Here is a 72,089-nt window from a genome sequence, read left to right as displayed (position 1 = left end):
GCATCTAGGAAACACCTTCTAACAACGTTGTCAATTGAGTTTGCCCTATCAGATATGATTGTCAGATTGCTAATAGGACCTATACAATCCCTAAAATGCCCCATAAACTATGTCCATGAATCAGGTTTCAGATTTGCCAACCCTGTAAGCTATTGATAGTATCCCATTGTTAGCATTCATGGCTACTGCTAATAAGTTTACTCCAAGGTATCGACCTTTCAAATGTGCTCCGTCAACTATAATAACTGGGCGCATGCAAGTAATAAACGAACGAATCTACAAAATCATATACACAAGAAATATAATCATTTAAATGTGAAATGTATGCAACTAACAAAAATTAGTCAACGAAATTATAATTATTTACTAACCGTAGCACCAATGGCGATAAATAGCAACTCAAAGCGTCCATCTCTATCTATTTTGATATGAGTTACCGACCCAGGATTTTCAGCTTTAAATTGTGACAATAAGCCGTCAGTTGGGAAAACGATACTTCTAGCGACCCCCTCAACAATTCCAAGGCATAACATTTGGCTCTCCAAGCTTGAGAATATGAGATACTAATCTTGAACCGAGCATTCATGTCAGTCATAATTTTATGTCCCTGATATACCATTCCATTCAAAAACATTAACTCAGCCAGAAAACCACCCAACACCTTTTTGTTTGCCTGTCTATGGTGAGGAAAAACTTGGGTTCTTGAACATATATGTTTATCAATAAAAGTCCTAACTTGAAACATTTTGTAATCTTTTATCCTCTTTGAAATCGTACGCCACATACAGTTTTTGTCAATCATACACTTTGTTTCGAAACGATCTTTGCTTGATTTGTTAACTTTTAGTTGATAGCCATCTTCCACATTTTATATACAAAGCTATCTTCAAGTATTCCTTTGTATCAAAACAATCATCTTTCTTGATACGAATAACTTTTGTGTAACAATCAACTGCTATCTTTACCAACTCTTCTTCCGGTATCTGTAGTAATTCTGACATATTCCAGTTATACTCCCGTGACATTTTCTTCTTTTCCTTTTCTTCGAGGACTTCTTCTTCTTCTTTTTATTCTTCAGGGTTATATGAATTACATAATGGATGTTCAACATATTCATTCACAGTCGTAACTTTCTCCTCATTATCATCAACAACATCTTCCTCGACAGCGACTGTTTCATCATCAAAATTCGGGTATTGACCAATATCAAAATCATTACATGTAGGGTCTGTTTCTTCTTCCATCACATCATCAAAATCGAGTATTGACAAAGATCAAAGTTCGGGTATTGACCAAGATCAAATTTTGAATACTGACTAGTACTCACAATTTTTTCTGTTGGCTCATAATCGTCTAACTGGTCAATACGAAAACTAAAATTTGGTTCTGAAAGTTGATTGGGATTTGGATTAGGAAAAGGTTGTGGGTTTTGAGATCGTGTTTGATATTGTGTTTGGTATTGGAAATGTGGTGAAACAAAATTTTCTTGGTGATGAAATTGTGGTGGAACTATTAAAATTTAAGGTTGATAACAACGTTGTACATTGTGAGCACCATAAACTGGGGTTGAAGAACTTAATTGATTACTTGCCGCTACTGACCCAACTTCACTTCTTCTAGGTTCAACAACATACAATGTAACATCATCTTCTTGCGAAACACTAATGTAAGCAATGAATCGTTCAACATCTTCATTGTCGGTTAACAAATAAACTTTACATTTTCTCTGATAAGATAGCCTAAATCCACTTAGAGGCTCTAAATTCAATTTCTTTGCAGCACGTAACATTAGAGTTTCATAAGTTAACTTTTTTAATGACAGTTTTAGTTGAAGATTCATGGGTAAAGGCACATATTGTAAAACACCATGAATATTCTCCATGACCCTCCAAAACATAAATCTATCCAAACATGATCAACATTAGATGATTTCATTCTACAAATTGTAAATTAATTTACTAAACAAACGAGCTATAAACTAGATATCATCACTAACTTAGAGAAAAAACATACCTTTATTAAGTTGATAGTTGATAATTTGGGAGAGAAATCATTGAAAATTATATAGAAATAAAATTATGTAAAAAAAAATTAGAGATGGGGAAGGATGTCATTGGATATAGGAACGGATGTCGTCGGAGAGAGTGATATATGGAGATGGAATGAGTTGCGATTTAGGGATTTATGTTATGAGTTGCTGCTGTTACGTTATTATATACCCAAAACATATGTGTTGCGAAACTAAAACCTGTTGCGAAATTAAATTCGTGTTGCGAATTCGAAAATCTAATTGCGAATTTGAAATTCAGTTGCGAATTTGAAATTCCGCATTGCGAATTTGACTTCTTTGTTGCGATTTACAGATTTGCGTTGCGATTTACAGATTCGCGTTGCGAATTTGGAAACTGGGTTGCGAAATTGGAGTTCGCGTTGGTTAAAATCGTATATTATAAAGCATTTTCGGCCACTGAGGTTATTTTCTCTTATAAATATGTTATTATATATTTATAAATATATTTGTCAAATATTAAGTAACATCGTTAAATATTCCTTGTGGTATGGTATCTTTGTTAATATATCTTCTTTCTTTACCATTGAAGGAACACATGCCTAATTAAAGCTACAGTAGTTTATTAAACATTCCTCTTATATTCGTTTCTATTGTTTAATCCCTCGAAATGGCCCACAACGCGCCTTTCGGATCCGGCAAAGAAGCTGAACTTTGCCTTTTGCATAAGGTGACAAACTATTCGATGCCAAAGCATATGTGAAACCCTTAACCAGTTAACAAAGTCAAGAGAACAAAGAATAAATTTCTTCAAAGAAAACAGAAAAAACCCAACAGTTCTTCTTCCGGTATGTTTCTGTTCTCTGTATATAAAACCAACAATTAAACAGCAAGTCTCATAATTCACCCTCAACGTATTAATCAAGAGATTTTGAACAAAAGCCATGGATTTGAAGCTCAAGCCTGTTTATGAAGATTTCGAGGTCCGCACTGAATGGATTCATGAAACTGCAGACGACACTTTAATTGCACATTTATCAGGTTCGTTCTTGATCCTAATATTCATGATTTTTTATATGTTAGATGAAAAATAATGGATTCAGTTGATCCATGCATGTGATTCATGCAACAGGGTTTAGGAAGGATCAACTTAAAGTTTAAGTAACAAGAAGGGGGAACTTGAGGATATCTGGAGAAAGACCAATTGGTGACAACAAATTCAGCAGTTTCTCCAAAGAAGTCCCCATTCCATCAAATTGTGACCAGAACAAGATCAGAGCAAATTACAAGGGTAATATGCTTCATGTTAAGTTCCCAAAACGGATCGCCCCAGCCGACGAGAAGCCAGAAAAAGCAAAACCATCGGCCGAATACCCGATTCGAAGGGCTGCAGATGTGCCAGAGAAACAAAACAATGGTGTAGAACAGGCAATTCAAAAAGGTCATCACAACGGCAAGGAGGCTGACAAAGTTTCAGAGCAAACACCAGGTAAACAAAAGGAAATAAAAAATAACAGCAAAAGCAGTGCACCTAATGAATCTGATCATAGGCTGATGGAGAAGGACAAAAATAGTTCGGACCAAGAGCAAAAGAATAGTCCAAGAAGTGAAAAGCCTTCTGATTCTGTCCCATATGCTGCTAAAAAACGAGTTGTTGGGGGTTTAGCCAAGGGAATTAAGAATCCAGGGAAAGTAATGAACTTTGTTTTGGCTGTTTTATTGGTCGCAATGCTTGTAGCATACGTTAAGAATGCGATCATGGCCAACTACTAGAAACTAAGCTTTCTGGGAAGTTAATATTGAGTGTCGTTTCAAATTTATGATGAAAAAGCCTGACAGGTTAAATATTTCTAGCTGATTTGACCCTTGTCATTCTTTTCCTACCTTTTATGCCAAAAAGCAGAAAAATAATTTAAGCCAGTAAACCCTGACGTTAGACGACTGTACATAGACTGATCACCGCAAGTAAAATCAAAAGAAAAAACTAGGATAAAAGTTTACTTGTTTTATTAAAAAAATTGAAATCTAAATAATTTATAAAATTATTTTTAAAAAATAATTAATCAATCAAAAAATTGTGTAATTTAAAGTTTATCATCAAATGAGTTCAATTTAAATATTTAAAATTAAAATTAATTTTTTATAATAAAAAAATTCCTAAAATATTAACGAAAGAGCGCTACTTTTATCAATATTATTTTGGGCCTATTAGAGGTAAATATAAACTAAATATAAGATTAAAATTCTAAAACAATTATTTTATTAATCTGTTATAAAAAAATTTATCATTTAATAATGAAAGTTTAAACATCTTTATAATATGATGCTTGAATTTAAAATTTCTAAGAGTAATAATTATTTTTAAAATTACTAAAATAAATTAATTTGTAATTTTAAAACAATCACTATCATGATATTTCATGGTAAAGTAAACGCCTTAATATTATGATCTCTTGGTTTTCAAAGGAAATATCTTGTTTAATAGAATTTAAAAATGAAAAAAACCCCCGAGAAAATGCGTGCTGATGAGAGAGAATCAGATACCTTAATTTGTGTTGGGCCCTTTATATATATTTTCCCTTCATCCACCATTAATATTTTTCTTCATTTAAGGATTTCAACCTCGCACCTCAAACGCCGTCATTTCGAGAAACTAAAAACTCTTAAAGAGCGAAGACCATGGCCGATCAGCTTACGGACGATCAGATCTCTGAGTTCAAGGAGGCCTTTAGCCTCTTTGACAAGGATGGCGATGGTCCTTTCTCTCATCTCTCTCTTTATTTTCTTCATGTTTTTAGTTTTTTAACTATGGTTTAATAACTTCAATTCAGCCCTGGTTCGCAGATCTAACTGTCGCTTTAGTTTTTTATGCTTAGCTTTAGCTTTAGTTTTCTTTTTGTAATTTGAATAATGTGACGGATCTAGGGCTCTGATTTATGAATTTATGAACACGCTTCATCTTATTTTTCATTTCATTTCATTGATTGTTTTTACTCTTGAATTTTTATAGCTTCGAATGTCACTTCGTTCTTTTTTCTTATCTTCTTTATTAGTTGACCTTTAGCAGTCGGCTCATTGATTTCAATGATTTGATCTGTTAAGAATTAGATATTGTTATGTTCAAACATGGCCTGCCTAGATCATCATTTTATTCAGTGATTTCCTGTTACTCCTGTATGATTTTTGTCTAAGATTAAGATTGTCGTTTTGTTGATTTGATTTTTTTTGTTTAATCTTAATTTTGTTTTGCATTTTCGTTGTGTGAATTTTTAATATGATTAGCGAAGCTTCCTTAATTTTTAGATCACTTTCATTGAACCTTCATTTTCTACCTATATTAAAACATGGGATCATTAGTGTTCTTTTATATATGTCTGTTGGTAATGAAATCATTGACGTAATTGTTTCATCCTTGAAATCAGCTTTTACGTTTGAAGTAACTATGCATGATAGTTATATATTCAGAATCTAAATGTTCGTGAAGTTGACATATCCCCGAGAGTTAGACACTTGTGGCTTGTGTGGTTTGTTAATTTTGTGATGTGTAATGCTAAACATGAAATATTATGTTTGGTGCTTTTGCTTGAACAAAACCGGGTAGCTGATGACCAGAATACATGTTTGGATCCTTATTTCTTTCTATTTTGCGCAATTACATGAGCCATGGGTATCAGACATTTGATTGCTGACGCTTGTACATTTGAAACTTATCAGACACTAGATTGTTGTCGCTCAATTAGTTTTGCTATAGCAGTGCTGCCCAAGCTATTCATATCTTTGTTTTGGTACATCCAAAAGTGTTTAACTATCTAATCAATTGTTCTTATTTGACTATGTGTTTGACTTTGTGAAGTATTTTGGCAGACATTTATGGTGTTAAAAAAGTTTGAAAATAATCAGATATATTTTAAGTTAAAGTATTATGGTGTCTTATTTTTCATCTTATAGATTACGTTTAGTGTTTGCCTTTTTTTTCTGGCCAGCTGTATTTACTGGTGTTGATTGTTTCTCAACAAATATCGTACACATACTTATTGCATTTATATGTATCCTTGGTGCAGGCTGCATTACTACCAAGGAGCTGGGTACTGTGATGCGATCACTTGGTCAGAATCCTACTGAGGCAGAACTTCAGGATATGATTAATGAAGTTGATGCTGATGGAAACGGGACCATTGATTTTCCCGAATTCCTTAACCTGATGGCTAGGAAGATGAAGGACACTGATTCAGAGGAAGAGCTAAAAGAGGCTTTCAGGGTTTTTGACAAGGACCAGAATGGTTTCATATCTGCTGCCGAGCTTCGCCATGTCATGACAAATCTCGGTGAGAAGCTTACGGACGAGGAAGTCGATGAGATGATCCGTGAAGCTGATGTTGACGGTGATGGGCAGATCAACTATGAGGAGTTTGTCAAAGTCATGATGGCCAAGTAAGGATCTCCTCATTCATAACCAAGATCCAAAAATGGGTTAAAAAAAGGGACCAGGATTCAGGGCAGATAAGTTTGCTAAGATTTCTATTTATATCAATAGGACATCTATGTTTCTATGTTACTAGCTATCGGTTTGGTGTCTGTTTCTTTGTTTGCATTATTTCGTGGACCGGACCTTCATAACCTACTTGTTTGCTCTGTTTTTTTCCCGTTAGTTCATGGGTTGTTGGTGTCTTATTTTTGTTTTACAATTTGGTGTTTTCTTTCTATATATTCTTGTTGCCATGAAACTTAAACCAATTTGGAAAGATTGGATGTTTCTGCTTATTGTTTACTAACTTTTACCATATTTCAAAGTCCGAGTATGTCAACTACTTTTTTATGCTGACTTGCAAATACGGCCATTGGTTATCCCCATCATCTCATGAAAAAGGGGCTGAGCATACAATTCCTTTGTTCTGTGCAATTGATTGGCCAATTTACCTAATTGTGGTCGAACCTGGTTGTCAACATTACTAAGAGTCTAAGGCGTTTTAATCGAAATAAACTCGAGCAACAGTTTAAGTCATTTTGATACAGTATTTTTGGTCCTCTATTTTTATTTTATTCCCAGTCTTTTTAGTACAAGATTATTAGTTTCGCCGTCCAATGGAGAAGAGGAGGGAAAGCCATTGCCCTTCTCTGGGCTTTCATTCGATGATTTCAAATTTTATTTATTTTTTTCCTCACCATAAACGGACGAGGTAATCTAGTCTTTGGCTCTTTGCTACGCGGTTGGTTTAAGTGACACGAAAGGACAATAACCAAACTAGTCATCAATGCGTTGGAGTCTATCAGTTTTTCATCTCTAATATACGTACATACATATATATCACAATACATTCACGTTGTTTAAAATTTTTGAACCGAGTAAAGTTGAAATATGCATAAAATATTTAAAATTATATAGTAAAAATACTTCTCAACACCATAATTTCCGAACATGTGTTAATTTAGATAAAATTATGGAGGGAGAAATGGGACACAAATGATGTTGAGAAGACGTATTGGAAATTGACGAAAATAAAGTGAAATATGAAAATAGAATAAAATGTACTTGTAATGTGACATATACAAATCGATGTCCACATCAAAATGGTATTTTGTGATTGATTGTATAAACTAAAAAAACAGTTACGTTTCCATACGGTAAAATCAATATCCATACGATATCTTTGATATTTAAACAAAATTTGATTTTTTTTTAAAAATTGTTTTGGATTAATAGAGATCTTTCAAGTTAATTAATTATTTGATAAATAAAAAAATAAATTATTACATTTAAAATTGTTAAGAGATGCACGAATCAAGTTATCTTAGTAGTTAAAGAATAGTCGTTATTTCTAAAGATTTTATGTATGAACACCAGAAATTGTAAGAGTGTTTCAACTTTCATTATCAAATGGTCAAAAATGTTTAAAATATATATTGATTAAGAGTTAAAAAATTTCAAAGTTGAACTAATGGAAAGAATGGTACGAGGAGCACTCACATTAATATCACCATCGTCACCACCATATGATGACAATAGTTCAAAGAGAAAGAAAAATATGGGGTTAAGAATGATAAAGCCACGTCGAAAGAAAAAATAATCAGACAAAGCTCGTGAATATGCTATCTTATAATTATTTTTCTATTTTTCTTTCTCCCTAATTAGAAATTAAAATCTTTCTTTTATTAATTTTGATTTTTAAACAATAATAATAATAATAAGAGAGTTACTTTTTCTTCTTTATTTTTTTAAATATGAAGCCTTGTACATCTAATACATATCATGAGAAGACCGCAATTTACACTGGTTTAATTTAATTATTTATTATTGGCATGAAATACTATTTAATATATATAACGATGTTTTATTTAAATTTAAACAAATCGTTACTGAATTTAAAAAAATTGATTTGAAATTCATTATCTTTTTTTTTGGATAATCCATTTCATTACCCAAGAAAGCAGAAAACTGCTACAAGGAACAATTCAATACATTAGCAACAAACATTAGTAACAGACTAGCCATAGCTAAACTAACACAGTCCATAAAACAAAAAAATGGAACAGTTATACGGATGGAATGCCCCAGCTAACACAAAGGGCATCATTCCTCGAGTTCGCTCTGTCAATAGACCAGCCGTTCAACCGAATCCTGATGATATCTCTAATATCCTCCAGGATATCTCTCATCAACCTTGCTTTCCTTCCAAACAGTCTGTTATTCCTTTCTTTCTAGATGCTATAGGCATATCCTGCCAGAGCAAGCTTCAACACTCGCATAATGAGTGATTTTCCTTTAAAACAGTGGATAGCCCATGCCAGCTCGCCATTCTAGCTACTCACATTGCGATTTACACCACAGAGAGAAAGAATAGCTCCCCATAAAGCCTTAGCCAACCCACACTCGAAGAAAATATGGTCTCGAGTTTCAGGTTTAATACTACAGAGTAAGCATTTATCATTCTCTATAGCTAATCCCATCCGCGTAAGTCTGACATGAGTGGGGAGCATGTCCAAGACAATCATCCAAAGGATAATGTTGTGTTTAGGAATGCGCCCAGGGAACCACACCAACTGGTGCCACAAAACCTTCGCCGCTGTGGTCCGCATGCTTTCCCAGATCTGTCTCGTGCTAGGTTCATTGCCTAGACTAGCAACTAAATGAGATATATCATGTCTCATTTTAAGTAAGCATTTAAAGCTCCAACTAGCATTCAAAAGTGCACTCATCTGCCAAAAAGTAGCATTCTTTATCACGTAGGAGTGGATCCAAGCCACCCATAGGGATCCATCATCTGCCAATAAGCTTTTAACCAGTTTCGAAAAGCATGCCTTATTCACCCACCTAGATCAAAAACACCCAGGCCTCCTTCAGATTTTAATAGACAAATATGTTCCAACTGACTTGGGCTCCCTTCGCGGATACGTCAGCACTTTTCCAGAAGATCGAGAGCAAAGTTGCTCGATTCTTTTGATCACCACTAGAGGAAACATGACATGTCTGCACCAATAATTTGCGATGCTAAATAGTACAATGCGCACCAATTACAACCTGCCAGCAAAACTCATATGTCTGTTAACCCACAGATTTAGCTTGGCTCTTATCTTTTCAATAAGGCATTGACAGTCATTCTCAACCAGCTTCTTAGTCACCAAAGGTGTTGAAAACATTTTTGATATTTCATATAACAAATTAAGTTAAATGAATTTTAAGATTTTCCAAAAAGTTTTTCTAAGTATATCCGATATAATTATTCTAATATCAAAACATTACTCTAAATCTTTCAAAAGTCATTTTTAATCCTTACTCAAGTTTAAAATTAAGTTTTAATCTTAAAACAATTTCAAAATAATTTACAAAGTATTTCGAACCGTTTCAAAAGCAAAAAATTCCATATTGCTCAGAGGGAACCGATTCCCCCCTAATGGGGTACCGATTCCCCCTGAATGGTTTGGCTCCGAGAATTCCAGTATGCTCGGAGGGAACCGATTCCCCCAAGGGGGTACCGATTCCCCCCCACTGTTCAACGGTCGAAATATTTGAATTTTACACTTAGGAAACTGATTCCCCTCAAGGGGTACCGATTCCCCCACGCTCCAAACTGTTTTATTAATTGATTTCACACTAAAACGGCTATATTATCTTCATTAATGATCCCCAACGTTCAGAAGTGATTCAAGGTGTATTTAAGCAAGCTTAGAAGCCATTGATCAATAACAAGAAACATCAAGCAACTAGAATCAAGAGAGAATCAAAGAGAAAACATCAAACCTCAAGTTTGAGCATTTCAAGCCTATTTTTCATTCAATATTCATTTTGCTTTCAAGAACACTTATTGTACTCAATTGTATTCATTTTTTAGTGTTCTTTTCTTTGTTCTAGAATTGTGCAAACAATCTACCTTGTGAGGATTTCCTTGTAAGTTTGCAAATTTGTATTGTTCTCTTTGGGAGAGAGTCTTCTCGAGAATTTGGGGTATAATTCTTGAGGTTTATAAGGTTACTCTTTGTCCTCAAAAGAAAGACAAATTAGTGAATTTGTGGAAAATCCTTAGTGTGGATAGCTAAGGTATTGGATGTAGACTTTGGTTGAGAAAGTCGAACCACTCTAAATCGCTGTGCAATTTCTTTCAATTTTCTGCAAAAGCTTCCACCAAAATTTTTATTGCCAATTCACCCCCTCTTGGCCGATTCCATCAATCGATTAACTCAACAATTGGCATTAGAGCCTAACTCATTTGAAGGTTTAATCGTCTCTTGAGTCGATTCGGGAATAGTTACATCGATAATCAAAGTCATCAATGGCCTCTACTTCAAACTTCGACTCCGGTCTCAATTCGATGCCCGTTAACAAGCCTCCTTTATTCAATGGGGCTAATTATGCCTATTGGAAAAATAGGATGATGTACTTCATTCAAGCAAGTGACATGCGAGCATGGAATGTCGTAGAAGAATGATACTTCACTCATCCAAGATTATGGAGTGAAGGAGAGACAAAAATGTTCCAGCTCAACTCCAAAGCCATTCATATCATATTTTGTGCTCTTGGACCAGATGAATACGAAAGAGTTTCATCTTGTACAACCATCAAAGAAATATGGGACAAACTTCAAGTCACTCATGAAGGTACCGATGAGGTAAAGAAATCTAAAATTAGTATTCTAACGCATAGCTATGAAAATTTCAAGATGAAACCAAATGAAGATATCAAAGCTATAACGGATAGATTCTCAACGATTGTCAATGGTCTCAAATCATATGGAGAGATCATTTCAAATGAAAAGCTTGTGAGGAAGTTAGTCTACTCCCTCCCAAAATCGTGGCAATCAAAGAAGACGACAATCATCGAGTCTAAGGATCTAACGTCCTTAACTCTTGAAGAGCTAATCGGTTCATTCCTCACTCATAAAATAATGCTTGAAGATGAGGTGGACCTTGATAAGATTTAAGAGACACCAAAGGAGAATGAAAAGAAGAAAAACATTGGAGTTGCTCTCAAATCCACAAAAGATGAGAATGATTCGGATGAAGATGACGATGACGAGGAAATGGCATTGTTTGCTAAACGGTTCAGAAAAATTATGAGACCTTACCGAGGAAGAAAATTCAAACGAAATGAAGGCCTTAAAAATGAACCAAAAGAGAAGGACCCGATCATTTGCTATGAATGCAAAAAGCCGGGGGCATTTCAAATATGATTGCCCATAACTGAAGAGAAAGGGTCAATCAACTAATAAGCACAAGGCTCATGTGGCTACATGGAGCGATGAAGAAGGTTCTGATGAAGAGGAACAAGAAGTAGCAAACTTGTGCTTGATGGCATTCGGGGAAGATTCTAAGGTAACCTCTAACTCATCTGATTTTGATGATTTATCCTATGATGAGTTATTAGAGGAATATAATGGGTTGGCTTCGGATTATGAGAAATTGTTTTTAAAATATAAAAATGATGTTTCAAAATTGAAAAATGAAAATAAACTCATATCCAAAACCAACAACGATCTTGAAAGTAAAATCAAAGATTTGCAAATCAAACTAGAAGAGTTTGAAAAGAAAAATTTGGATTTGTAAATTTTACTTTCAAAGGTCAATGATGATCATCAAAAGAAAATTGATGATCTTAAAACTTCTTTTGATAAAGTTGGAACAAAACGTTTTGAAAATGGAGAAAATTCAAAATCCAACTTTGTTAGAAAAAGTTTTAAAAACTACAATCATAGAGGTCCCCAAAGAACCTCTAATGAAAAAATCATTAGAAGTATATGGGTTCCTAAATAGCTCATTACTACTAAAGATATCCTTCACAAATGAATACCTAAGGGGACTAGGATTTTGGAAACTAATGAATATGGACCCAAAAGAATTTGGGTACCAAAAATTAGAAATTAATCTATGTTTGTAGGAAAAGGAGCATTGCTATAAGGCACGGGAAACAAATCCAAATTCATGGTACCTTGATAGTGGATGCTCAAGACACATGACCGGAGACAAAAACCGATTCATTGAGCTTAACTCCAAAAATGGAGGAGAAGTGACTTTTGGTGATGATTTAAAAGGTCACATTGAAGGTATTGGTACTATTGGTAATACCTCTTCCATACAAATTAAGAATGTTTTATATGTGAATGGATTAAAGCATAATCTATTGAGTATTAGTCAATTTTGTGATAAGGGATTCAATGTCATGTTTGATATTAATAGTTGTAAAGTCATTGACATTGCATCTAATCAGATTATGCTTGTTGGTCATAGAATAGGAAATATATACATGGTGCATTTAGATTCTATTGATATAACTAATTTGTGCCTAGTTGCTAAGGATGAACATGATAGTTGGTTATGGCATAGAGACTAGGACATGCTAGTATGAGTGTTTTGCAACGGCTAATTCAAGGTGATTTAGTTCGAGGGTTGCCTAAGCTTAAATTTGATAATGATAAAATCTGTGATGCTTGTACTAAAGGAAAACAAAAGCAAGTTTCTTTTAAATCCATTAATGGCGTATCAACTAGTAGAGTATTACAATTGACCCATATAGATCTTTTTGGGCCAATTAGGACTACTAGCTTGGGTGGAAAACAATATGCATTTTTCTTGGCAGATGACTATTCTAGATATACTTGGGTTCTATTCTTAAGTACTAAAGATGAAGCATTAGGAAAATTCATCACATTTTCAAAAGTAATCCAAAACGATAAAGGTTACTCTATAACTAGTGTTAGGAGTGATCATGGCACTGAATTTGAAAATCTTGGATTTACTGAGTTTTGTAATTCTAATGGTATTAGTCACAATTTTTCAGCACCTAGAACTCCTCAACAAAATGGAGTTGTTGAGGGGAAAAATTGAACTTTAGAAGAAATGGCTAGAACCATGCTTTGTGGAAATAATTTGCCAAAATATTTTTGGGCGGAAGCCACAAATACCGCTTGTTATGTTGTAAATCGAGTAATGATTAGGCCAATTTTAAAGAAAACTCCATATGAAATTTTCAAAAATAAAAAGCCTAACATTAACTATTTTCATCATTTTGGATGTAAATGTTTTGTTTTGAACAACAGTAAAGAAAACCTTGGCAAATTTGATGCTAAAAGTGATGAAGGAATTTTTTTGGGTTATTCCTTAAATTCTAAAGCTTATCGAGTATTTAATGAAAGAACTTTAGTTGTAGAAGAGTCTATACATGTTGTTTTCGATGATAATCCCCTTCCGAGGAAGGATTCTTGTGTTAACAATGATGTAGGGATTATAAATATAAAGGATGTTAGACATGACGTTGGAGAATCATCATCAAAGGAAGAAACGAAAGATAAGAAAACTCATGATCCCCTCGAGAATCCAACCATTGAAGAAAGGGAAGTATCTTATCCAAGAGAGTACAATTATGTCAAGGATGGTGAGATTATAGATGATCCATCCAAAGGGGTAACAACTCGATCTTCTCTTAGAAATATTTGTAATTATGTTACATTTATTTCATGCATAGAGCCTAAGAATATTAAAGAAGCATTAAATGATGAACATTGGATTATGGCTATGCAAGAAGAATTAAATCAATTTGAGAGAAGTAAAGTATGGACATTAGTTGAAAGGCCTAGTAATAAATCTACTGTAGGTACTAGATGGGTGTTTAGGAATAAGCTTGATGAGAGTGGTAATATAGTGAGAAACAAGGCTAGACTTGTTGCTCAAGGGTATACTCAAGAAGAGGGCATAGACTATGATGAAACATACGCTCCCATAGCTAGGATGGAAGCAATTAGAATGTTATTAGCATTTGCATGTTTTCATGAATTTAAATTATATCAAATGGATGTTAAAAGTGCATTTTTAAATGGTTTTATAAAGGAAGAAGTGTATGTGGAACAACCTCCAGGTTTTGAAGATTCAAAATTTTCGGATCATGTTCTTAAATTGACAAAAGTGCTTTATGGTTTAAAACAAGCTCCTAGAGCTTGGTATGAAAGATTGTCAATTTTTTTAATTGAAAAAGGTTTTTCAAAAGGGAAGGTTGACACTACATTGTTTTTAAAGCATAAAGGTAAAGATTTATTAGTAGTTCAAATTTATGTTGATGATATAATATTTGGTTCTACTAATGATGTTGTTTGCCAAGAATTTTCTAAGCTAATGCAAAGTGAATTCGAAATGAGCATGATGGGGGAGCTCTCATTTTTCTTGGGACTCTAAATCAAGCAAAGAAAAGATGGCATCTTCGTCAATCATGCTAAGTAAGTCAAAGATATGCTAAAGAAGTTTGTACTGGAAAATGGCAAACCTCATGACACTCCAATGAGCTCTTCAACAAAGCTTGACTTAGATGAAGGAGGTAAATGTGTAGATGTTAAATTATATAGGTCAATGATTGGATCTCTACTTTATCTAACTGCAAGTATACCGGAGATTATGTTTAGTGTTTGCTTATGTGCTAGATTTCAATCATGCCCTAAGGAATCACATTTACTAGCTGTTAAGAGAATCTTTAGATACCTTAAGGACACTCCTAGTTTTGGACTTTGGTATCCTAGAGACTCTAGCTTTAGCTTGCATGCTTTTTCTGATGCGGATTGTGGAGGATGCAAATTAGATAGGAAAAGCACCTCCGGTACTTGCCAATTCCTTGGAAATATGCTGATTTCTTGGTTTTCGAAGAAACAAAATTGGGTTGCATTATCTACCACTGAAGCCGAATACATTTCAGCTGGTAGTTGTTGTGCACAAGTTTTATGGATGAAACAACAACTTTTTGATTATGAAATTGAAGTTGGTACCATTCCTATCAAGTGTGACAATACTAGTGCTATTTGTCTCACTAAAAATCCCATCCAACACTCTAGAACTAAGCACATTGAAATAAGACATCACTTCATTAGAGACCATGTCACTAAGGAAGATGTAGTTCTAGAATTTGTTGATACTTTGCACCAATTAGCGGATATCTTTACAAAACCTTTAGACAAGGAAAGATTTTGGACACTTAGGAGAGAATTAGGTTTGACCAACCTATCTTCACTTAGTGTTTAAAATAATTTTAGCACTTTTAAGACTAAATGAAAAATGCTAATTTTTGATTGCATTCATTGCTATTAGTTAGGGGGAGTTTATTCTTGATGAAAAATTAATTTTATGTTCAAATATCGTTTAAAGATTAATTTAATTGTTTGAACATAATTAATTTTCAATATATGAGTTGCCAATACCACTAGAGAAAGTTAATTTAGCATTTTCTGTGTTTAAAATCGGATTTTAGCATTTTGGTGCAGAGGGAATCGATACCCTCATGAGGGAACCGATTCCCCTTTTGAAGGGGAACCAATTCCCCGTAGGGGAATCGATACCCTCATGGGGTTCTGGAATTTAACACGGGCAGAACACCCAAAAATCCTAAAACCCTCTTCTTTCTCTTATTGCCGTCGTTCTTCCCCTCTACTCTCTCAAATCTCCATTTTGCCTCAAATCAACGTTTTTAATCGAAATTCACTTCAAATATCATCTTCTAAACCTGCTAGCATCATTAAAATCGTGCAAACAACATCAAAATCCACTCAATCTCATCTTTCAAGGTAAATTTTTTTAAACTCTCTATTTCATTGATTGTGAACATAGAACTAGTTTTAATTAGTTCTAGATAGAAATAGTGATCGGGCATTGATTGTTTAGTGATTAGAAACTAGATATTACAACTAATTTCATGAAAAACACGAGAATTTTCCAAAAATTTAAAAAATTTCGAAATAAAAAAAATGTTTTTTAAATTATTGTGTTTTAATTGAATTATGTTGTTATGAAAACTATACATAAATTGTTTTTCAAAATCTTATTTTTCAATAGTTTTCTAAAACTTTTGCCATTAGGATTGATTTAGAGAACCTTAAAATATTGAGGACTCAATTGAGTTTTGGGATTAATTGAATTGCATACATGTGTTTTCTAAATTGCAGGTTATCCATTCTATTCTGATTTCCTAAACCATGTCCAATCCTAAACGTGCTAGGTCATCATCTAGTCCCTCACACCATCAACCAAATCCACCTCCAAATCGTCCTCCTATTCCTGAAATTCCAATTCCTTATCCTAATCTAGTTGATCCCAATTTAACAATTCAAAATTCTTGCTTCAATCATCCTGGGCCCAGAAATCATCGTTTTTGGTATTATCAATATTTCGATTCTTACAAAATTAGAGAAGAACGTATCCCTTCTCGTCAAGCTATGTTAGATATTAATTTTAAATATCTTCATCTTTTACAAGAGTGGAAATTCGATAAACTTTGTGACCTTGAACCTATAGTTTACCATCAACTTGTTCGCATCTTTTATTCTAATGTCGTTTGTGTCAAAAATCGAGCTCAAACTGAGACCATAGAAGTTCATTCCTACCTCTTAGGACAATTCTTACATATTAACTCGGCTTACATAGCCAAGGCATTAGGATTAGATAACGATGATATTTCAAATGAAAAACAAATTTTAGGTTATCGTTATAAAAGAAGGGATAGTGCGAGTGTCTTAGACCTTCATGAACGTTTTCTTCATCTAATGATTTCTTGGTGGTTTCGACCATCTGGAGGTCGTTATTCTACTCTTAGAGCCTTGGATCTTTGGTGGTTACATTGTTTCGAAAACAATATTAAAATAAACCTACCTCAGATCATTTTTGCTGAAATTGTTGAAACCGTAAATCTTGTTCCTAACAAGAAACTTTGTTCATCTCTAGTTTACGGTTGCATTTTGAGTAATCTATTTTCTAAAGTCAGGCTTAGAGTTGGTCTAGATGCCTCATTTCCTCTAAAGAAACAAATTAATCTTTTTTCCTTAACGAGAGCGGGATGGATAAAGGATAAAGAAACCGGTGAATGGGTTCGATCTTCTGAAAATATTCCGGAGCTAGTTATTCACGAGCTCCACCAGAAGCTGAAGACGATCTTGAGCTTGAACAATTAATGCGAGACATCGATGAAGCCGAAGATGAGCCTGAATAGCCCGAGGAACAAGCACAACAAACGCATCAAATGCCTCCATATTTTCAATCTTTTATGGAGACATTCGATTTCCGATATGCTACCATGGATTCGCGTTTTACTTCTATAGAGTCCCATTTATCCACAATGGGAGCTCAACAATTAGAAATTCTCCGAGAGATGCGCACAAACAACGCTTCGATGAATGAACGTATTGATGCACTCTCACATCATTTTCCTCCTTTCGATCCGGATGTTTGATTCTATGTTTAGCTTTAGAACTTTGAACTAAAAGATTATTGTTTCAACATTTTGAATATTTTGGAATATTTGATTTTGTGGATTGTTAGACTTTGAATTTGTTTGGATGTTTGAATTTATATATTTGGTTTAATTCATTGCATCATTTACATCATGTTAGATATATGACCAATTTTGCCATGTCACATTAATTATGAAGATTGATTATGAAACTAATGGCTAACATTTCTCTTGATTGTGATCTTAGCAGCTTAAACTATATATATTCAAATTGGCTAAATGATTTGAAAACCTTGTTTAAATTCTTTTAAACTGTCTTTTTGATTTAACAAAATGGGGGAGAAGTGTTAAAGTAAGAGGGAGTAATTTCAAAACTTGATTTCAAAATCTTAAAATTACTAAAATGTTTTGTTATATAAAAAAGGGGGGGATTGTTGAAAACATTTTGATATTTCGATATAACAAATAAAGTTAAATGAATTTTAAGATTTTCAAAAAAGTTTTTCTAAGTATATTCGATATAATTATTCGAATATCAAAACATTACTCTAAATCTTTCAAAAGTCATTTTTAATCCTTACTCAAGTGTAAAATTAAGTTTTAATCTTAAAACAATTTCAAAATAATTTTACAAAGTATTTCGAACCGTTTCAAAGCCAAAAATTCCATATTGCTCAGAGGGAACCGATTCCCCCCCAATGGGGTACCGATTCCCCCCTGAATGGTTTGGCTCCGAGAATTCCAGTATGCTTGGAGGGAACCGATTCCCCCCACTGTTCAACGGTCGAAATATTTGAATTTTACACTTAGGGAACCGATTCCCCTCAAGGGGTACCGATTCCCCCACGCTCCAAACTGTTTTATTAATTGATTTCACACTAAAATAACTATATTATCTTCATTAATGATCCCCAACGTTCAGAAGTGATTCAAGGTGTATTTAAGCAAGCTTAGAAGCCATTGATCAATAACAAGAAATATCAAGCAACTAGAATCAAGAGAGAATCAAAGAGAAAGCATCAAACCTCAAGTTTGAGCATTTCAAGCCTATTTTTCATTCAATATTCATTTTGATTTCAAGAACACTTATTGTGCTCAATTGTATTCATTTTTGAGTGTTCTTTTCTTTGTTTTAGAATTGTGCAAACAATCTACCTTGTGAGGATTTCCTTGTAAGTTTACAAATTTGTATTGTTCTCTTTGGGAGAGAGTGTTCTCAAGAATTTGTGGTATAATTCTTGAGGGTTTGTAAGGTTACTCTTTGTCCTCAAAAGAAAGACAAATTAGTGAATTTGTGGAAAATCCTTAGTGTGGATAGCTAAGGTAGTGGATGTAGACTTTGGTTGAGAAAGTCGAACCACTCTAAATCGCTGTGCAGTTTCTTTCAATTTTTTGCAAAAGCTTCCACCAAAATTTTTATTGCCAATTCACCCCCTCTTGGCCGATTCCGTCAATCGATTAACTCAACAAAAGGGATTCCCAAATATCTTACAGGTAATTTCCTAATTTTGATTCCAGTGATTTCTCTTATGTCATCACACATAGTGGTGGGCATCCCAACTACATATAATTCACATTTGTTGGCATTCAATTTTAAACCTGAAAGAGAGTAAAATAAGTCCAAAACAGATTGAACACCAAGAATGGATTCAATAGATCCCTTGCAGAAAATTAGTAAATCGTCAGCAAAGCATAGATGAGTTAGGCCAATTTTCCTGCATTTGGGATGAAAACTAAAAATCCCTTTTTGAGCTGCCACATTCAACAAGCTGGACAAGACGTTAATGACAAGAATGAAAAGGTAAAGAGATAGGGGGTCTCCTTGCCTTACTCCCCTAGCACCCTTAAAGTATCCAACTAAGCAACCATTAAGAACAATAGAATAGCTAGGTTTAGTAAAGCAAGCCCAAATCCAACCAACAAATTTTTCAGGCAAGCCTAAAGCATACAACACTACAACAATAAATTCCCAATTCAAGGAGTCAAATGCCTTTTGCAAATCAATTTTCATGGCACACCTAGGGGAAATATTATTTCTAATATAACCCCGAACAAGCTCCTGAGCAAGTAGTGTGTTATCAACAATGCTTCTCCCATGAACAAAGGCAGTTTGATTTTTTGAAATCATACTAGGGAACACAACATAAAGACGCCTAACTAAAATCCTTGTGATTGTCTTATAGATCACAGTGCAACATGAAATTGGCCTAAAGTCTTTTACCATATTAGGGTTAGGGACTTTTGGCACAAGGACAACAACTGTAGTGTCAAAAGCAGTGAGAATGAAAGAGTTATCAAAACAATACCGAATGCCAGATTTGAAATCATCAGAGATGACAGGCCAAGCTAATTTGAAGAAGAAAGGGTTATATCCATCAGGTCTAGGAGATTTCTCGATTTCTTTCCCCTAAACTACCTCCCTGATCTCTATCTTAGACACTCTCCTGCATAAGTCATCAACAGTCCCCATAGGAAGAGTGTACTTCAATAAATCTTTAATAGTTTCAATATTGCTACCCATGACATTAAGATCAGTAACCCTTAGCTGCGTTTGGAAAAAACTGATCAGCTCATTAGACAAATCTTCAAAAGTGTCTAATCTATGCCCATCATGATTGTAGAGAACCCTAATTGTGTTTGTTTTCCTCTTGATTGCCACCATAGAGTGAAAAAAACGAGTTCCCTGATCCTCCTCATTGATCCAATCCACTTTGGCTTTCTGCTTATAAAAAAGCAACTCAGCTTCTTCAAGGACTTGCAGCTCCTTACTAACTTCCAATTCAGAAGTGATTTTATTTCCAGTATGAGCAGAATTTAGATTAGCCAGCTGGATGTTTATCAACTCCTCATTCTTCTGCTTTACAAGATTAGAAATGTCATTGAAACATTCTCTGTTAAGTTCTTTGAGGCAACCCTTTAACCTTTTGAGTTTGTGGAATAGGACTTGAGCAGGATTGCCCACTGCTGGAGCCTGCCATGATTTCTCCATAATAGAAATGAATTCAGAGTGATTCGCCCAAAAATTAAAAATTTGAATGGCTTAGGCTTAGTTGTAGGAGCTTCCTTGTGGAACCAAATCAGAGCTTGATAGTGGTCAGAGGAGTCCCCAGGAGCTTGGAATTCTACCTTAGATTCAGAAAATGCTTTAAGCCAGCTCGAGTTAACAAGCACACAGTCCAGTTTACGTGCCATGAATGTGTCTTGTTGTTTATTCGACCACGTGAAAAAAGAACCAAAGAATGGGTGATCAAACACTCCCAAATCCGCCATGCAATTATGAAAATCGGAGATATGTCCACGGGTTGCCACATTAATAGCAGTCGAGCTTTCCTCGTCGTTAAGGATGATATTGAAGTCTCCTCTAATTAGCCAAGGCAAATCCCCTATTGTACACCCCATATAGCTCAATTGATTCCAAAGTTGCCTTCTAATATATACATCGTTCGAACCATAAATAGCTGAGACAATAAACTCTTTCCCCCTAAAAGTACCTTTCATAGAGATGTTTTGATCAAACACAGAAAGTACAGTGCAACTTAAGCTACTGTGCCAAAGCATCCAGATACGACCATTAGTTGAATGATTGTAATTACAACATGAATTCCAGTCACTGAAATTCTGGTGCAAAATACCCCCATCATTACTTTCTGATAATTCCGTAAAAATGTCATATTTGGGTCCTTTTCACTTAAGTTATTGACTGACTAAAAGCTCATATAGGATCATATAGATTCATTTAGGAGCACATAGTTGCATGTGGTGAAATTATGTTTGCCGAGATATTTTTATTTTGTAATCAGTGTTGCTTTATGGGGAAGGTGTTTTGTTTGATGATGTGCAGGATTTGGGAGCAAGGATAATCAAAAGGGAATTGCCATGACATGATGAGACTACTGAGCAAAATGCGATTGTCGCGATAACTCGGACGATATTTCTGGTCAAAAAAAGTCAAATAAGATATTTTTAGTGAGAGTCAGCTGTCATTGACCATGCGTGATTTTTGCAATCAGCCATAAAGAAGGGGCCCATTACCACCTATGCACCATCTTTCACATAAAAGGAATGAACTTTAGGGTACTTGGGTAATTTTAACACAAAACCTTAGGTTCATTCTTTCCCTATAAATAGAAGATGAAGCCACAATGAAGAGGAGGCTTGGAGAATTTTAGACAGCCGCCAAGAGCCTAAAATTCAGAGAAAAAGATCTATCTTTTTTCTGTCAATCATTTTTGCCGTGTCATTCCTCTGTTGAAAAGCTAGAGGGAGTGGCGAACTAGGAGTCCGAGAGGAGCTAGATCGCTGGGACAGTTCGTAGTGGCCGAGGGAAGCTCCGGCAGTGCACGTCGAAGGCTTTTCCTCATTCCCTTTGCTCTTTGCTTTCATTATTTATTATTTGTGTTGTAAGGAACGAATTAACTTGCTTTGTGCTTGCTTATTTCGAACCCCACCATGAACTAATCCTATTTGATGGGAGTTTATTTTGGATATTTAAGTTTTGCTTTAATGAATAATTATTTTTCTATGTTATATCCTGTTTTGTTTATGAAGCTTAGTGCCTTAAGGTTGTAGGAGCTACGAGAGTCGCCATTCCTTAGGAGATTGTTTAGTGTTCGAGAGAATGTCTAGGTAGCACATCCTTAGTGTTTGAGAGAAACTAGGGAGGAACCATATAAACAAGGGGTTCTAGATAGTAAATAGGCCTAATCCACCTTAGAGATAAGGCTAGGATTTCATTCGACTAAAATGAGTTGTGCATGAGCGATAGGTTAGATGTTAATACTGTCGTAAAAAGGTATTACCGAGACATATCCTATTATCTGGACCAATAGGATCCCTGTAGTAGCTAACGCCAATCGGTTTTGCCAAGGCATCTTCAATCTGTCGAGTCCCTTAACTAAAGATAGCATAGGGCAATCTTTTAACTAAAGATAGCATAGGCAATCTTAGTAAACTCTGTCGGGCAAATAAGACATATAAGTAAGACCATTATGAGAAGTAGAATTATATTTTCCTAAGTAACTCATATCACTCATTCCCATAGTAGCTTGTCCTGTGAGGAGTCTAAAGTCCTTATAAGCAAATCCAGTATTGACAGTTTATTTTGTCTTTACATTTTTATTTGTTTGCACTCAACACAATTCAATTTGCCATAACATCTCCATTTGCTACCATATTACCATCAGACAATTTCCACAACATCCATTCATTTTGCCACAACATTTTCATTTGCAAATAACATCACTAACTTTATTAGGTGACACAGTAAAGTGCTTTGGTTGAACTTATCAATTTTCTCCAATCCCTGTGGAGATGATACTCACTCATTACTGTATTATTTGTTCGATTGTGTATACTTGTACATATATCCGCACCCATAATTAGTACTCACAAACATCGAACAAGTTTTTGGCGCTGTTGTCGTGGATTGGCAACTAGAAGTTAATTTGTTTTGTCATAACATTTTTATTTTACTTGTTTGTTTTTCTTCTTCTTTTTTTACATAGTTTTACTTGTTATTTTTCTTATCTATTTCAGGTTTTTCGCGTTGTATGACCAGAAGATATTTGAACGAGCCATTAAAACCAGTTGAACCTGAGATCGAGAGGCTTTTTAGGTAAAGAATGTGTGCTCAACGTGCAAATATGTATCAAATCGGAAATCAAGGCATTGGTCATGAGCAAGATCAGAATGCCGACGCAAATCTAAATGCTGGGAATGAAACCAGACCTCGTGCCATTCGTGATCACTTAAACCCTATCATGGATGACTTAAATCCTGGAATTATGGCACCAGAAATTCAGGCAGCCCATTTCGAGCTCAAACCTGTCATGTTTAATATGCTGAATTCCATAGGGCAATTTGGGGGCATGCCAAATGAAGATGCCAGTTATCATATTCATAACTTCTTGGAGGTGTACGATTTGTTTCGTCAACAAGGAGTGCACGAAGATGTTTTGAAGTTAAAGTTATTTCCGTATTCTCTGTGTGACCGAGCAAGGGCTTGGTTGAGTGGCATTCCAGCGGGTTCAATGGAGTCGTAGACTGATCTGTGCAAAAAAATTTGCTGTGGTATAATCCTCTGAACATGAACACCCAACTGAGGAACATCATTGCTTCTTTTCGTCAAGCTGATGACGAGTCGATATATGAATACTGGGATCGATATAAGGGATTACTTCGCAAATGCTCGAATCATGGTTTTCAAGATTGGACTCAAGTGGTGATGTTCTATAATAGAGTTAATGCACCCACGAGGATGATGCTAGATGTCTTGGCAAATGGGACATTACTTGACAAATCACCAGCATAGGCATTTGACATTCTGGACATGATTGCCAACAACGATTATCAATTTCCATCTATAAGGCTTGGACTTGGGCGAAAATCACATGGAGCTTTCGAGCTAGATTCTAAGGATACGATGTCAGCCCAATTTCCTGCTATCACCAATATGCTGAAGAATTTGCAAAGACCAAGCGAGGCGAGAAAAGTGAAGGCAACCCATTCAACATGTTTATTATGCTACGACAATCACAATGAGAGTGACTGCCTGACCAATCCAGAATTCATCAACTTTGTAGGCAACTTTAATCGAGACAATAATAACCCCTATTCTAACATATATAATCCTGGATGGCGTCAACATCCAAACTTTTCTTGGGGAAATCAAGGAACCAACAATGCTCATTAACTAACTCAGCAGTAGAATTTCAATGACTCCCAAGGATTTCAATCGAATATGACATAGCATAATTTCAACAAGGGAGGGCCATCTTCATCTAACACTAGTTCTTTGGAGGCCACAATGCAGGAGTTCACAGCGACTACGAAGACAATGCTGCAAGACCATGCGACCTCCATCAAAAACCAAGGAGCCCTGCTCCAGAGCCATAGTTTGTCGTTGAGGGCATTGGAGAGTCAGGTTGGTCAGATTGCTGCGGCATTACAAGAACGACGACCATGTCATCTGTGGAGTGACACTGAAGTCACCAAACCTCATTGAAAAGAGTAATACAGTGTGCTAACTCTCTGAAGTGGTACACAAATTAATGTCGAAAACAAGTTTGGGGGAAGACCGAAGGATGATTCACCCCCTAAGGCCATTCAATCTGATCAAGAAGTACTGAAAGAAGCACCAGTAAAAGAGGACAATGATGAGGGTTCCTCAAGTAAAGCGACTAAGGGGGCAAACAAAAATGCCAAGGTAAATTTTATTCCCACTCCGTCAGTTCAAGAAATCAGACCCCCTCCTCATTTTCCACAAAAACTGAAGAAGCATAATGAAGATATCCAGTTTAAAAAGTTCGTTGACATTCCGAGTCAACTTCAAATCAATGTTCATTTTCTGGAGGCTATGGAACAAATGCCAACATACGCTAAATTCCTCAAGCAAATTGTTACCAAGAAGAGAAAAGTAGAGCAGTACGATACAATTGCCACGTCAAAAGAATTTTGCTCTTCATTAAGTAAGCTGCCACCAACGAAACATGATCTAGGCAGTTTTATAGTCCCATGTTCGATAGGAGACAAATTTGTTGGGAAGACACTATGTGACCTTGGCTCAAGCGTAAACTTGATGCCTAAGTCAATTTTCATGAAGCTTGGGATAGGAAATGCGAGACCCACATCTGTCATTTTGCAAATAGATGATCGTTCACATGTGTGTCCTGAAGGGCGAATTGAAGATGTCATCGTGCGGGTTGACAAATTCATTTTTCCTGTTGATTTTCTGATTTTGGACTGTGTGGTTGACGCCACAGCACCCATCATCTTGGGGAGACCTTTCCTAGCTACTGGTCGTATTCTCATCGACTGCAAGAGGGGTGAGCTGACCATGCGAGTGACCGATCAACATGTCACTGTGAATGTCTTCCGATCTCTCAAGTACATGGATGATTCTGAAGAATGCCAAAGCATTTTTGAAGTAGATACAACAATTGCAAAATAAGCAAATCAATTTTACTAAGACAATTTCATTCAGCTGGACCCTGATGAGAGACTACATGAAGACTTAAAGGCCGGAGAGCTTAATGATTTCTACCGAGGAACATCAGGCTAACTTCCTAAAAGCTAGCCAATGTACGTATTTTGAACCTTTGAATTTTAAAGAGTTTGTTCCTCCTAAGCCCTCATTACAACATGCTCCTACCCTTGAACTTAAGAATTTGCTACATCATCTTACATATACTTACCTGGGTAGTAATGAAACTTTACCTATGATTATTTCTTCTGCCCTTACCCTAACCAAGAATCTAGTTTGTTAAGTGTTTTGTCACAGCATAAGAAAGTGTTAGGATGGACGATGACAGATTTGAAGGGAATAAGTCCAACTATATGCATGCACAAAATCCTGCTAGAAGAATGCCATGGCAAATCCATAGAGCTGCAGCGAAGATTAAATCCAATCATAAGCAAGTCGTGATAAAAGATTCTCAAATGGCTTGACGTTGGAGTGATTTACCCCATTTCGGATAGTTCTTGGGTGAGTCCCGTCCAATGTGTGCTAAAGAAGGGATGCACGACCGTGGTGGCAAGCAAAGACAATGAGTTGCTACCTACACGCACAGTCATCGGGTGACGAATCTGCATGAACTACCGCAAGCTCAACAAGGCCACCAAGAAGGATCATTTCCCTTTGCCGTTCATCGATCAAATGCTGGATCGACTTGCTAGCAATGCATTTTATTGTTTCTTGGATGGATACTCGGGGTATAATCAAATTGTTATCGCACCAAAGGACCAAGAGAAGACAACATTCACGTGCCCCTATGGCACTTATGCTTTTCAAAGAATGCCTTTTGGACTCTGTAATGCCCCGACAACTTTTCAGCACTACAAGTAAGCCATATTTTCAGACATCGTTGAGGATTTTTGGAAATTTTTCTGGATGATTTTTCTGTTTCCGGCGACGACTTTCAAAATTGGCTCGGAAATTTGGCAAAGGTACTCAAGCGATGTGAGGAACTCGATCTCGTACTGAATTGGGAAAAGTGTCACTTTATGGTGACCGAATGCATTGTTCTAGGCCATAAAATTTCTGCAAAGGGCATTGAAGTGGAAAGAGCTAAGATCGAGAAGATACCCTCACCAACTTCCGTTCCGCCCATGTGACAAGTCTGCACTTCTCTTGTACGATATCGAGACTGACCAAGCATCTTGAAGATGCTATTACATTTTGGATTTACTCCTGTGTATAAATAAATGTTTATTTTGTTATTGTTTTTATTCAATTTCCTTTTAATTGGCTATTCTATTTTTTTTGTAAGGTTAGGGTCCATCCAACCTTCAACCGTACCCGCATCAGATTCTGAACACTCCAGTCCCACACAACTGTGAAATCGCACACGTCGCACGACTGCCGCACCACCACAAGCATAAAGTCAAGGTACCTTAAATTGCATTGCATTGCATAGCATGTAGTTTACTTTTTCCTTATTTTTTTAGCATTGAGGACAATGCTTCTTTCAAGTTTGGGGGAGGTAGGGTTCTTAAATCATTGCATGATAGTATTAGTAGAATGAATATGCCATGACATTTGTAAGTGGTTGAATTGGTTTTCTGGAATAAATTAAGGATGCCCGATGATGATGAATTCTTGATGGCTAGGATTGAATTTACATGACTGTTGAGGATGATAGAACCAACTATAGGACTTGCTTTTTTGAAACCTTTGAATACACGATTATATGTTTTCCATGCTTAAGGAACTTAGAATTTTTTTATAAGAGATTTCTTGCATGTCTTGGCATAAATGATAAAACCCCACACTTAAAAAAAAGAAAAAAAGGAAAAAAATGAGATTGTGAATAAATGCTTCGGCATATCTGTAGACACTCCGCTATGCCATGGCATTTACTGGAAATTGCATTTAAATAAATGGTTGCTATGGTATATGAGCGAATGAAAGTAGTTACAGGATGACTCTACTTGACTAGCTCGGGGGTGGAACGTATGCTCCCTTTCACCTAGAGTGTGGGATGGTAGGTGTGTGGGCTGACTCCCCTGGTAGCAGTGTAAAAAAAACAAAAAGGAAAAGAAAACAATGTGGGAGTAAAAATTGTAAATGTCGTGGCAAAACAAGAAAATTTGCTTAGAAAAATTTTAGGTTTGTTAAGCATGGACTGGATACAAACAAGCACACACCCATACAAAGAATCTTGTCCTAGGGGACAATAGTTGATTTCTCAAACTAATCTAGCATGTTGAAGCCAAATGTTCTGAGTTCTGAAATTCTATCCCATATAACTATTCTACATCTGAACTTGCCATGGTATTTTTATTTTGCTTAATATTATCCATTGCTTGAGGACAAGCAATAGCTTAAGTTTGGGGATGTGATAACTCCGTAAAAATGTCATATTTGGGACTTTTTCACTTAAGTTATTGACTGTCTAAAAGCTCATATAGGATCATATAGATGCATTTAGGAGCATATAGTTGCATGTGGTGAAATTATGGTTACCGAGGCATTTTTATTTTGTAATAAGTGTTGCTTTTATGGGGAAGGTGTTTTGTTTGATGATGTACAGGATTTGGGAGCAAGGATAAGCAAAATGGAATTGCCATGACATGATGAGACTACTGAGCAAAATACGATTACCGCGACAACTCGGACGACATTTCTGGGCATAAAAAGTCAAATAATATATTTTTAGTAAGAGCCAGTTGTCATTGACCATGCGTGATTTCTGCAATCAACCATAAAGGAGGGGCCCATTACCACCTATGCACCATCTTTCACATAAAAGGAATGAACTTTAGGGTACTTGGGTAATTTTAACACAAAACCCTAGGTTCATTCTCTCCCTATAAATAGAAGATGAAGCCACAATGAAGAGGAGACTTGGAGAATTTTAGACAGCCGCTAAGAGCCTAAAAATTCAGAGAAAAATATCTCTCTTTTTTTCTGTCAATCGTTTTTACCGTGGCATTCCTCCATTAACAAGCTAGAGGGAGTGGTGGCTGAGGGAAGCTCCGACAGTGCACGTCGAAGGCTTTTCCTCATTCCCTTTGCTTTTTACTTTCGTTATTTATTATTTGGGTTGTAAGGAACGTATTAACTTGCTTTGTGCTTGCTTATTTCGAACCCCACCATGAATTAATCCTATTTGATGGGAGTTTATTTTGGATATTTAAGTTTTGCTTTAATGAATGGTTATTTTTCTATGTTATATTCTGTTTTATTTATGAATATTAGTGCCTTAAGGTTGTAGGAGCTACGAGAATCGACGTTCCTTAGGAGATTGCTTAGTGTTCGAGAGAATGTCTAGGTAGCACATCCTTAGTGTTTGAGAGAAACTAGGGAGGAACCACATAAGCAAGGGGTTCTAGATAGTAAATAGGTCTAATCCACCTTAGAGATAAGGCTAGGATTTCATTCGACTAAAATGAGTTATGCATGAGCGATAGGTTAGATGTTAATACTGCCGTAAAAAGGTATTACCGAGACATATCATGTTATCTGGACCAAAAGGATCCCTACAGTAGCTAACGCCAACCGATTTTGCCAAAGCATCTTCAATCTGTCGAGTCCCTTAACTAGACATAGCATAGGGCAACCTTAGTAAACTCTGTCGGGCAGATAAGACATAGAAGTAAGACCATTCTGAGAAGTAGACTTAGATTTTCCTAAGTAACTCCTATATTCATTCCTATAGTAGCTTGTCGTGTGAGGAGTCCAAAGTCCTTGTAAGCAAATCCAGTATTGACAGTTTATTTTGCCTTTATTTTTATTTGTTTGCACTTAGCACAATTCAATTTGCCATAACATCTCCATTTGCTAACATATTACCATCAGACAATTTTCACAACATCCATTCATTTTGCCACAATATTTTCATTTGCAAATAACATTACTAACTTTACTTAGGTGACACAGTAAAGCGCTTTGGCTGAACTTATCAATTTCCTCCAATCCCTGTGGAGACGATACTCACTCATCACTGTATTACTTGTTCGATTGTGTATACTTGCACATCTATCCACACCTATAATTAGTACTCACAAATAGTGGGCACTTTCCTTGACTCTGGTTTCAAGCAAACACAAGATGCTGATTCGACAGTTACCAGCCCATCTCAACACTTTCTTTTGCTTTAGAGGACTGCTGAATCCTCTAATGTTCCAAAATCACACTAACATGGATGAGTGGATGAGGAAAAAACACCACCTCTGTCCTCTGCTTTCTTTACCCTTTCAACATGCTCTTTCTTTTTTTGTTTCAGATCTTGGATAATCATTATCACTCCAAGAGAAGCAACTCGTTGTTTTCTGCCCGAGTCTTCATTAGCTAACAAACTCTGAGGGTCTATAGAGTTTAGGACTTCAAATTTGTTCTTTGAACCTCTCATAACACATTTGCCATCATATTTTGTTGGTCTTCCTCTCCCTCTTTTAATGGGAGGGTTACTTCAATTCCAGTGCTTAGTGCTTCCACATGGATAGCTTATTTTACTTCCATAGCAACTTCTTTCCCAGAATTAACTCTGTCTTTATCCTTGCAATCTTTTCCAACCGTATCTACCAAGCTTAAATCAATCTGCTCAGAATGAATATCAACATTACCTCCAGAATTAGCATCATCAATTACCTTATTCAGATTACCATTTTGTTCAGTAAGAGTATTATCAATTTTAACTCCTGCTACAACTGCATCACTGATAATTCCAGCAGCAGATTGTTTCATCTCCCTTTTAGGTCCCTTAACTCTCCAGACCTGCTCTACTTTCTTCCCCTGAGGACAGTATCTCACAGAGTGACCAAACCTGCCATACACATCACATGAAGCTGGCTTCCAAGGTACAGTGACCTTGATACTAACAATTGAATCATCACATAGCAATACATCAACATATTCTGGAATTTTTGAGTCCAGAGAAATTTCCACACAAACTCGAGCATATTCAAGCCTTTCTCTTGATGTTGTTATTGAGTCCATATGCAGGGGTTTGCCAATTGCACTAGCAATGTAACTAAGCCCTTTTTCTCGAGAATAACTCCAAGGGGATATTGTACAACTGGATCCATATGGGATTTCGAAACAGGTCAAAATGCAATTCCCTCATATTTGGTTCCCACTTCCTAAGGAATATAGTTATATGTTGAACATGCCATAGACCATTTTCTTAAACCCAGTCCATGGCAGAAGCATTGGAAAATGAAAAAACAAATATATTCGAGCTTGCCAGACTTACTTTCACTGGAGCAACTTTACCCCACATCAACTCGATTACCTTCTGCAATGTTCCAAAATTGGGTGAAGATTCGATAAATTGACCAACCAACGCATATCTCCACTCCAGGAATCCTTCATCAAACACAACCTTCAGAGGTTTCACAACATAGGAACCCTTCACCTCCGCCGAGGGAAAAAAGTCAAGTTCCTGCTGACTCCCCACCGCGAAGAGCTTCCTCCAATCCGTTGTTGCCTCAGCAGACATAGCCCAGCAAAACCCCTAAAAAATAATCGGGTTTTGGCAAGAAAGAATCAAAGAATCAAAGGGAAAAAATGTTCGTCTTCACTCGCTGTTAGACCTGCTAACATGCACCGAGAGAGAAAACGGTTATTCTCAAGTTGATGTATTTTTATTAAATTCATTATCTTTGATTTCCACATGAGGCATGCAATAAAATAATGAAATTAAAAAAATTAAACATGTATTTTGTTTTCTGGGATTCTTCCACATTTTTGACACTATCGATGTTAATTGATAAAAATGATTTAAAGGTAAAATAATTTTTGGTATTTCAACTTTAATTTTTTTAACTTTTAACCTAATTTCTCTTCCCCTCCTCTTATGAAGGAGTTATTTTTAAAAATATATTTTAGTTTTTAAATTTTATGAATCTATTGAGTGGTTTCAGTGATAAAAGTTAATGTTGTTCTTTCTAATCTTAGATTCGAGCGGTTATGTCCATAGAATGTGTTTACATTGTTAATAAATCAAGAAAATTTTAAACAATTATAATTACCTCAGCTTATTAAAAATAAATTAAACTTTATTATATATCTTTTAAAGTTTAAAGTTTAAAATTTTATTATTTATTAAATTAACTTAAATATGATGAACAATAAAATACGTTAATTTGAAAAATATAATTTTGTCCTTAACTAAATTTAAGTTTAGATGACGGTAAAATCAGTCCAATATTCAATTGGGTAAATTATTTAGCCCAATAAGGTGACTCGAAAATTATTTTGAGATATATTATTTGCTATAATGTTTGTGGAACTTATCACGTCGGCGTGTAGAGTTTCATAAAATATATTAAAACTAGAACTCGTCATATGATATAGCCATATAGGAAAATATTGTTTGGAACTTATCACGTCGACGTGACGAGTTTTAATATATTTTATGAACTCGTCACGTCGACGTAATGAATTTCACGTACAGTGTAACAAATGTTATAGATCTCAAAATAATTTTCGAGTCACCCTATTAAGCTAAATATTTACCTGCTTGATTATTGTGCGGATTTTACCTTTAGATGACATTTAAGATTATTTAAATTTTTAAATTTTCATGGAATAATTTTAAATTTTAACGTAAATTTTTTAGTCCGTTAAACTTAAAAATTAGATGGAATTTATAAAATTAAGTTTAAATAGCATAATTCTTTTTAATCTGTCATCTTAAATTAATTCAAGGATGATTCAAATTTCAAAACTTAAAGTTATTAAAAAATATATAAATAAAGCTTAAATTTATATTAATATTAATACATTTTTGTTGTTAAATTTAAATTAAAAGTATATTTTAAAAACTTTTAAAAAATAAATATAAGATGAAATTCCTTGTTTATCCCAAGGAGCTGACAAAATGGCTTCAATGGGCCAAAAACATGGCATCATTTTTTCCCCCCGATATCTCACAGACGGATGTGGAGCAAGGGAATCAAGTGAAATCTCTGGTCCAACTTGAGATAAAATGCAGTTTAGAAACCCATTTTACCCTCCAGGTTTGTCGCTTAATCTTCTTTCAAAGGAAATAGACATTCACCACATTTTTTGTGGTTTTTTTGTTGTTGTATAATCTGAATTTAGAACATCTTAAGAAGATCTGTTTAGAGACATGTTGAAGCTAAGGTTGCCTGGTCTGAGTCGTGGAGTTTGTGCGAATTTCCGAATACCCAATCCATGTTGTTATTCAAACTCAGTATCATCCTCCATTGATGTAAAACCCAAGGTTCCACTCTATCTAAGGCCACCTTCCTTCTCTGCCTCTCTTTCAGAGCTGAGCATGTGGCATAAATGGGCAAAAAATCTGGCATCCTCAGTTGGCTCCACTTTTGTTAACTTAGACAACGGCCCAGATTCCACACTCCTCCATAGAGAGCTCAACTGGCTTCTACAAGACTTAATTGAACTCCAACATCATTCAGAAATACTACCTCGATTGGAATCGAGTAACAATGAGAATCTAGATGTAAGGGTTGCGTTAAGAGCGCCACTGGAGGAGATATATTGTGTTTGGAGGCAGAGGATTGAAGAGAGGAGACCTTTTCAGTATGTGGTAGGGTGTGAGCACTGGAGGGATTTGGTTTTGAGTGTGCAAGAAGGGGTTCTTATTCCCCGGCCGGAGACTGAAATGATTATTGAATTGGTTGAAGATGTGGCTTTGAATAATTCCCCGGAATTGGCACAAGGTTTCTGGGCCGATTTGGGGACAGGCAGCGGCGCAATTGCGATTGCGGCTGCAAGGGCCTTAAGAAGTCATGTCAATGGCGATGCTGGTTGCAGAGTCATCGCCACTGATTTAAGTCCGGTGGCAGTTGCGGTGGCCACTTCTAATGTGCAAAGATATGGTCTACAGGTAACTCGTTAATACGTAGTTGGAAATTGTGTTTATTGTTTAGGCATAGTGAAAACTGAAAATGCTTCCTAAATTTGTAGTATGCACAAAGCATGATTGATAATATATGATATTTCGAAAAACGGAAAGAGAATTAAAAAGAAAGAATCAGTGCCTATTATGGCGCTGGCTCAATCACCGTAGCAATTTGGATGAAGACTTGTGCATGGAAGTCTTAAATTCTTTGTTGCAGGACAAGATATAGGATGAGCATTTGTAGTTTTGAATGGTTTTTGCAATTTGGATGAAGACTTGCACTTTTCTTGTCTTGGATCATACTGAGATGTTCAGTTTAAAACAGGATGTGGTTGAGGTGCGGAAAGGATCTTGGTTTGAGCCATTGAAAGATGTTAAAGGTGAACTTAGTGGTGTTTTGAGTAACCCACCATACATACCGAGTGACGATATATCTGGCCTACAAGCTGAAGTTGGTAGACATGAACCGACACTTGCATTAGATGGTGGTGCTAGTGGAATCAATGATCTTCTTCAGCTCATTGATGGGGTTGCTTCCATGTTGAAACCTGGAGGATTTTTTGCTTTCGAGGTATACTGTTTTGTTTTCCTACAATGGCAGCCATTTTTCTTGTTTTGATAGTTACCCCCTCCAAACCCTAAAATTTTGTCAGCAATCAGCTTATGGCCTTGTTCCTTTTTGTCACCATTCTTCTTCTGATCGTTTAGCTGGAACTGACCTGAGCACTTTCTCCCGTTACAGACAAATGGAGGGAAGCAGTGCAAGTTTCTTGTGGACTACATTCAAAATGAGAAGCCAGGCAGGTTTCGCGATATTAATATAGTATCTGATTTTGCTGGTATCCAACGTTTTGTGATGGGATTTCGTTTATGAATTGAATGATTGGTAAATACCCCTGTTTAATAGTATTAAAGAACTGGAAACAAGGAAAGGGTCTGTGTTCAGTGTTCACAGTAGCTTAATACATTTTTTTTATTGAAGTATTCATTAGATATTTTCCAACTATGGTTTTATTCCATTTGTTGTTTGATGATAATGTGCATTTATATGAAATTGATATCTTTTGAGTTCTAATATTGTGAAAGTGTTATTGCCGGATGGTAGACTGTGTTAGATTTGTTTTGCAGATCGTCCAAGGATTTATTCAGTTTTCAAGTTATTAATTGTGAGTTGTTCATCGTCTACACATGATAGTCCGTTGCTTTTAAAAGTTCACAAGTTTTGACAACATCTCGATTCACATATTCATACGTCAGAGATGAAGATTTCGCTCTCAAAGATCACTAAATGTCTATATTGCTTTCTTATCCTCTCTTTTTTCCCCTTCTTTTTCAAGTAAATTAATGGGAACAAGAACAAGTGGGTTCGGCACTACCAGCAGAGGCTAACTTATGGCTGCGTTCCCAAGTATCCACCGGTGTAGCTTTTTCGTGAGGGACGTGCCGGGGATGTTTCTCCCTTTTGTCACCCTTTATCTGCTTTAATGCATGCTTAAGGGCAGGCAGCAATGCATCCATGCATTCCGCAACCGCATTTGGATTACCAGGCATGTTGATGATCTGGATACATGACAGTATTAGAGACATACCATAATAGAACATGTTCATGATCTTGATTTAATGATAGCATTAGGAACAAATAACAATTCCTAGTTTTACATGATATGTTTTGGATTTTATATTTGTATCTAAGCACACAACTAAATTAATTCATATAGCTAAAGGCATCTCATACTTAAGTAAATCTATGGCGAATTTTAGGACCTTTATGCTTTACCAATTGCATCTCAAGGGAATATAAAAGTTGCACCTGCATTAGTCCAGAGCGACATAGCCTAGTCTTACTAAGTTATAATTCAGGGAAAAAACCAGCTAAGGGTAAAAAACGATTTTTTCGGAGACATAATCAACTGCAAGGATAAAATTATCATTCTTACCAATGTTGACCCTCTTATTCCGGCTGCTGAAAGTGAGAGCATAGCAAACGGAGTTACCTATTCCCATTAAGAAAACTGGTTAGAAATGTTTCATAATCATAACTATAAACGAGGTTGGTTTACACGTGACCTACTAGTAAGAGTACACAAAATGTTGTATGACATCATATGTAATGTATGTACGGTAGAAAAGAATATAGTAATATGCTCCTTCAATATGAAAATTTGATGAAATCAACCATTTCCTGAACAAGATGGAAAGAAGGGGGTATGATTTTTTTATGCTTAATTTATTCAAAGAAATACTCCAGACACCTAAGATTTAACAAGAAGCAGATAATTGCAAAGACTATCTGCATTATCTCATGAAATGTAAAGAGAAAATAAAGATGTATGGTATGCAAATTAAGCTTTTCATATTGATTGAATCAACATAGATAGCACCTTAAGCCAAGCTAGAAACCAGAAGGAAAAAAATTATGTTCAAAAGTAAATTTTTGGCATAATTTAGTTCTGTACCTTTAAACTCTCTCGCATCATGACATACAAAAGACCGGGTGTTTCTTTTTCAATCAGCGCTTTGGTTGCTTCAGGTGTCACATCTCTCGGAGTGAAGCCAGTGCCACCTTAACGAACACAATATAATTTTAAGGAATGGAAATAAATAGAACAAAAAAGGAAATCTCTATCCAACCACAAAAAGGACGCCGGCAAGGATAGAAGAACCCACCAAGTGTAAGGATAAGATCCATTTTATCAGTATCGCTCCATCTCTGCAAAACTTCCTTGATCTTTCCCACATCATCTGAAACCACACCTGTAGCAACTACCTTTGCTCCTCCTAACTTTTCTGATGAGGTATTTACAACGGATACTGCCCTTGGCCCACTGCAATTTCATAATCATTCATTAGGAGCACCCAAATATAATGGATGTGGGACAAGGGAAAAAGCCTTCTAGAACATATTAAAAAAATACACTATTCGGGAATCAGGTTGTGATAAAGCATACAAGGATGGAAGTCGGCAGTGGGAGCAACTATTGATTTACTTCAACTAAGAAATTGGAACATTTGTTAAGTATCAGTTAATTATATATTCATTAGGTCGCCGATGTATGCAACTTGTCATCAATGCATCTTCAAGAAGGTTTCGGGTCAGAGATAAATAGATAAAACATTTACAGGAAGGGCAAAAAGTGTAAGTCATTGATGGTTAGCATAAGATCAAAATTATGAAATACATCCAAGAAAATGATCAAAATGAAAAAGAAAAAAAATAATAAAGAACCTAGAAAACTAAGACTTGAAATGCAAAATACACCTTCATGCAAAACATACCATTGCTGTTTCCAAATGTTGTAGCAAAGCATTCAGTATTCCCATGTCTCACTTTGTCATGGGACAATATCAACTTTGCTCATTTGTTTTAGCATCAAATATGTGACCTTCATGAAACAATTATTCAAAGGTGTACCTAGATAAGTTTATAAAACAGAAGCGGAGAGAGAATGAGCGCGCTAGGAAGAGAGAGAATTAGAGAAAATTCGAAAAAATCCATTTCTTCTGTGGAGGAATGGACATTGTTCATTGATAATCTTAGCAAAAGGGTCTCTAGACATGTGTTAAGGGATTTTTTTAGTCCTTGTGGTCAGATTCTAAGAATTTTCATTCCAAGATTTTTAGATAAATATAATTATAAGTCCTCGACGTTTGCTTTTGTCCAATTTGCTGAGGAGGAAAGTAGGAAGAAAGCAATCCAGTTTGTGAATGGGAAGTGGTTTGATGGGAAGAGAATTTCTGTTGGAGTTGCTATGTATCAGAAGGATAAGAGGAGGGAAGAGGATAAGGGGAAGAGAATGGTGGAGATCAAGTCAGGGGGAAGGGATATTTCAAATACTGGAAGGAAGTTTGAGTCGGGTAGAGGTATGAGAGATGACAGATCATATAAGGATGTAGTAATTTCTGAATGTAACTTAGAGGGTGTTAAGAAGAATGCTCTTGCTGTGAGGAATATTTGGGAGATGCATATTCCATCAGACAACTCAGAATGGGTGAAGAGATCATTAACAGGGATAATGAAACCTTCTTTTGATCTCGTTTCGTTAAAGGAAGCTTTGGAGATGGAGGGGGTGGAAGTTCAGATTGCGAGATGGGGGTACGTATGGAATGCGTGCATCATTACATTCAATTCAGTTGAGGAGTTCTCTCACGTATGGATGAATAAAAAGAAAGAGTTGCTCTTGTGCTTAGACTGGTTAGCACCAGTACTGAACAAGGATGGAGTTCCGATGGCTCTTTGTCAAATAGAGTTGTCTGCATTGTCTTTGTTATGTTGGAATGAGTCATTCGTGAAGAAACTTTCTGGGAAGTGGGGTGATTTTATTTATTTTAAGGAGGAATCAGTGACCAGATCGGACCTGTCGGTGGCGAAAGTTTTGCTAAGGGTGGAAAGTCCTTATGATGTACCTGAGACGGTTACGATTGGTTCTTATGGCAGATCCTTCAAAGTTAAGATTTCGATGGGTTCTGTTATGAAAAAACCAGAATAAGCGGGGAGGAAGATGGAGAAAATTTCAAAAAAATGTAACAGTGGTTATGTCTTGTCTAGGGAAGGGGTTGGGAGATGTCCTTCTTTGGAAGCAGATGGGGATGAGTTCTCAGACGATGGTACATTCAAAGTCATATCTTGGCTGAATAATGGGCAGAACAGTGGTGTGAATGGAGTTTGTGGGGGACAAGTCCCATCGGGAAAGTCAACAGCAGAAAATTCAAATTGTGGGCTGTCAGGTTTCTTGGAAAATAGGACTAACCAGATGGGAAGTCATGTGAGCCTGGGATTGAGGGTTCAAATGATCAGGTTGACTTTGGTCAGTCAGAGGAAAATGAGGCAGTTGGTTCTCCAATTAAAAAACTGATTCCTAATGGGCCTGCTTACAATATAAAATAGGTTGGGAAAAGGTTTATTCTACAGCCCAACCCTTGTTCTGAAAATTCCTTGAATGTTGTTGATGAGGGAGAGGCTGGGGTGATTAAGGAGAATATGCAGGGGGAGATGGAAGTGGTTCCAAGTGAACAGGGTGTCGAATTGGATAGACTAAAGAAGATGAAGAAGGTTATGGAGGATAAGCAATGCAATCAAAATGAGGGAAGTGTATCAGTTCCAAGTGTAAGGATCAGGAATTATGAGAATCACGAGGGTAGTACTTCAAAACTGATGAAGGTGGGCCAAATTTTAGCAAATGAGGATCACCCAGTTCCAGTTATCAATCAGGTGAAGTGTAGTTCTCGATCTAAAAGTCTTAAAAATCAGAGGATACTCCCTACCAGAAAGAAGATGAATCAGAGGACATTGAGAATAGTTCCTCATCGCTCAGGGAGTGTGTGCTCAGATAGTGAAGTGGCTATCAGTTTTTATAACAGAGTCTATAGAAGGGTTGTTAGAAGGATGGTCAGGGATTCGGTGGATCAAGATAGGGAGTCATCTCAGTCTTCTCAACTTTCAGTTAAAGCTAGGAACGAGGCTACTGCAACTAGAGAGATCTGCGATTTGTTAGGAATTACATTTAAAGGGGGTCAGCATCTATTAGAGGAAGAGATATTTAAGATGGAGATGAAGGGGTCTTCTCGGGGAGTATGATTGTTTTTGGTTTGTGTTGGTATGTATGACAGTTATTTCTAATGTCAAAGTTTAAAATAATAACATGGAACGTTAGGGGTCTAGGAAGAAGAGAAAAAACCAGAGCAGTGGCCAGACTTGTTAATAGAGAGAAGCCGATTATTCTTTTACTACAGGAGACAAAGCTAAAGGTGTGCCATTCAGTCTATGGAGGAAGTTAAGGGTAATCTTTTGAAAGGTGGTAGCTTTAATCCTGCCGAGTGCTCGGCTGGTGGACAGTTATTTATGTGGGATGAAAACATTTTTGAGGTCACAGCAGAACATATCCAGAATAGATTCATGGCGTTGTCAGGGAAGTTCAAGTTGCTTAACTTTGAGTGTGTTATAATAAATGTATATGGTCCATCAGTAGAGGCGGATAAAGAGGAGTTTTTCAAGGAATTGTTGTGCTTTGTTCAAGGTCTAAATCAGCCAGTTTGTATAGGGGGAGATTTTAATGCATATTTAGATACCGAGAAGAAATGTGGAGTATCTCAAAACTGGCATTGCATGGATTTGTTTAGATCCTTTGTACAACACACTAATTTTATGGATCTTCAGTTAGTTGGTGATTTACTTGGTGCAACAATAGAGATTATCCCACTTGGGTAAGGCTTGACAGATTTATAATTAGCAGTTCTTTCCTTAACAAATTTCCAAAAGTGATACAGAAAATGCTACCCAAATCCCTCTCGGATCACAATCCGGTAGTGTTAGCAGAAGAATGCAACAATTGGGGACCGAAGCGTTTTAGATTTTACAATTACCTGTTAGAGGAAGACGGGTTTGCTGGATTGGTGGAAAAGTCTTTGTCTAACCCTATGATGGACAATGGTAGAATGGGTCTGTTTTCTTTACTTCGAGGAACAAAACAACAGATCAAGAAGTGGCCTAAAAGGAATTTAAGTGGGATATCTGAAGGGATTTCAGAATTAGAAGGTAAGATTAATGGTTTGGAACTGAAGCTACAAAACGGTGGAATTTCAATGCAAGAAAGGGACATGCTGATAATGTCTAGACACGAATTGTGGAAGATGCACAGAAGAGAAGAGAGTATTTGGCTACAGAGATCAAGATTGAAATGGAGCAAGGATGGGGATAGGAACACGAGGTTTTTTCACTTAACAACATTGAATAGAAACAGATTAAATTCTATTTCGTCATTGAAAGTTGCTGATGAAGAGTGTTCAGACCCGGATCAGTTGAAGGCCTTTGTTTATGATTATTTTAAGGAGAATTATAATTCTAAAGATACATTAGAGGTGGAAGAAATCAATTTCAATTTCATGAAATTAACAGAGGAGCAGAAGAATGGTCTGGAGGTCAAATTTTCAGAACAAGAAGTGTGGGAAGCAATTTTTCATTCGGACAGTGCCAAAGCCCCGGGTCCAGATGGTTTCACGATGGGCTTTTATAAGAAATTCTGGCCTTTCTTGAAGGATCATCTTATGAAGTTTGTGAATGATTTTCATAGAGGGAGGAGTTGGGAGCGTGGGGTCAATCATGCTTTTATTACATTGATTCCCAAGAGACTTAATCCAGAAGGTATTGAAGATTATAGACCAATTAGCCTAGTTGGTACCTTATACAAAATTATTTCCAGAATCTTATCGAAAAGGCTGGTTTCAGTTATTAAAGATCTTATTAGCCCCTCTCAGTTTGCATTTATTCCTGGTAGGCAGCTGCTTGATTGTGCTTTTATGGCCAATTAATCCATAGACTTTTGGAGAAAAAATGGAAGGAAAGGAGTTGCCTTCAAGATTGATTTTCGTAGAGCTTATGACTCAGTCGAATGGCCAATTATTTTGAGATTATTGAAGATCATGGGGTTTGGGGAGAAATGGATTTCTTGGATTCGGTACTGTATTTCTTCTGCTTCAATTTCAGTTCTCGTTAATGGTTCTCCAACAGTAGAATTTCATATGGGCAAGGGGTTGAGGCAAGGCTGTAGTTTGTCCCCTTTGTTGTTTAACATAGTTGGGGAACTCTTGAATTTAATGTTGTGTAAGGCTGCGAATCTAGGTCTTTTTGAAGGGTTTAGTATCGGTAAGAGGATAATCCATTTAATTTGACTCATTTACAGTTTGCAGACGATCTTATTTTATTCTGCAGAGATTCTTCAACTCAAATTCTCAATATAAGGAGAGTTTTGAGGGTGTTTAGTCTAATTTCAGGGCTTCACCTCAATTTGTCTTAAGAGTAAACTGTTTGGAGTTAATGTGGAAGAGGACATTGTGAAAGATTGGGTATCTGAAGCAGGTTGTGGGATGGGTTATTTTCCTATGACTTATCTTGGTTTACCAATAGGTGCAATAAAAAATTCAGAAGTATTGTGGGAGCCAGTTCTGCAGAAAGTGTACAGCAGGCTAGCAGGTTGGAAAGTTTCCTCTTTATCGATGGCTGGGAGGGAGGTGTTGGTGAAATCGGTGCTGTCTTCTTTACCTATTTTCTACCTTTCTATCTTGAAATTACCGTTGAAGGTAAATCAGAAACTAAACTCTATAATGGCTAGATTTCTTTGGGGTGAAGGACAAGCCAAGAAACGGATCCATTGGATAAATTGGAATATGGTGTGTTAACCTTATGACGAGGGTGGCTTGGGAATCTTGGATCTGAGACTGGTTAACAAAGAATTGCTAGGGAAATGGGTCTGGAAGTATGCAAACGAGAAAGAAGCTCAGTGGAAAAAATTACTGTATTGCAAGCTTAATGTCAGTAATTTATCCTTATCAATATGCAATGTCGTTTCTCCCATAGACTTGGATTTGGAGAGGTATTTTGAATAATTATGAGAAAGAGGATCGGATAGGGGAGTGTTTGAGGTCCAATTCGAAGATTCAAGTGGGGAATGGTAGATCAATTGAATTTTGGAATGATGTTTGGGTCAATGGCTCTTCCTTAAAGAGTCAGTTCCCTAGGATATTCGCTCTATCGAACAATAAAAAAGGAAAAGTGGCAGATTTTGGGTGTTTTGAAAATAATGGTTGGGTTTGGAATATTCAGTTAAGGAGGAACTTATGTGACTGGAATTGGATCAGTGGATGTTATTAATGCTTTTGATTGATAATATTCGCCTGACTGAATCAGTAGATGATTTCCTTGGGTGGTCGGGGAATGGTGATGGTTTGTTCTCGGTTAAGTCATGCAGAATGGCTCTTTCAAGCAGAAATGGAGATACTTTTCAGTGGAAGAAGTGGGTTTGGTCTGGTTTGGTACCTCCTAGAGTGGAAACTTTCCTATGGCAGATTTCTCATAGGAAAGTGGTTGTTAGAGTGGAACTTAAGAAGAGAGGAGTTAATCTGGAAAATGTCCAGTGTCCATTATGTCATAATTTTGAGGAATCAATTCAACATCTTTTTGTATCTTGTTCGGTTGCAATGGAGCTGTGGAATAGATTCATAAATTTTTGGGATATTTCTACAATTTTGCCCCAAGATCCGGCTTCACTACTTTGTTCTTAGTCTTATATTAGGGAGTACTCTACCATCTGGAAGTTTATTCCTGGAGTAGTTTTCTGGTCACTATGGAAAGCGAGGAATTCGGTGGTATTTGAAAACTGGAATTTTGATAGCTCATCTCTGTTCTTTATAACCAGATTTAGGCTGGCTAAATGGTTTTTAGCTAAATTCCCTCTTGTTAATATTCAGGCTGATTTATTAATAGGGGATCCATCGCTTGCGGACAGAATCCATACTAAGCTATCCAAGAAGAAGAAGGTTATTTGTTGGTCTCCGCCCCCTCATGATTTCTTTAAATTCAATGTTGATGGGGCGGTGAGAGGGGATGGGCTGCAGGTTGGAATTGGAGGAGTTTTGAAAGATTCCAACTGCTCTATTTTAACCTCTTTCTCTATGGCTGTGGGACCTGGTCCTCCTATGTTTGCTGAGTTAAAAGCTATTAAGCAGGGAATTGATGTATTTCTTTCATCGGAGTGGGCAACGAAGGGAAGACTTATCCTTGAGAATGATTGCAGGAAAGCAGTGGATTGGATCTTGATACCTATTTCTGCCCCAACGTTTTTTAGTTCTTTGGTTGAGGAAATTGGGGCCTATGTATCTGCTAGGGGTTTTATTATTAATTGGATTCCAAGGAGTTGTAATTGGGAAGCAGACAAGCTAGCAAAAGAGGGGATTGGTTGAGGTGTTGTGTTATGTTGTTGTAGTGTTATGTATTTTATCTAGGGAAGTTTATTATGTAAGCTGTATCTTATGTAATTATGGGTTATTAATAAAATGAGGCACTCTTTTCCTCCTTCCGCTAGTTGCCGCTTTCACAAGAGCCAACTAAGAGGGAGGTTTTTAATGAGGCCTCCTATTCTTATAAAAAAAAAAGGTGTACCTAGATGCGTCTAAACTGGAAGCCCAATGAAACCATTTCTTTTCGAAGGACATTGTTAGAAAAGACAAGTCACAAGATAAACATTCAAGTGCATACATGATCAACACCAGACAAACAATTGGCTCTATATTGTAGCAAAGTTTTCACCCATTTCATATCCAACTAGAATGAACTGGAACATCAACTCTGCTTTATTACTTTAGCATCCATAAAGTGACCAATCTGAAAAACTAGAACAAAATGATGTATCGGGATGCCTTTCTTTTAAAAAAATGTAGTCTCACGCTTCAGCGTTCAGGATTGCAGGGTGAGAAGGATTAGATGTTGAAGAATCAATGGATGAGTTGTGGATAGAAGTGACATGAATCTCATAGTACATAAAATATGGAATAATACTTACAAATTCCAAATGAAAGCAGTCATGGACCTAGCACATTTATATTTGAAATACATGGGACTTAAGCAAACAACAAATTCCAAATACCAATAGACCATATCATCAAATACCCTAAGAAAATTAAGCAAAATTATCATAACTCTGTGTCAATTATTGTAGCCTTCGAAAAATAGTGAGGAACTTAACCCAGGAAGAAGGAATATGCAACAACATACCTTCGATCAGGCCCAGCACCTGATGCAACAGTATCACTCACTGTAAGAACAGCTACCTTATACGGGGCATCCTGAGATCCATCTGCCGTTATTTTATTTGGAATGCTTTTTTGTATTGTACTACCTGAATCTGATGACAATGTAGCCTTGCTCAATGCAGTATCACTTAAATCAGAAATTACAATGGCTGAGACAGAACTTCCAGCTGGAATAACTGTCCCTTTTGCTGGGAACTCAAGCAAAGCATTAGCTGACTTCATACTCAGAAGTTGACTACTCATTTGGTGGCCGGTGCTTTGAGCAACAAATCTAAAAACAGAAAGAAACAAATTGCCTCTTAACACAATTATAATAGTGTTCAAAGTCGAATAAAATACCAAAACACATGACACGCTTATAGAGTAAATTAGGTCCGAGAAGGATCCAACAGAAAAACAAGTCAAAGAAGTGAGGACACGTGTAAAGAAAACTACAACCCTAAAGTTTATCCTGGATTCCCTGATCCATCATTAACCTCCCATCTGATAATGGCACGATAAAATTCTGGTCGAATTGGATCTGACTTTAATGGTTGTTGAAGTCGAGCTTGCACTCTACACAACAAACACAAGTGCTACGCAATCTTTATTTTAACCAATGGACGAACATAAAAAAGAAAGAGAACAATATATGGGTAGTTCCAGCAACCTCAAAAGATGTGGATTGGTCCATCCTGCAAGGAGCCGTATGGTAGGGACCACAAATAGATGGAAACAAACTAGACAACTGACTTGATTTCCTGGTAAACCAAATGCAAGAACTTTGCTCACTGGTGCATTCTCTGCCTGATTTAAATTTATCTCTGCAAATGTTAAGGGCTTCCCCGGTTTCATGCAAACCTGCCAACCAATCCAAACAAAGTTAACATAGCTGTCTACTCAAAGATGCTCAGGATAAAATATAAAATCTAAAGCACCAAGATACAATTAGGAACACAGAATTGATTTTTTCTTTTGCCCAATTATGCTAAGTAATTTTCTCACAAAGAAATCTACATGGAAAACAACCTTGTTGAAGTGCACTGTCCCCTTCTTTTCAAGTAGAGGCTTCACAAAATCCTTATCTCCCATTGAAACACCCCCGGAAGTCAGAAGAATATTAATCCCTGAAGAAAATGCACTATCCAAGACCCTATCAAGTTCTTCTTTGTCATCTCTAACAATACCAAGGTCAAGCACTGTGCATTGTTGCTGTGCTATAGCTGCCAATAACATTGCACGGTTGGAATCCCTTATCTGCTTAAGACATCAGGCACCCTTAATGATGTCTCAGTGGAAATTCATAAAACAAAAGAGCTCATCCATCGAAACATAGGATAGGGGAATCCACAAAGAAAAGGTGTAACAGGAAGAGATTTAGGCAACAAAGACAAGAATGATCATGATATCTCCTAGATTCTGTAGATATATGCCATTTTTATTGAATAAGACCATTGCTAAGATAACTGCAGATCAGGTGTGACAATTAGCAGACCAGGCCTCAAAAACTTATAAGTGCATGCACAGTGATCTCATGATCACCACGGTTGCAATATTTCATGATCCTCAAACTCTTCAACTCTTTGCACTGATAGTAACTTTTATATAATAAATCCCTTCAAACTCTTCTTTCTTTTCCCTTTTGGGGAAGGGGTGGTGCTTGGGGAATAACCTTCAAGCCTAACTAGAGAATTTAACCTTACGCAAATTCGTTTTAGGAAACTGAATAATCTACAATTTGAAAATTGAACTCAGATGGTCCAATGCTACCTGGCCACGACTTAGGGATCCTGTTGTTGGCTCTACAAGTTCATCTCCAGTAGATAGAACAGCAATTGTTGGCGTAGGCTGCACCTGCAAAATTGGCCATACCCTTCAGATTATGCAAATTCATTAAAGCCAAAACAGCAGGCAATATAGTACCTTCACCATCGTAACACCCACTGTAGCAAGTAGCCCCACTTCTGAAGCACCTATTTTTTCTCAGATTTCAAAACTACTGCATCTTTCTGAATGTCGCATCCCTGCAAAACAGATTTGAACTTTTGAAATAACAGAAAGCATGGAAATATGAAGTTATTTCAGATAATGTACATTCATTACAAAGAAAAATGTTATATAGACGAAACAATCAAGTTCAAATTGTTCGGCTTGTTCTTTATTTTTCTATTTTCACCATGGATAAACAAAGTCAGATCAACTTAAACAGAAGGTGAGAAGACAGGAAAATCTAACTTAATTCCTATTCTCCAACAAGCCATAGACCATTAAGTTTTACAAGGGCTGTCAGCATGTGAAAGGGATCTAAGTTTAAATATTCAGACTTCAAAATTTTTAACAAGTATGAGTGTATGACCGTAAATTATTTCTAACTGCATAGTGAACTACATAACTCATATTGAGACCTTTGGGTCAAAACCACAAACCTAAATAGGGCATATCTGGAATTTATGAAAATACTTACCTGTATTCACACATTCAGAGTGCTTGAATAAAGTATTTGGTCTACATAACTAATTTTTCCAATTGAGACCTTTGGCTGTATGGCAATAGAACCAAATTTCCCATGTACCAATTAATTACTTCCAGAGGGCCGTAAATAACTAAACATTGCCTGTGAGCATATTACTTCATCTTCTGAATTATTTACTCAGTTGTTGTAACAACTAACGACTCTGAGTAAGTAACAAGACAGAAAAAAATTATCATAGAGATGAGGATGGATTGGAGCAGAAAAAGGAAAAGGAAGGATTAGAAAGTGAAGAGAAGAGGAAAGCAGGCGAAGAGATGGAGTTAATAATGTCATACCACTGGACGAATATCAACGCCTTTCCTAGTTTGCACCAATATCCTTACACACTTTGTTTCAGAAGGAGTTTTAACCTGTTCGGTGTCTTGAACTTGGAGAACTGCATCAGCACCATCAGGTATTGGTCCTGAGGGGCACAAAATGCAAAATGGAGAAAACTTTAAGATAGAAATAGTGTTAATTAATAGGTTGGAACTAGTTAAGTCTTGAAAGCATGATTAAACATATTTGAAGCTCAATATCACCATACATGCCCTAAAAGTAGAAGAAGCCCCTTTTTTAAACTATTATCAGTCTCAATCTCGGAAATGTATGATCACACTTAAGAAAATGTTTTTAAGAGCATGACCATTTAGCAAAAGACAACAATACTAGCTTGGCCATTCAAGAAGCACCTTTATGTTTTGTCAGAGTTTCCAATTTTAAAGACAATAACTTTAAACTTCTAGCTTCCACGTCACAAAGTCATCACATTGGCTAAACACACCTCCAAAGTATATATATATATATATATATATATATATATATATATATTCAGATAGCATTTCACAGATTAATACATAACCTTAATAAGAGTGATTGAAGGCTCCATAAGAAAATGTGCCTAAATTATTACACATGTAATGCCAATTGTCCAGAAAACAGAAGATAACAGGTCATGTTCTTGTCAACATAATAACAAGAATAAGAAAACTAACCTCCAGTTGTCACATATGCAACGGTTCCGGGAGTCACTGTGACACCAACCCCATCATTTCCGGCTCTTGATTCAGTTATTACAGGATACTCACCGGGGCCATCCGATGCAATCACTGCATAACCATCCTAAGACGCAACATAAGTCTCAGTTATTCAGATAATACACATAAAAATCTTCCCAACTATGAGATATATAACTTGTTTTCTTCCTTCTTAAACAAAGGAGAAATGGTTTATAACAGAAATGAAACCTCATCACTGTTTCTAATGCCCTGTCAAGGAAGTTTCAAACTACATCCAAATGAAAAACCAAATTGCAAATCAATCAATCAGTATATATATCTATACATATATGAAGCAACGAAATTGTAAGATGAAAATCAAAGATCCTAATAGCAAGTTAGAAACCCGTAACTTGAAAAGGCAATCTTTTTCCCCCTACAAAGTTCAAACCATAAAAGTAGCCAACACCCAGGTATGGAGTAACTATTCAATCTATACCACTAAAGCACCGATCAAAGCATAATAAGAGTGCCCATTTAAACTTCTCAAAACTGGCTTCACTTAAAAAAATAAAAGAAACAGAATTTCGGGTTTTGGACTGAACCTTGATTGACGCAGGGTAAGGAGGCAAAGAGTCAGGAGCAACGATATCTTGAGCCAAAACTTTCCCGAGAGCTTGATGAAGTGGGAGGGTGACAGGTGGCAGTTTCTTGGCAACACTGAGCACAATCTGAAGTGCTTCATCGACTGATATCATTTTCTCACGGGCGCTACCGCAGGTGACGCTGCCGCTCTCCGCCATTCCCAACGTCTGTAGTGTATATAAAGAGTCAAAGAGAGTTCGAATGTTCCATCAGAGAGAAAAGAAGCGAGGACTTGTGGACTGGGTTTTGCACTTTTGCTGTTAAGTGCAGGCGGTGGCTATAGGTGATTAGATAAGACAAGTTTGAGATGGGTTGTTTGGGTGCATGCGTAACATGTGACGCTCATCTAATTTGGGCTTCATTCCTGCTCTTTGAGGTTGAAACCCTTATACCCACTGTCCAAGTTCAACCATTCAAACTCTCAATCTCTCTTTATATTTTGTAACGATGAATTTTAATTATAATTCAATAAATACATCAATCACATTTATAATTATATTTTTTAATAATACATATCATATTAATAATTATAAAACATCATTAACTCCTTGATTGAGTAATTTTTTTATTTGTCACAGAGGAACATTGAAAAAGATTTTGCCTACTTGTTCAATAATGGTGTTATCTTGCATCGCATTGCTTCGCTTCTTTAGTGTTTGAATAACTTTGATATTATCATATTCTAATTCCACTTTCTTCAACCCCATACGCCAAGCACACTTGAAAATATCATAAACAGTCCACAACTCTATCATTAACACCGAACATTCTTCCAAGCTTCGTGAGAATCCGAAAATCTAATTTCCATAAGAATCCCAAAGTAAGTCTCCACTCGTGGCGGACCATCTGCATTGACTTTCACCCAATCCGACATTGGTATTTGTCACTTCATCAGCGAGCTTTCTTGTCGCCTCTTTTCATATCGGTTGTTCAACTGGAATTCTTTCCCATTAAGAATTGAGTTTCTCAGCGTTCAACAAAATGAGAGCAAAAAAAAACTCGTGTTTTTCATAGGTTCCCGCATGTAATCCGGAAAAAGAATGTTCCATTCACCACTTTCAAGCGCAAACATCTTCGGATTCTGCAAAATTGCAAGGAACCATTCTCTCATGAGTCATACCCATCGAACAAAATACATCTATAATTATATTTCTAACTCATGCTCACTAATTCTTTAAAGATCATTTCTTTTCCTAATGCAATGTTTTTCGCTTCTATTAATTTAAAAATTAAACCATTTGACTTTTATTTTCACATAATTCTTCTTTTTATTTATGTAAATCGTGAAATCGAATAAATATATGTGAATTAATGTTTCTTTAGTATCTATGTTTTTATTTTTTTAGTATCGAATAAATATAACATTCCTGCTATTATTTCGGAATACAGTACTTTTTTTCACCACATTAAGGGGGTCTGCCAAATGTTACTATCAACAAATATCAATCTAATTCAGTTAGATACCTTTCATTTTTCTTGGAACTAGTACAAGAAAACTAGGTGAAGATGGTTCTGTCAAATAATCAAGAATGGATCGAAAGGGGCGATCGGAGGTATTTTTTTATGAAAATTTTAAATTCTAATATAGTTTAAATATTTTCTTTATATTTTTTAATTTATTTTTATCTCTTAAAATTTTATAAGTTTATCTCTTAATATAAAATTTTACATATTCCCTACCAACAATCACGTGTAACTTTTTTTCAACGTCATATTCATTAGCTACTGTCGAGGGTATAGAAAGCAATTGTTATTCAGAATTCGCCATCAATGTAAAACCTTCTGATATAAACAAAAACAGATAAATGGTGAAGAAAAATAAACTAAAAAAAAAGAAAATGAAGAGGCAAAACGAAGTAAGTCGGGAAAAAAAAAGAAACACAAGGGATTATAAAATTAAAATTCGCTAGAAGGAGGGCTTAAATCTCCGACCTTATGGTGTTTGAAGGTTTTTTTTTAATTTGATGTAAGAATAAGGTAGTATTTGTTTAAAAATATTTTTTTTATCATTTAACATTAAACGCTCACGCCTTGGATGTTTATGATGCTAAAAACCCGAGATCTTAATGAATTATAATAATTTATTTACCACCGAGATCACTTGATTTATACAAAAGGTTTTTTAATATTATTAGATACATAGATTATATGAATTTTAGTTTATATAAGTATATTTATTTTTATGACGTGTGTTTTAATTTAGAGTTTTGGATTTTAAGGTTTAAAACTTATATTTTTAATATTATTGTTAAAGTTTTAAAATTTAAAAATAAATATACAGGCTGTATAAAATAAATCTAAAACTATATTTATATGAAATAATAAAAGAAATTAGAATGCTGAACTAAGCAATTACAATATTAAAATTTTTCCACACAACTTCACCATGTAATAGAAGACGAACTTTCAGATGAGTCTTCGTGGATTACAAAGTATTGAGTTCAAGTTCGAGTTTAGGTGGAAGTTGAAAAATCTTCGACTCAACCCAACCCGAAATAATAGAGTAATTTTTATATAAGTTTATGAATAATTATTATAATAACCATTCTCTCTATAGTATTTTTTTTATTATGTCCTTAATTTATGTCATATTGGATTGGATCTGGTAGGGTTTATATTTCAAAAAATTAGATTGAGTTTGGTTCAAATGAAAGATATATATATATTGCGGGTTGAGTGGGGTAATATATATATATTTTTGGGCGGATCATATTCACAAGGAGGATATATATTTTTTGAGTTGAGTTTAACTAAAAATTCTATCTAACTCGACCCGTTATAATCTCTATTAGGATATGTTTGAGGTTTCGAAATATCTAAAGTGTGAGTGTAATATAACAAACCATAACGAGTTGTCTGGCCCATGAAAAAACATCTATGTTTCTTCAAGTCAAGCAAAGATACTGGGTGAATCAAACAACAAAATTTGGTCAACCCCCATAGTTCTTGTTGCCCAAGGAAATCACCCCCGTGGATCAAAAAGGCTAGCGACACAACATTTATTATTTTCTTCAATATTATTATTCTTATGATATACTCCGATTGGTTCAACAAAATTTTCTTGGTGGCTACAGTTTTCCAGAATTTGATACAAATGATCAATGTTCAACATATTATGTATAATTCTTTTTACATCTGTTTTTTGTAATATAACCATGTTTAATACCAATGATCGATACATTAGACATAATTATAACCGGTATTTTTTATGCTCCACCCTTCATTAATTTATCCGTGTTCAATATCGATGATCAACGCATTATGCATAACTGTAACCAACACTCACCAAATTCCTTATTTTCATTTCTCAGAAAATTTAACTGATCTTATCGAAACTAAATCTGACAAATGAGTTAATACAAAGAAAATAACATTTATTAGAAAATTATTTGATACGCTGATTGGGTCAAATTTAAACTCCTCGAGCATACATATTTGAATGTCTATGACATATTTGAATGATTTTAAACCTTAAATATTAAATATTAAAATATATAACACTAAACCCTAAACTCTAATTAAGATAGATGATACAACTCCACTTGTAGGAAATGTTTTCTATCGATAGTGTATTGGATAATGATTTTTGTTATATGAGGCTGTAAGAGAAAACTGATTCAAATCAAGCTCACCGTTGAACCTTCTTTATTCATTTTTGGTTTTGGAAAATTTTGGTACTATCAACTTCAATACTGATGCAGGATGAAAAAGGAATTAGGAAAATAAATATAAAAGCTAAGAATAATTACAGAAAAACTAGACTGCAGGGAAAAGCTAAGAAACTGTAATAATTTAGTTTCAAAGATTAAATTGCTGGGAAAAGCTTGTTGAGACTGCAGGGTAGTGCATAAAATTCATCATTCCTAACATCTGATTTATATAAGCAAAACCTTTCCCACCAGTTCAACCCAATGTCTTTTCAGGTTTCATCGTTTTCTCGAGGAAGTGTCAAATCAAAGAATAAAGCTACCAGAGCAGCAACTGTTGTATGTGACATGAAGATCACAAGGATTATGTCACTCAACTGCAATTCATGAGGGAAAGAAATTGTTAGGTAGCAAATAAAGCGGAAATGAACTGAGTAACATGCAAATAAATGAGTTGAACGAGGTTTTTCCAGGAATCATACCAAACCTGAATGGTGAGCTGATCTTCAACCACCATGAAAATATTCTCTGAAGTACTGTGGAACTGAGAAACCCATGAAGGAGGAGAAGCCTAATATGAACTTTGTTTTGAAACTATTCAGATTACAGAATTGGAGAAAGCTAAGACCAACAGAAGAGACATAGCTGAAGAGAACACAGTATAAAGCTGCCACAATTGGTAATGGTATAGAAGCGAAGAAGGCTCCGAATTTTGCTGGAAAAGATCATACATTAGTGATCCTTAAAAGACAGAGAAAAACCTATAGTGATGCATCAATGGAAGAAATAAAGATAACAAGAAGTACTTAAAGCTCTTATTTTTGACATTGAATGCACATTCATATTATATTAGATTAATATATTTTTTAAATGAAAATAGAGGAAAGGAAAAATGTGAGCTAAAAAGGCTATTTTCCCTTCACTGTGTTAATGTTGAGCTGCTGGCTTACCAAATATGGAGAAGAAAATCATGAATCCAGCTGATATTTGAATTACTCTTCGGCTTCCAACTCTTGTCAATGCCAGAAAGCCTACATTTTCACTGTTGAAGAGCAAAGTCTAGTGGTCAGCCTAACAGATATCCATGTAATGAACCAAATTTCAATGATGTTTAATGGCTAAGTTTCAAGTTTAATTACACTGATGCAGTTATGCCTGCAACAGAACCAAGAAAACCATTGAGCAAAACCCCAATTCCCTGAAAAAGAAAAAAGAAGGGAACGTTACATTAAATATACAAGAAAGGAAAAGTATAGTTGGATTCTGTGACAGCTTGGGTTTCAGGAGGTTTCTGTCTCTCACAACTTTCCCTTAATTGTCTTTCGAAAGTAAGCCTCACGTGGGATACAGGAGACATTTTCGCTGTACAAGTACTTTGATGACAAGGCTGAGCAGGACTGATAGGTACTCAGAGAACAATACGTTTATAAGAGCATGAAGGGTGACGGCAAAATCGCATTTCAAAGGACAATGCGGGGAAGATGTCCTGGAACCTGAGACGTCAGAGTTAGATATCAAAGAAACAATTCCTACCACCCCACCAGCACCACGGCTAATAACTGAAGGTGGAACGGGTGTAGCACTTATCTTGCAGCTGCAAAGAATGTACCAGTTGACTGCAAACAAAATGATGATCAGTGACATTTTAACAATTCTACTGCCATCAATGTGTTTCTTACCCTTGAGATCACATCTACAACCTATGTTATACACTCTTCATTTTTTTTAAATATACATATTTGATGCAAATTCGAATATGGACATGAGGTATAATCATCCAAATATATGAAAAAATTAGGAAGTTAAAATTGAAGTGAGGCTTTGAGGTGGTGCTCATACCTCAAAAAGAGAAACCAAAGCAGGATCCATCATAACAAAGGCATCTCAAGCAATAAAGTTAGGCTTCCCCATTGAAAGGGATAAGGAAAATATATCCTGGAGTTAAGGACACATAATTTGAGAGTAAGACCTTAAGTCAAAAGCTAAAAGTTAACATCTACAAGTATATTTAATTTGACAGGTTAAAGTATCTATGTTAGGAAATTCAGATATAGGCATGGAGATTTTGTCTTCAGATACGTGAAAAAGCTTTAAAATGATTTAAAGCATATTTTCGTCGAACACACTAATCCTCAAGTTGGAATTACATAGCAAGGAGCTGTGGTAATAAGCCCAGCACGATCAGTTCGACAGCTAATCTGGGTGTTCTCTGGTTTGTGTTTGTATACAGTAGTTGAGGTTAGAAGTTGAGCAAATAACCATGTAACTGCAACTGTGAAGAGGATTGAAAATCTGTCACAGATGAGGCGCTTTGATTGTATATAACGAGGAAGATACTGCAGAATCATGAGAAATTAAGAGAAGAGTAATTATCAACAGCAATTGTGAATGTGAAGATGATAGAAGCAAAGAGATCTTTCAAAAAATGGCCTCAAGGGAGGTATACGTCACACCATAACCAAAAATTGCAAAAATAGACAGTAACAATCATAAAACAAATTTAAAAAAATGTGTTTGAATTTTTTTTTATATTGAAGAATAAACGTACCTGTGAAATGAAAACCATGAGAATAATCCCTGGAAGGCCAACTTCCACACACTTTGCAAGCTGAATTTAATGGCAAAAAAGAAAGGAATCAGCTAAAAATCCAACAGCACTGAAATTATGATGAATGTAGGTACATAACGCGATGCGAAGGAGATGTCATGGAAGCCGGTCATTAAAAGGATACAGAAAAAATTACCATGGGGAAGCCAAGATGATAAAGTCCAAGCTCAGTAAAAGTCACATATGGAACAACAGAAAGTGCGCTAAGGAACCTGAAGAGAAGATAAAGCATTCAGGATATAGAATACTAAAATTAGTCTATATACTTTGAAGGACTAACCTCACAGCATTTCCCCATAATCCTAAAAATCCCATTGCACTCTGGAAACATGCAGCAGCAATGAATGCACCCTGAATCCCTTTCATTATCCGTACGAACCTCTGTAAAATTATCCAAATGGACAATAAATTTTCAAGGCTCGGCTATTTAGCTGCAACTTTTAAGTTAGGTTTCTCGAACTCGAGTGCAAGAGTTGTTACGTATTGTCTATCTCAAGGAAAATTAGGATTCGGCGAAGACGGTAGTATATTCGAACTTTTTAGCAAGAAAAAAGGGTGTGGTAATAGTAATATATTTGGAAAGAAATTTTATAAGCATAACAAAACCAGCCAACCTCGTAAGGATTTGTGTAAGAACTCTATCTGCTTGCTTGGATAATTGAAGTTACAGGGATCAAATAAGCATATGAGTCCACGGTTGGATATATGAACTGCAAAACTACATAGTTAGCACTGACTGGAAATATAAATAGTAATTAAAAGGAATAGATTCGTAAATCGTGTCGTGATATAATCAATGTCTTAGAAACGAATTCGCCTCGATGTGTGTAATCGCTGTAGTAGGCGGACCGGCCCCTAATGTTAACACGGTCGCTCTGAATTCCGTACACTCGAAATCGGAATGGACTGCCGGTGGTATTGCTCTTCTTATCGGAAAGCACACAGAGAAAATATTTAGAAAACACTTGGAGAGTGAATTCTGAATGTTGAGAGTGAGTTGAGAAGCTGAATATAGCTCTCTATTTATAGGCTAGAAATAGAGTTAAAATCGTCCATAAAATTTCAGATTAAATCTCTTCGTTATAACAACTGAAACGTTTAGATGAACCTGACTCAGAAATAGTCCAGGTTCATTGCATCATTATTCAACTGTTATAACTCCCGAAATTATATCATGTAACCCCTGGAATTAAATCAAATAACCCCTGGAATTAAATCAAATAACTCATGTAACTCTTGATATTAACAGCTTGTCCCCTTTGTACAAAGCTGGAAATCAGTCTAGATACATCTTAACATTTTTTATTTAATTTAGGAAAAGCTGTTTAATTTCTGATAACTCTCATAAACCAGCTGTTATCATTTAAATTTAAACAGTCCTCAGCAGCCTATAAATATCAGTTGAAATCTTTCACATTTTTCCATTTGTTTATTTCAAAGAGAAATTCTTCAAGAATTTTCTCTAAAAAGATAGTATTCGCGCGAATGTGTCGAAGACACGTATTACCACGACCATGAGCCGAGACAGACGACGGCAGCGACGGTGCGCGAGAGTCCCCCTTGTTCTCTTTCACTCAACAAGGAAGTGAGAAATCCAAACCATAAATACCCATTCCCAATAGTATTTCCAATACTATGTGAGATTGAGCATTACCAACATTCCCCCACTGATGCGAAAGAATTCTTCTGAAACTCGAAAACAAACTTTCCAGAAGAGCAATAGCGAGATTAGTTGCTTAAGCACTAGTGAACGTATCTGGAACTAGTACATAGTGATGATAGCAATCATTCTCTTAGATAAGTGAAACTAGTCTGGAACTTTCTAAAATGGGGGTAAACTCATAACTCACAACTAACCCCTTCATCCACATGAGTCCTCGATGTGTAAGATATATATATACAAAAGTATATATTTGGCCATCTTACCTCAGGATTCTAGTAAGTGTATGGCCCAACATTTTTCATAGAAGGCGGCTAACACTTCTCACTTACATAGGTTATTTCATCAAGTTTATCTCGATATAAACCACCCTTAACAGGGATATGAAATAATTAAGAGCTTTTATAAAAGCTCAACCTCACAAAGGGTATGATGACTTTCTTCAAGTTCATTATAAATGAACCACCCAAACTCTGGGCTAAGAAGTCATTAAGAATAAATATTCAACCTCATTTATCGGTAAATTCAATAAGCCATTCTCACTAGAACCATCCAAATACTTGGATTTGAATTTATTAAGAGCTTAACAAACTCAACCTTTCTGTCGATAAGTTCATCATTTCCTACCCACTCACTCTGGGTTATGAACTTATTAAGAATAGATATTTAGCCAAAATCGGTAAATTCATCAAGTCTTTCTCACTAAGACCACCCAAAGCCTGGGCTATGAATTTATTAAGAGCAATTAAGCTCATCATGGGCATGCACATTATTCATCATAGGGATAGACAGTAGGAATGTGCACTATGAGTCTTTCCATGGTTTCGTTTGACCTCATGGAACTTAGATAACTAAGTTGGGTATCCACCATGAATTCCTCAACCAATGGGCTTTAGACCCATCCCCCTCGACGAATCTAGGACCACCTTCCGACTTAACCCTTTGGTAAGTGTATCTGCTAGGTTCCTTTTCGACTTCACATACTCTGAAGAGAGCACTCCATTCTTTATTAAGTGTCTAACAGATTCATGTCTTATGCGAATGTATCTTTTCTTACCATTGTAAGATTGGTTCTTAACCACACATATCGCAGCTTGTGAATCACACAATAATGAAACCGGAGGAGTCAGTCTTCCCCACAACGGAATATCTGCTAACAAGCTTCTGAGCCACTCGGCTTCTTGCCCAGCTAGGTCAAGAGCTATAAACTCTGACTCCATGGTAGAACGAGCAATACAAGTCTGTTTTGATGATTTCCACGAGATTGCTGCTCTACCCAAAGTAAAAACACACTCACTCGTAGAGCTTACCTCATCATTATCAGAAACCCAGTTGGCATCACAATATCCTTCCAGTACCTCAGGAAAGCCAACGAACTCAAGTTTCCAATCCAAAGTACCCTTAAGATACTTCAGTAAGCCTTTAAGAGCAATCCAGTGTTCACTACTCGGATTATGAGTATATCTACTCAGTCTACTCACAGCATAAGCAATATCAGGCCGAGTATAGTTCATTAAGAACATTAAGCTTCCAATTAATTTAGCATATTCAGTTTGGGAAACGCTACTTCCTTTATTCTTAACTAGATGTATGCTAGGGTCATAAGGAGTTCGAACAGGGACGACATCAAAACTGTCAAATTTCTTTAGCACTTTCTCTATATAATGTGCTTGACATAAAGAAAGTCTCTTCTCAGTTTTGGTAACTTTGACTCCTAAGATTACATCTACTTCTCCTAAACCTGTCATCTCAAACTTAGTGGACAAGAAATTTTTAACTTTGTTAATGGACTCAATGTTAGAACTGAAAATCAACATGTCATCAACATAAAGACCTATGATAACACATTCAGTGTCAAACATCTTCGAATACACACAAGCATCCGAATCATTCATAACAAAATCAAAACAAAGAATAGTTTTATGAAATTTCTCATACCACTGTTTAGGAGCCTTCTTAAGTCTATAGAGAGAATTTTTAAGTCTACAGACTTTGCCTTCCATACCAGGTGCTTCAAAACCTTATGGTTGCTCCATGTAAATATCCTCATCCAGATCTCCATTCAAGAAAGCAGTCTTAACATCCATTTGATGTACCTGCAACTTATGAATAGAGGCTAGTGCAAATAATGCACGAATCATTGAGAATTTTGTAACGGGAGAGTATATATCAAAGTAGTCTAAACCAAACCTTTGAGTGAACCCTTTGACGACTAACCTTGCCTTGTACTACTGAATCGAACCATCTGGCCTTAGTTTCTTTCGGAAGACCCATTTGTTGGAGATTGGTTTGAATCCCTTAGGCAAGTCAACTAATTCCCAAGTATGATTAGACATTATCGATTCTAGTTCATCATTAACAACGTTTTTCCAAAAACTAGCATCGATAGATCTTATAGCTTCTTCAAAAGTTTTAGGATCCTCATCTAACAGAAAAATTTGAGCTATAGGATCTGAAATGGAGTCTAAATCATTTATCTCAGAAATAATGGAAGTAATAAAGTTTGGTCCAAAAGAGGTTTCAACTCTTTGCCTTTTACTTCTTCTAGGCTCAAAATCAATTTGTTCAGAAGACTTAGCAGGATTACTAGAAGAAGTTGATGGAATATATTCTATTTGTGTTTCAATACTTATTCTCGGTTCCTTTAAAGGAAAAGTATTTTTAAAGAAAACAACACCCCTTGATTCACAAATAGAATAATCTTGTAAAAACATGAATCTGTATGCAACACTATTTGTAGCATACCCTATAAACACTGCATCAACGGTTTTAGGTCCGATGGTGGACTTCTTAAAGTCTGGCAAACCCACTTTAGCCAGACACCCCCACACTTTCAGGTATTGTAAATTAGGAGCGTATCCTTTCCACAATTCATATGGGGTATAATCTAATTTCTTATGAGGAACTCGATTCAAGATATGAGTTGACAATAGAATGACTTCCCCCTACATTTTATCAGATAACCCTGAACTTATTAGTAAAGAATTCATCATCTCTTTTAAAGTTCTATTTTTTTCTTTTGGCTATACCATTCTGTTGAGGAAAATAGGGGGCTGAAGTTTCATGAATTATGTCATTCTTTTCACAAATATCTTTTAAGAAATTATATCCATATTCACCACCTCTATCAGATCTAACCCGTTTGATTCTCCTATCTAACTGATTTTCAACTTCTGCCTTATAAATAAGAAAGAAGTTTTCAGCTTCATCTTTAGTCCTTAGGAGATAAACTTTTGTATATATTGAATAATCATCTACAAATGTTATGTAGTAGTGTTTTCCTCCTTTACTTTCAGTGTTTCTAAAATCTGCTAGATTAGTATGAATAAGTTCTAACAACTAAGTCTTTCTATTAGAAACAGTCTTAAAGTGAGATCTAGTATGCTTAGCTTCTGCACAAATCTCACATTTGTTAAAGCTAGTTGTGTCTAGTTTAGGCAGAACATTCATATATTAATTTCTTTAAAGAATGAATATTCACGTGTCCTAATCTAGCATGCCACATATCAATGGATTCAACAATATAAGCAGAAGTGGTAGCTTTATTTTCATTAAATTGAGTTTCTATGACAAATAAACCATTGCTTAAAAACCCTTTCCCAACATAATCACCATTTCGGGAAAGTACAAGTTTATATGCCTCAAAAACTAACTTAATGCATGCCTTATTCAGAAGCCCACCACTTATCAAATTTCTACGCAAGACATGTACATACAGAACATTATTTAAAGCCAGAGTTTTACCAGAGGTCAGCTTGAGTAAAACCTTTCCTTTGCCTAGCACTTCAGAGCTGCTAGAGTTCCCCATGTACACACATTCACCTACGTTCCCATCCTCGAATTCGGTGAAAAACTCCTTCCTTACGCAGAAATACTTTGAAGCGCCAGTGTCAACAACCCATTCCGAACTGTTTTCCACCAGATTGACTTCTGAGACTACCGCATCAATGATCTCATCATCTTCTTCTACAACGTGCATCTGTGGCTTGTTTTCATTCTGGCGGTCTGAGCGTTGTTGGCATTGGTAAGCTTTGTGGCCGGGTAAACTGCAGACATAGCACTTGAGCGTCTTTCCTTCAGGTTTGGTCTTTCCTGACTTCTTAAAGTTGGTAGCCTTCTGAGATTTCGTCTTCTTGTCTTGATTCCCACGTTTCATGATCTTCTTAAATTTAGACTCAACCAAGTTAGCTCTAAAAGATAAATTACTTATAGAATTAGTAAGCTTATCTTTTAAATGGTTAGCTTCTTCAATCTTCATATGGCCCACAAGCTCTTCAAGCGAAATTTCTCTCTTCTTATGCTTAAGAGAGTTGCGATAGTTAGACCAAGACTTGGGCAGCTTCTCAGTGAGAACAATGGCTTGCAGCACCTCGCACATTTACATCCCTTCGGCGATGATGCTAGCGACTAGGTTCTCATAGTCATGGACTTGATCCATTATCGGCTTGTCATCAGTCATCTTGAATTTGATCCATTCCCTGACAACGTACTTCTTGATGCCAACATCGTCCGCACCATACTTTTTATCGAGAGTATCCCATATAGCCTTGGCACTCCTTTCTCTAAGGAACATATCAAATAATTTATTTGACATGTGACTGAGCAGATGTCCTCGCACCGTTTTGTTGTCTTTCTCGTACTTCTCGTAGGTAGTGAGTGTAGCAGCGGTAGTTGCTAGGGCATCATCATTGCGGACCGCATCAGTATCATTACCGGGGGTTGGCAGCATGGTAGGTGGTGCCTTGAGCAACACGTAGTCAAGATAAAGTTGCTTGAAGAATATCGGGATTCTTTAGGACCACCTTCTATAATTCTTTCCATCAAGTGCATCGAGCTTGGAAAGATCGGGAATCAGTTTGCTCAAAGGTGTTGACATGATTGCAGTATATAGAATTCATTTCTAAATTGTTGGATATATGAACTGCAAAACTACACAGTTAACACTGACTGGAAATATAAACAGTAATTAAAAGGAACATATTCGTAAACCATGTCGTGGTATAACCACTGCCTTAGAAATGAATTTGCCCCGATGTGTGTAATCACTGCAGTAGGCAGACTGTCCCCCGAGGTTAACACGGTCGCTCCAAATTTCGTACACCCAAAATCGGAGTGGACTGTCGATGGTATTTCTCTTCTTATTGGAAAGTACACAGAGAGAATATTTAGAAAACACTTGGAGAGTGAATTCTGAATGTTGAGAGTTAGTTGAGAAGCTGAATATAACTATCTATTTATAGGCTAGAAATAGGGTTAAAATCGTCCATAAAATTTTAGGATTAAATCTCTTCTTTGTAACAACTGAAATGTCTAGATGAACCTGACTCAGAAATAGTCCAGGTTCATTGCATTATTATTCAGCTATTATAACTCCCGAAATTATATCATGTAATCCCTGGAATTTAAACAAATAACTCCTGTAACTCCTGATATTAACAGCTTGTCCATTTTGTACAAAGCAGGAAATCAATCTAGATACATCTTAACGTTTTTTATTTAATTTAGGAAAAGTTGTTTAATTTCTGATAACTCTCATAAACCAGCTGTTATCATTTAAATTTAAACAGTCCTCAGCAGCCTATAAATATCAGTTGAAATCTTTCACATTTTTCCATTTGTTTATTTCAAAGAGAAATTCCTCAAGAATTTTCTCTAAAAAGATAGTATACGCGCGAACGTGTCGAATACACGTATTACCACGACCACGACCGAGAGCTGAGCCGAGTCGTGCCGTGCCGTGCCGAGACAAGACGGACGACGGCAGAGGCGGTGCGCGAGAGTCCCCCTTGTTCTCTTTCACTCAACAAGGAAGTGGGAAATCCAAACCATAAATACCCATTCCCAATAGTATTTCCAATACTATGTGGGATTGAGCATTACCAACATTCCCCCACTAATGCGAAAGAATTCTTCTGAAACTCGAAAACAAACTTTCCAGAAGAGCAATAGCGAGATTAGTTGCTTAAGAACTAGTGAACGTATCTGGAACTAGTACATAGTGATGATGAGCAATCCTTCTCTTAGATAAGTGAAACTAGTCTGAAACTTTCTAAGATGGGGGTAAACTCATAACACACAACTAACCCCTTCATCCACCTGAGTCCTCAATGTGTAAGATATATATATATACAAAAGTATATATTTGGCCATCTCACCTCAGGATTCTAGTAAGTGTGCTATAAAAATGGCCCAACATTTTTCATAGAAGGCGTCTAACCCTTATCACTTACATAGGTTATTTCATCAAGTTTATCTCGATATAAACCACCCTTAACAGGGATATGAAATAATTAAGAGCTTTTATAAAAGCTCAACCTCACAAAGGGTATGGTGACTTTCTTCAAGTTTATTATAAATGAACCACCCAAACTCTGGGCTAAGAAGTCATTAAGAATAAATATTCAACCTCATTTATCGGTAAATTCAATAAGTCCTTCTCTTTTAGTTTGATTAAAATACAGAATTTATGCTACGTTGATATTGATTATAAAACCAAACTGGAGGTTCTTTACCAGTATTTAACTATCAGAATCAATCGAACTTAAAATTGCACTTTAAGTGCACTACAATGTGATGTTAATAACAGACTAGGAATCCTATTTCATCTTATAGGCTTTGGCAAACATTGGGATGCATGCAATCTAGTTGGGTTCTCTGTTCTAGCCACCAAACCTATAACGTGTACATTTTTAGAAAATTCACCACCGACACAATGTTAATGACCTTACTTGTATCTTTTTATGAGTTTTCTTTAATCTAGACTCCAATGTCATCCACTTTATTTATGGATTATAAGATTGGAATTTATAGATTTTACCTTCTATTCTCTATCTCAATAACCCTTTAAGACCATTGTCTCCTTCTTATCTGATGTTTTTATCCTCAATCTAAGAGGGCTACTTTGAGGGCCCTTCCTAAATAACTTGAGAATAATCACGTGTCAATAATTGCCGCATGCTAGGACTTTTACTTTAATTCTGTTAAGATTTTTAGCACTTAGTTAATGTTATTTGCTAAACACTCGATGTTCTTTTAGTGGAGATAGACATTCTAAGCTTTTAATTGTGTAAGATACATGTGATGTCAATGCTCTCTGTCTCTCTCGATTTTCTGAAACTTTTTTGTGGCCAGACTATAATTCACAAGTTTTCTATTTTTTACTCAATAGGATATGCTTATTCAGCATGATAAATGATCTTCCGACTGTCTTTGAAATTGTAACTAGAAGGAAACCTGTCAAAGATAAGCCCTCAGTGGAGAGTGGAAGCAAATCGCGAGACAACATAAAGGTGAATTTGTGATGCCCTCTCCATTCATGAGGATAAGGAAATCAATTCGAACTGTTGAATGTGGAACTTTATGTTATTGTTTCTTCTTTCACTTAGCTTTGTATTTATAATTTTACCTTTTTGCCTTTCAGAGGTCAATTGATAGACAACCGATAAGCAATCCTATGTTAGCTGATGAAAATTATGAGGAGGATAAAGAAGAGCAGGGTGATATGTTGAGTTAATCGATCGACGGTGTAACACCCTAACCCGTATCCGACCCGGATACAAATCCGAGGTGTCACATTGACCTTTTAAAACATGTACTTGTATAAAATAGTGAGTAATTTAAAACTTTTATAACATATAAATGACTAATTTACATAAATGACATTTTCATTATTACAAAACCAATCAGAGCATGTATATTTCACTTATTTATTTACATATAACTATTCGAAACATTTATAAAAATGTTCATAGCTTAAACAATAGATTCTTTTGAAAACATGCCAACTAGAACTTTATATACTAAAATACATATTATTCACATCTTTTCTGATCTGACCTTTAGTAAGGAGAACTGATATGTCTTGCTCCACATTGCTCTTTACTCTTTTCGAAACCTACGTGTAAATCACTTACACGCTAAGTCAAAGACTTAGTGAGGCATATAAACATATAAGGTAAACGATAACTAATAATCATACCTAAACAATTACTATTATCATTTCATACCACTCATACTTTTACATGTAACAAATATATGCATACATATATGTCATTATCATTCATATCTCTTATCTCATATTCCTATGATCTCTTATGTCCATATCATATAACATATATCATAACCAATTGCACATATACATATCATGTCATGTAAACCATATATATATATTATCATAAAACACGTACACCCAAGCAACTATATTATCATCTTCATTTCTTTCTTATTTTATCACTATCATTGATTTCTTTCATCATATGGTCTTATAAGTTACCATTTGTACAATCAATATCACACATGAAATTCCACAAGGAAATAAACATATTATCATATCACGTTATTAATATTATCTATTTAATAGCCCATGATACACATGTGAGAACTAAAGATATGCGAGTACATAGAGGTTGTGCACTAATGTTGTCACCACAGCTCATATAATTGCACCGAAGTGCCACATATAATTGCACCGGAGTGCCGCGTAGAATTGCACCGTAGTGCCATATAATAATGTCCATAAGGACCACATATTATTCCTTAAGAATCATATACATATACTAGGGATCAAGTATGTGTCTCACCAGACTTCACACATGTTCCAAAGAATACATATATGTCCCGAAGGACCACATATCATTCCTTAAGAATCATATACATATGCCAAGGATTAAGTATGTGTCTCACCAGACTTCACACATGTTCCAAAGAATACATATATGTCCCGAAGGACCACATAGACCCTCGACTCTTGGCATGCCAACTATACCCCTAGCTCTCATGACACACAACATGGGCATTATCTTTTATATCCTTTTACATATTCATATAACCATATCATATATTCATATAAACTCATGGTTTCATTCACATATACATGTAATCGCGTAGTTCATGTCAATTCTCATATGAGTTCATATTCATATAAACATAGGATTTACCCTCATGTATCACATATACTTTCTCTTTCATATGGCTCATAACATTTCTCATGTGTTCATATGACATGTAAATCATTGTCATCTTATCATGTTATCACATAAACATATCATCTTACAATACATACAAAACACATCAATACCTATATTCACATATACCTATCATTTCATTATCCTTATTATTATTCTTATCATCACCATTAATCCCTTTTACTTACCATATTCATATCAATAACACATATACTCATGCATACATATAAATCATAACAAATACATACTTCTATGAATTCATGTTTTTCACTATTGGAAATAGACTTATCACAAGTCTTATTTTCCCTTGAACCTCATATACTAGAGAATGTGCACTCACCTTAGCTTTGCTTTGATTCGATTATAATCCTTCAATTGATCCGGAACGGGATCAAGTTCTATATCTACATCATCATACATAGATCTATATTAGTATTATAACTAATATACTCTAATGGTTCACTCTTTAGACTAAGAGAAAAGGCAATTTCATCTTTTAATGAAGGTATGCATCGATGCACTACTGATGCATCGGTGCATAAAATGCATTCGATATTGTATTATTATTGGGATGCATCGATGCACTACTTATGCATCGATGCACGAATTGCATTCGATGTATTTATTTTAAAAGAGTGCATCGATGCACTTCCTGTGCATCGATACACCTTCAAACGATTTTTGGGTTTTAACCTTGATGCATCAATGCACTATGAATGTGCATCGATGCACTCTGCCCAGAACCTATTTTTGAACCCGAAAATTCATTCTTTTTGGATTAAATCCTTCCTATTTCAACCCCTTTCATATTCCTAACTTTCATATACATACTTAAACTCATTAATATTCATTTATCTCATCTTTAACCTCAAAATTCCATCTTTCATATGGAAATCAATAATCATACCCAATTTTCCATGTTATCCAAACTTAATTTTAACACTTCTAACTTCTTATTCTTATAGATGACAAGTTAAATTCATCTTCCAAATTCATTTAAACCTTTTTATTCAAAATTTCACTTAAAACCCCATTTTCTTTAATCTCCTCTAACCTCTTCATCTTTGAGTTTTCACTTATCTTTAGACTTCTTTAAGCTTTCTTACTTTCCAAAGAATCAAAACCAACTTAGAATTCACATAATAATCAACTAATAAAAATTCTCACCTTTGCTCTTGGCTTCCACGCGTGAAGAAGAAAGGAGAAGAAGAAAACTCTGGAAACTCATTTCCCACGTGTAAAATATATATCCCCACTATCACATTTTTTTAATTCCTTAAATGATCAAATGACCATTTTACCCTTTAGTTCCTTTAATAATTACTAACAACTTTTAGGAAATACTTCCAAATAAATCACTGAACTAATCCATTCTTCTACTTTAGTCACCAAATTTTGAAACTTTACAATTTGGTCATAAATCCATAGTTTGGGATGTTACAGACGGAATCGACAAAGAGGGGGTGAATTGGCAATTAAAATTTTGGTGAAAGCTTTTGCAGAAAATTGAATGTAATTGCACAGCGATTTAGAGTGGTTCGACTTTCTCAATCAAAGTCTACGTCCACTACCTTAGCTATCCACACTAAGAATTTTCCAACAAATTCACTAATTTGTTCTTTCTTTTGAGGCCAAAGAGATAACCTTACAACTCCCTCAAGAATATACCCCAACTCTTGAGAACATTCTTTCTCAAAGAGAATATTACAAATTTTCAAACTTACAAGGAAATCCTCACAAGGTAGATTGTTTGTACAATTCTAGAACAAAGAAAAGAACACTCAAAAAATTAATACAATTGAGTACAAGTAGTGTTCTTGAAAGCAAAATGAATATTGAATTAGCCGTTGCAAAACGCTCATACTAGCATGTCCTAGTCTCCTATGCCATAACCAACTATCAAGCTCATCCTTAGCAACTAGGCATAAATTAGTCATATCAATAGAGTCTAAATGCACCATGTAAATGTTTCTTATTCTATGACCAACAAGCATAATCCGATTAGATGCAATGTCAATGACTTTACAACCATTAGTTTCAAACATGACATTGAATCCCTTATCATATAATTGACTAATACTCAAAAGATTATGCTTTAACCTATTCACATATAAAACATTTTTAATTTGTATGGAAGAGATATTACCTATTGTACCTATACCTTCAATGTGACCTTTTGAATTATCACCAAAAGTCACTTCTCCTCCATTTTTGGCGTTAAGCTCTATGAATCGGCTTTTGTCTCCGGTTATGTGTCTTGAGCATCCACTATCAAGGTACCATGAGTTTGAATTTGTTTCTCGTGCCTTGTAGTAATGCTCATTTTCCTACAAACATAGATTAATTTCTAATTTTTGGTACCCAAATTCTTTTAGGTCCATATTCCCCTTAGGTATCCATTTGTGTAGGATATCCTTATCTTTAGTAGTAACAAGTCCTTTAGGAACCCATATACTTATAACGATTTTTCCATTAGAGGTTCTTCGGGGACCTCTATGATTGTAGTTTTTAAAACTTTTTCTAACAAAGTTGGATATTGAATTTTCTCCATTTTCAAAAAGTTTTGTTCAAACTTTATCAAAAGAAGCTTTAAGATCATCAATTTTCTTTTGATGATCATCATTGACCTTTGAAAGTAAATTTTGCAAATCTAAAATTTTCTTTTCAAACTCTTCTAGTTTGATTTGCAGATCACTAATTTTACTTTCAAAATCATTGTTGGTTTTGGATATGAGCTTATTTTCATTTTTCAATTTTTAAACATTATTTTTGTATTTTAAAAACAATTTCTCATAATCCGAAGCCAACCCATTATATTCCTCTAATAACTCATCATAAGATAAATTATCTAATTCAAATGAGTTAGAGGTTACCTTAGAATCTTCCCCGAATGCCATCAAGCACAAGTTTGCTACTTCTTGTTCCTCTTCATCGCTCCATGTAGCCACATGAGCCTTGTGTTTATTCTTTGATTGACCCTTTCTTTTCAATTGTGGGCAATCATATTTGACATGCCCCGGTTTTTTGCATTCTTAGCAAATGATAGGGTCCTTTTCTTTTGGTTCATTTTTGAGACCTTCATTTCCTTTGAATTTTCTTCCTCGGTAAGGTCTCATCATTTTTCTGAACCGTTTGGAAAACAATTCCATTCCTCGTCATCGTCATCTTCATCTGAATCACTCTCATCTTTTGTGGATTTGAGAGCAACTCCAATATTTTTCTTCTTCTTATTTTCCTTTGGTGTCTCATCAATCTTATCGAGGTCCACCTCATCTTCAAGCATCATTTCATGAGTGAGGAGAGAACCAATTAGCTCTTCAAGAGTTAAGGATTTTAGGTTCTTAGTGTAACACCCCAACCCGTACCCGACCCGAATACGAGTATGAGATGTTACATTGACTTTTAAAAATGATTTCTTTTCAAAATAATTGAGTATTTTAATTTATATTAAGAAAATACGACCATATATGGTTCACTTATGCTTGTTATAAAATTTTGAGTTCAAAAATACGTATTTGTGAATAGTAAAATATTGTATGAATAATGAATAGTGAACAGTGAATAGCGCGATGAACAGTGGGGGTATCGATTCCCTGTAGCAGGGAATCGGTTCCCCTTTAAGATACTGGAAAATTTTGTTCAAACTCGCGGTTACTGTTCATGCTACAGTAACTGCTACAGTATTTTCCAAAATTTACATATTAACTTATAAAAATTAACCTTTCATCACTATAAAAATTCCCATCTATGTTTCCAAATTTATTTAACAAAATAAATTAAATATTATTAATTACATATACTCATTAAAACATTACAAAACTCATTCGTATGACTTTTCAAAACCGATTAGAACTTATCAGATCTAATCATTTATTTACATGCCAACCACTATCGTTATTACAAAATACACATTATACATTTCTTTTCTGATCTGATCCATGGAAAGGAGAAACTGACATGTCTTGAGTAACTTTTATTAACCATCATCTTCTCATAACCTACGCGTGAAACAATCACATGCTAAGTCGTTGACTTAGTGAGGCATATAAAATATATAAGAAAACCATATAACATTTCATATAATAAAATGCATACATATTCATATACCATCATCATCATAATCTCTATTTATCATATGATTTTGTACTTATCATTTCTCATTTGATCATCAATAATTTCTTTATATACTATATCAGCATATAATATAAACTTCAAATCTTACTATTGCATAAATAATTACCAATCTCATATAACAAATACATTTCACTTAGGAATGCACACAATATCACATATGAATATTGTAAATACTTTCAATGTCTTTTATAGGCCCATGTCTATTACTGAGAACTTAAGGTATGCGAGTACTATGAGGTTGTGCACTATGCTGTCACCACAGCTCGTATAAATTTGCACCGTAGTGCCACGTAGAATTTTGTCCCGAAGGACCGCGTAGAAATGCACCGAAGTGCCACGTAGAATTGCACCGTAGTGCCATATAATATGTCCCTAAGGACCTCATATAAACTCCTTAAGAATTATATATATATGCTAAAGATCAAACATGTGTCTCAAAAGACCTCATACATGTTCCAAAGAATACATATATGTCCCGAAGGACCACGTAGAATTTGTCCCGAAAGACCGCGTAGACCCTCTACTCTTGGCATGCCAACTATACCTCTAGATCTCATGACACATAACATGGGCATTATTCTTTATATTATTTCATATATTCACATAAACACATAATTCACTTACACGTAGAACCTTTGCATGTGATTCACATTCACATGTGTATATAATCACGTAGTTTACTCTCATGTAATACATGTCACTTTTCATATGAATTCATATTAAAATATCACATAGCTTATACTTTGTTCTTATGTCTTCTCATAGACATATATTCTTTCTCACGTAGTCACATAGATTCATATCATATTACCTATATTATTTCTCATGTATTCATGTAAACATGCATGTCTTATTTTGTTCACATATGTTCATATATACATCATATAATCCTTTCCTAAAGTTCATACTCTATTTTCCCTTATGGCATATCACATAAATCACATAGCACATATAAGCACATATCATTTCATATAATCAAGTATACATACCTTTTATGTCATTCACGTCCTTATAATCAATAATCCATACATAACAACTATTGAAAATAGACTTATCACAAGTCCAATTCCTTATAATCCTATAAACTAAAATGCACTCATAAGAATCATACCAATCATATAACATTTTAGGAGTCACTTCTTACCATAGTAACTCCATCACTGGCTCATCGCGAGCCAATGTTTTCCGATAGCATAAGTACAATTAAATTGCACTCACCTTAGCCTTGCTTACTTTGATTCAATCCTAATCCTTTGATTATTCCAGAACTTGTTTAGGCTCAATATCTACATAAATATAACATTTCAAAACAACTATCAAAAGCCTAAACCTTAAATTTGATGTTAATAACTTAAGCCGGTTCAATGAACCAAAAATTCAATTTTTCATTTAGGGGGAATCGATTCCCCCCCCAGGGGGTATCGGTTCCCTTTGCATAATCTGGAAATTTTCGTTCAAAACAGAAATCACTGTTCATTATACGAAAATTCACTATTTTGCTTCAATTTTTCATATTTCATCCCCTTTCATATTCCTACCTCAAGTATACATACTTAAACTAATTTATATTTATTTATTTCATCTTAAACCTCAAAATTCTATTCTCCATATAGAAATCAATAATCATACCAAAATTTCCATATTATCCAAACTTCATTCTAACACTTCTAACTTCTTATTCTCATAGATGACAAGTCAAATTCATCCTTCAAATTCATTTAAACCTTCTTACTCAAAATTTCACCTAAAAACCCATTTTCTTTAATCTTTCATATCTCTTTTATCTTTTGATTTTAAGATAACTTAAGCTTTCCATAAGCTTAGTTATCATCTAATGATCAAAACCCAACTATAAAATCAATAATTAATCAACAAACAAGAAACTCTTACCTTGGCTTATGGCTTCAAGATGGAGAAGAAGAAAAATGAAGAAGATAAGTCTATGGAACTTATCTCATCCAATATGATTCACATGGGTATTATAATACCCATTAAATATTATTTTATTATTTTAATTGTTCAATGACCTATTTGCCCTTTGACTATTTCAATAATTACCAATAACCATTCAGATATTATTTTAAATAAGTCATTGAACTATTCAACTTTTCCACTTTTAATCACCAAATTCTAAAATTTACGATTTAGTCACTAACCCGTAGTTTGGGATGTTACAAATAGCCTCGATGATTGTCGCCTTCTTGGATTACCACGATTTTGGAAGTGAGTAAACTAACTTCGTCACAAGCTTTTCGTTTGGAATGATCTCTACATATGATTTGAGACCAATGACAATCGTTGGGAATCTATCCGTCATAGCTTTGAAATCTTCATTTGGTTTCATCCTGAAATTTTTATAGCTATGTGTTAGAATACTAATTTTAGATTCTTTTACCTCGTCGGTGCCTTCATGAGTGACTTGTAGTTTATCCCATATTTCTTTGGCAGTTGTACAATATGAAACTCTTCCATATTCATCTGGTCGAAGAGCACAAAATATGATATGGATGGCTTTGGAGTTGAGCTGGAACATTCTTGTCACTCCTTCACTCCACAATCTTGGATGAGTAAAAGGCTTGATATATCCGTCTTCTATAACATTCCATGCTCCCATGTCACTTGCTTGAATGAAATACATCTTCCTATTCTTTCAATAGGCATAGTTAGCTCTATTGAAGAAAGGAGGCTTGTTGACGGGCATCGAATCGAGACCGGAGTCGACATTTGAAGTAGAGGCCATTGATGACTTGATAATCGATGTAACTCTTCCCGAATCGACTCAAGAGGTGATTAAACCTTCAAATGAGTGAAGCTCTGATACCAATTGCTGAGTTAATCG

General features: G+C 35.6%; 3 protein-coding genes and 2 pseudogenes across 3 annotated transcripts; 3 read left to right on the top strand and 2 right to left on the bottom strand.

Annotated features, from left to right (window-relative positions):
- Positions 1-2,881: 2,881 nt before the first annotated feature.
- LOC120210486 lies at positions 2,882-3,781 on the top strand (annotated as a pseudogene).
- An 823-nt stretch (positions 3,782-4,604) lies between these two features.
- Positions 4,605-6,711, top strand: LOC120211681 (calmodulin-7). The gene is made up of 2 exons (XM_039210174.1): positions 4,605-4,763; positions 6,070-6,711. The coding sequence occupies exons 1-2, from the start codon at positions 4,688-4,690 to the stop codon at positions 6,441-6,443; spliced, it is 450 nt and encodes a 149-aa protein (XP_039066105.1). The 5' UTR covers positions 4,605-4,687; the 3' UTR covers positions 6,444-6,711.
- Positions 6,712-32,562: 25,851 nt separating this feature from the next.
- On the top strand, positions 32,563-34,650 carry LOC120211673 (release factor glutamine methyltransferase-like). The gene is made up of 3 exons (XM_039210172.1): positions 32,563-33,508; positions 33,849-34,094; positions 34,266-34,650. The coding sequence occupies exons 1-3, from the start codon at positions 32,768-32,770 to the stop codon at positions 34,395-34,397; spliced, it is 1,119 nt and encodes a 372-aa protein (XP_039066103.1). The 5' UTR covers positions 32,563-32,767; the 3' UTR covers positions 34,398-34,650.
- A 174-nt stretch (positions 34,651-34,824) lies between these two features.
- LOC120211663 (molybdopterin biosynthesis protein CNX1-like) lies at positions 34,825-48,422 on the bottom strand. Its single transcript, XM_039210165.1, is given in 14 exon segments — positions 34,825-35,083; positions 35,461-35,517; positions 35,980-36,086; positions 36,191-36,348; positions 44,067-44,375; positions 44,555-44,659; positions 44,754-44,944; positions 45,113-45,340; positions 45,854-45,937; positions 46,007-46,068; positions 46,071-46,107; positions 46,892-47,019; positions 47,591-47,717; positions 48,199-48,422. Coding segments are annotated over 14 exon segments (2,010 nt in total). The 5' UTR covers positions 48,397-48,422; the 3' UTR covers positions 34,825-34,864.
- A 3,621-nt stretch (positions 48,423-52,043) lies between these two features.
- Positions 52,044-60,882, bottom strand: LOC120210479 (annotated as a pseudogene).
- Positions 60,883-72,089: the final 11,207 nt, after the last annotated feature.

Source organism: Hibiscus syriacus, unplaced genomic scaffold, assembly GCF_006381635.1.
Source record: "Hibiscus syriacus cultivar Baekdansim isolate YM2019G1 unplaced genomic scaffold, ASM638163v2 tig00000715_pilon, whole genome shotgun sequence".
Taxonomy (NCBI): domain Eukaryota; kingdom Viridiplantae; phylum Streptophyta; class Magnoliopsida; order Malvales; family Malvaceae; genus Hibiscus; species Hibiscus syriacus.
Note: the sequence above shows the minus strand (reverse complement) of the source record. Positions and strands in the feature narration are given on the sequence as shown.

Bases quoted from the DNA above. Each gene is read 5' to 3' on its own strand.
- LOC120211673 (XM_039210172.1), top strand. From the start codon at position 32,768: ATGTTGAAGCTAAGGTTGCCTGGTCTGAGTCGTGGAGTTTGTGCGAAT. The intron at 33,509-33,848 runs GTAACTCGTTAA...AGTTTAAAACAG, and splicing joins TGCAAAGATATGGTCTACAG to GATGTGGTTGAGGTGCGGAA. The intron at 34,095-34,265 runs GTATACTGTTTT...CTCCCGTTACAG, and splicing joins GAGGATTTTTTGCTTTCGAG to ACAAATGGAGGGAAGCAGTG.
- LOC120211681 (XM_039210174.1), top strand. From the start codon at position 4,688: ATGGCCGATCAGCTTACGGACGATCAGATCTCTGAGTTCAAGGAGGCC. The intron at 4,764-6,069 runs GTCCTTTCTCTC...TCCTTGGTGCAG, and splicing joins CTTTGACAAGGATGGCGATG to GCTGCATTACTACCAAGGAG.